Source organism: Triturus cristatus, chromosome 6 (assembly GCF_964204655.1).
Source record: "Triturus cristatus chromosome 6, aTriCri1.1, whole genome shotgun sequence".
Lineage (NCBI taxonomy): Eukaryota > Metazoa > Chordata > Amphibia > Caudata > Salamandridae > Triturus > Triturus cristatus.
In genome coordinates this window covers 683,238,824-683,310,912 of record NC_140589.1, presented here as the reverse complement: position 1 = coordinate 683,310,912, position 72,089 = coordinate 683,238,824, and positions in this window count along the sequence as shown.

The window sequence follows — 72,089 nt, the reverse complement described above, 5'->3', positions numbered from 1 at the left end:
TTTTGTGTTTGAACATTTGTATCTATTTGCGATTTGTTTGTGTTTTTATTTTTTTCTAAAAAAATCCTAAATGTGATGGCGGTGTGTGTAGGCTGGCGCTTGGCTGTTGGTGTGTGTGGACTGGCACTTGGTTGGTGGTGTGCGTGGAATGGTGCTTGGCTGGCGGTGTGCGTGGACTGGCGGTGTGCGTGGACTGGTGCGTGGCTGGTGGTGTGCGTGGACTGGAGCTTGGCTGGCGGTGTGCGTGGAATGGTGCTTGGCTGGCGGTGTGCGTGGAATGGTACTTGGCTGGCGGTGTGCGTGGACTGGTGGTGTGTGCAGACTGGTGCTTGGCTGGTGGTGTCCGTGGACTGGAGCTTGGCTGGCGGTGCGCGTGGATTGGCGATTGGCTGCCGGTGTGCCTAGACTGGCGATTGGCTGGCGGTGTGCCAGGACTGGTGCTTGGCTAGCGGTGTGCGTGGACTGGTGTTTGGCTAGTGGTGTGCGTGGACTGGCGCTCTGCTAGCGGTGTGTGTGGACTGGCGCTCGGCTGGCTGTGTGTGAGTAGTGACTTTCTGCTGGTCACTACACACACTGCTAGCTGAGTGCCACTCCACGCAATCCATCAGCCTGTGTAGTTGCTGTGTCTGGATTGTGGGCGTGTGAAAGTGATGGGCCCTTGAATGGCGCTGTGTGCTGGTGTGAGTTTTGTTATGTGATGGGCCCCCGGCTGGCGGTGTGAATGGTTTTGTATGTCTCACACGTACGAAAGGTGTATGAATGGCCTGTAAAGAGGTTGGTGCCTTGTCGTGGCTTTACAGCTCACGAGCTGTGAGTCAATGGTTCAGTTTCTCGCCCTTTCAATTATTACCAGTGCATTTCATTTTTGTGAAATCACTTGCTAATACAATTGTATCTACTGAACCATCACTCACCCTCGTGCCAAATCCAACCAGTATGTGTGTGTGCTTGCGTTTTAGATGGCTGTGCAGTAATATTTGTCTTTCTGAAGCATGGTGTACCTTGTCCCTTTTTGTGAATTTTGTAATGTGTTGCTTTTGTGCCTGGTGGTGCGAATGGTCTTGTTTGTATCACGTATGAAAGGTGTGTGAATGGCCTGTAAAGTGGTTGGTGCCTTGACGTGGCTTTACAGCTCACGAGCTGCGAGTCATTGGTTTGTTTTTTTGTGAATTTAATTATTGACAGTGCATTTCATTTTTGTGAAATCTCTTGTTAATAAAATTTAATAAACTGAACCATGACTCGCCCTCGTGCCAAATCCAACCAGTATGTGTGTGTGTTTGAGGAATAGATGGTTGTGCCGGAATCTTTGTCTTTAGTTTCTCTGCCAAGGTACACTTTCCATGTAAGAATAACCCACCAACTGTAGATATTGTCGAAAACCCATGGGAGTTCATGGTGATGTCTCTCTTGTGAATTCAAAAAGTTTTTTTATCCCCAATGTCTTGCAAACCTCAAAATGTCTGCCACATTTTCTTTGCAATATTATTCCAAAATTCTCACGCTGTAGGAACAATAGTTAATCTGGCTTTGCAAGGGGGGTCACTTTGGTTTTTGGCCCGGTGCTCAGCGGCCATCTAGGGAAACCTACCAAAACCACACATTTCTGAAAACTAGACACCCGGCGGCTTCCAGGGAGGTATGGCTTGCGTGGATCCCCCAACATTTCCTTACCCAGAATCCCCTGCAAACCTCAATTTTAGCTGAAAAAAACACTTTTTTCACACATTTTGGGGTGGAAAAGTTGTGGCATCACCGGGCTCACACAAATTTACCACCACCCAGTGTTCCCCCAGCTCTCCCGGTAAAAATGGGGCCTCACTTGTGTGGGAGGCCCAAGTACCCGCGGCAGGCAAGGGCCCAAAGCGTAGTGAGGCGACATCAAAATGGCCTATCGCAAAACCACCTGGTTTTGCAAGGGGGTCACTTGGGTTTTTGGCCCGGTGCTCGGCGGCCATCTAGGGAAACCTACCAAACCCATGCACTTCTGAAAACTAGACACCCGGCGGCTTCCAGGGAGGTATGGCTTGCGTGAATCCCTCAACGTTTCCTTACCCATAATCCCCTGCAAACCTCAATTTTAGCTGAAAAAAACACTTTTTTCACACATTTTGGGGTGGGAAAGTTGTGGCATCACCGGGCTCACACAAATTTACCACCACCCAGCGTTCCCCCTGGTCTCCCGGTAAAAATGGTGCCTCACTTGTGTGGGAGGCCCAAGTACCCGCGGCAGGCAAGGGCCCAAAACGTAGTGAGGCGACATCAAAAGGGCCTATCGCAAAACCACCTGGTTTTGCAAGGGGAGTCACTTGGGTTTTTGGCCCGGTGCTTGGCGGCCATCTAGGGAAACCTACCAAACCCATTCATTTCTGAAAACTAGACACCCGGCGGCTTCCAGGGAGGTATGGCTTGCGTGGATCCCCCAATGTTTCCTTACCCAGAATCCCCTGCAAAACTCAATTTTAGCTGAAAAAATCACTTTTTTTCAAACATTTTGAGGTGGGAAAGTTGTGGCATTACCGGGCTCACACAAATTTACCACCACCCAGCGTTCCCCCAGCTCTCCCGGTAAAAATGGTGCCTCACTTGTGTGGGAGGCCCAAGTACCCGCGGCAGGCAAGGGCCCAAAACGTAGTGAGGCAACATCAAAATGGCCTATCGCAAAACCACCTGGTTTTGCAAGGGGGGTCACTTGGGTTTTTGGCCCGGTGCTCAGCGGCCATCTAGGGAAACCTACCAAACCATCCCTGGAAGCCGCCCGGTGTCTAGTTTTCAGAAATGTGTGGGTTTGGTAGGTTTCCCTAGGTGCCGGCAGGGCTAGGGTTCAAAAACTACAGCTAGTCACTTTGCCAAAAAAGGGTCATTTTTCACTGCAAAATTGAGGTGTGACCACGTTGCATTTTGCGCCGTTTCCTGTCGCGGGCACTAGGCCGACCCGCACAAGTGAGGTACCATTTTTCTCGTAGGACTTTGGGGAACGCGGGGTGGGTGGAAATTTGTGGATTCACGCAGATTCCAGAACTTTCCATCACAGAAATGTGGGGGAAATTTGTTTTTTTTGTCCATTTTTTACGTTTGCAAGGCATTCTGGGTAACAGACCATGGTGGGAGGCAGTCATGTCACCCCATCCTGGATTCCCCTGGGTTTCTAGTTTTCAAAAATGTATAGGTTTGCTAGGTTTCCCTAGGTGCCGGCAGGGCTAGGGTTCAAAAACTACAGCTCGTCACTTTGCCAAAAAGGGTCATTTTTCACTGCAAATTTGAGGTGTGACCACGTTGCATTTTGCGCCGTTTCCTGTCGCGGGCACTAGGCCGACCCGCACAAGTGAGGTACCATTTTTCTCGTAGGACTTTGGGGAACGCGGGGTGGGTGGAAATTTGTGGATTCACGCAGATTCCAGAACTTTCCATCACAGAAATGTGGGGGAAATTTGTTTTTTTTGTCCATTTTTTACGTTTGCAAGGCATTCTGGGTAACAGACCATGGTGGGAGGCAGTCATGTCACCCCATCCTGGATTCCCCTGGGTTTCTAGTTTTCAAAAATGTATAGGTTTGCTAGGTTTCCCTAGGTGCCGGCAGGGCTAGGGTTCAAAAACTACAGCTCGTCACTTTGCCAAAAAGGGTCATTTTTCACTGCAAATTTGAGGTGTGACCACGTTGCGTTCTGCGCCGTTGCCTGTCGCGGGCACTAGGCCGAACCGCACAAGTGAGGTACCATTTTTCTCGTAGGACTTTGGGGAACGCAGGGTGGGGGGAAATTTGTGGATCCACGAAGATTCCAGAACTTCCCATCACAGAAATGTGGGGAAAATGTGTTTTTTTTGTCAATTTTTTATGTGTGCAAGGGATTCTGGGTAACAGACCATGGTGGGAGCCAGTCAAGTCACCCCATCCTGGATTCCCCTGGGTGTCTAGTTTTAAAAAATGTATAGGTTTGCTAGGTTTCCCTAGGTGCCGGCAGGGCTAGGGTTCAAAAACTAGAGCTCGTCACTTTGCCAAAAAAGGGTCATTTTTCACTGCAAAATGGAGGTGTGACCACGTTGTGTTTTGAGCCGTTTCCTGGCGCGGGCACTAGGCCGACCCGCACAAGTGAGGTGCCATTTTTCTCGTAGGACTTTGGGGAACGCGGGGTGGGTGGAAATTTGTGGATCCACGCAGATTCCAGAACTTTCCATCACAGAAATTTGGGGAAAATGTGTTTTTTTTGTCAATTTTTTACGTTTGCAAGGGATTCTGGGTAACAGACCATGGTGGGAGGCAGTCAAGTCACCCCATCCTGGATTCCCCTGGGTGTCTAGTTTTCAGAAATGTGTGGGTTTGGTAGGTTTCTCTAGGTGCCGGCAGGGCTAGGGTTCAAAAACTACAGCTAGTCACTTTGCCAAAAAAGGGTCATTTTTCACTGCAAAATTGAGGTGTGACCACGTTGCGTTTTGCGCCGTTTCCTGTCACGGGCACTAGGCCGACCCGCACAAGTGAGGTACCATTTTTCTCGTAGGACTTTGGGGAACGCGGGGTGGGTGGAAATTTGTGGATCCACGCAGATTCCAGAACTTTCCATCACAGAAATGTGGGGAAAATTTGTTTTTTTTGTCCATTTTTTACGTTTGCAAGGCATTCTGGGTAACAGACCATGGTGGGAGGCAGTCAAGTCACCCCATCCTGGATTCCCCTGGGTTTCTAGTTTTCAAAAATGTATAGGTTTGCTAGGTTTCCCTAGGTGCCGGCAGGGCTAGGGTTCAAAAACTACAGCTCGTCACTTTGCCAAAAAGGGTCATTTTTCACTGCAAATTTGAGGTGTGACCACGTTGCATTCTGCGCCGTTGCCTGTCGCGGGCACTAGGCCGAACCGCACAAGTGAGGTACCATTTTTTTCTCGTAGGACTTTGGGGAACGCGGGGTGGGTGGAAATTTGTGGATCCACGCAGATTCCAGAACTTCCCATCACAGAAATGTGGGGAAAATGTGTTTTTTTTGTCAATTTTTTACGTTTGCAAGGGATTTTGGGTAACAGACCATGGTGGGAGCCAGTCAAGTGACCCCATCCTGGATTCCCCTGGGTGTCTAGTTTTCAAAAATGTATAGGTTTGCTAGGTTTCCCTAGGTGCCGGCAGGGCTAGGGTTCAAAAACTAGAGCTCGTCACTTTGCCAAAAAAGGGTCATTTTTCACTGCAAAATGGAGGTGTGACCACGTTGTGTTTTGCGCCGGTTCCTGTCGCGGGCACTAGGCCGACCCGCACAAGTGAGGTACCATTTTTCTCGTAGGACTTTGGGGAACGCGGGGTGGGTGGAAATTTGTGGATCCACGCAGATTCCAGAACTTTCCATCACAGAAATTTGGGGAAAATGTGTTTTTTTTGTCAATTTTTTACGTTTGCAAGGGATTCTGGGTAACAGACCATGGTGGGAGGCAGTCAAGTCACCCCATCCTGGATTCCCCTGGGTGTCTAGTTTTCAAAAATGTATAGGTTTGCTAGGTTTCCCTAGGTGCCGGCAGGGCTAGGGTTCAAAAACTACAGCTCGTCACTTTGCCAAAAAAGGGTCATTTTTCACTGCAAAATTGAGGTGTGACCACATTGCGTTTTGCGCCGTTTCCTGTCGCGGGCACTAGGCCGACCCGCACAAGTGAGGTACCATTTTTCTCGTAGGCCTTTGGGGAACGCGGGGTGAGTGGAAATTTGTGGATCCACGCAGATTCCAAAACTTTCCATCACAGAAATGTGGGGAAAATGTGTTTTTTTTTTCTATATTTTACGTTGGCAAGGGATTCTGGGTAACAGACCATGGTGGGAGGCAGTCAAGTCACCCCATCCTGGATTCCCCTGGATGTCTAGTTTTCAAAAATGTATAGGTTTGCTAGGTTTCCCTAGGTGCCGGCAGGGCTAGGGTTAAAAAACTACAGCTCGTCACTTTGCCAAAAAAGGTTCATTTTTCACTGCAAAATTGAGGTGTGACCACGTTGCGTTCTGCGCCGTTGCCTGTCACGAGCACTAGGCCGACCCGCACAAGTGAGGTACCATTTTTCCCATAGGACTTTGGGGAACGCGGGGTGGGTGGAAATTTGTGGAGCCACGCAGATTCCAGAACTTTCCATCACAGAAATGTGGGGAAAATGTGTTTTTTTTTCTATTTTTTACGTTTGCAAGGGATTCTGGGTAACAGACCATGGTGGGAGGCAGTCAAGTCACCCCCATCCTGGATTCCCCTGGGTGTCTAGTTTTTAAAAATGTATAGGTTTGCTAGGTTTCCCTAGGTGCCGGCAGGGCTAGGGCTCAAAAACTACAGCTAGACTCTTCGCAAAAAATGTGTAAATTTTCAGTGTGAAAATGTGGTGTAGGTTCTGTGAGGGGTTTAGTTGATGAAGGAAGAATGGCGCTCAAACATAACACACCAAGGGTCAGATAGTGGACTGGTAAGTACGGTGCTGCAAGATCAGGGGAAAACAAACCCTGGCAAGAAAAAGAACCCCTGCGATTTGGGGTGTAGGAGACACCCACTACAAATGGAAACAGGTTCTGCGCACACGTTTAAAAGTAAACACAATGTGGTGGGACCGAAGGGTAAGGTCGAAAGTACGAAGGATGTCTACACCAGAAATGTCTTTGTAGATTTAATCGTGCGTATCATCAAATGAAAAAAGGAACATGAGAACAACCAGCCGACACGTGTTTCGTCAACGGGAAACAACCCGTGACTCTTCAGGGCTGGGAAGGACACAAAGAGAACAAATAAACATACAAATAATAATTAAACGATAAAGCAAACCAAAAACGGTCAAAGGCGGAGGAACATGAAGTGGATGTCCTTCTGTAAAAAGAAAAGAAACAAGGAACACAAAAGAATGGCACAGTGAGAGAGTACAGCCGGTCCGTGAAGTGGTACATGCGGAACAAACCGCGCGGCAACTATTGTGGAGGGGCCAAATCATAGTTGTCAGGCAACATTTGGGAAATAAAGGGGTAACAATAGTACCACATGTATGAAGGTAATGCAAAGAGGACTAAAATGCCACACAGTACGTAAAGGTTATCTGACATAATATCAATTGGATCACAGTGTGTCACAACAGTGAGATTGCCATTCAAAATGTGGAGAGGGATGAACGAAACTGAGAATATTAAAGAAAACTGAAGCGAAAGAAACAGAAACGAAAAATTCCAGGTAGTCGGTACAAAGGTAGGAAGGCTATAAGAGAGGAAACACAGGCATACAGAACATCGGTGCAGTGACTGATAAACGTGCGTATTTGCGAACGAGCACCCGTGGGGTGCTCGTTCGCAAATACGCACGTTTATCAGTCACTGCACCGATGTTCTGTATGCCTGTGTTTCCTCTCTTTTCGTTTCTGTTTCTTTCGCTTCAGTTTTCTTTAATATTCTCAGTTTCGTTCATCCCTCTCCACATTTTGAATGGCAATCTCACTGTTGTGACACACTGTGATCCATCTGGGGTCGGTTTCGATGAAGCTGTGCAGCAAAGCTTTGTTTTGGTTCCATTGAGTTGTGCGTTGTAGCTTGGCAAAGCCCTGCATTGGTTGCGATGAGGCTAGCAGCTGTGCGGCAACGCTTTGCAGGCTTTCCGTCGCTCGCGAAAGATTTTTATGAGGTTTCAGCTGTGCAGCGAGGCTTTGTGGGGCATCACATCGGTTCCGATATAGAACATAGCTGGACTTGGCAGAACACATTCAGGACCACTTCCAAGAGTTGAGGACTGGGGTGGTACCACTTAGGAGGGCAGGACTTACAGATGGCAGAGTCCTGGTGCTGTGTCCAAAGTTATTGGAAGCCTGTGAGGCTTCTGATCAGGAGGCCAGCCAACTAGCCTTTGGAGTCACTCTGGGGCACTGGATTCAGAGATGCAGGCCCAGCCCTTCTCACCCAGGCAAGAGGGCAGAAGGGAAGCAGGTCAGCCCAACAGGGTAGCAATCCTACAGAGCAGCGGGTCCAGCAGAGTGGCAGTCCATTCAGCAGCACAGCAATCCTTCTTCCTGGCAGAGTCCTCAGGTCCAGGAGTGTACTGAAGAGTTGGTGTCTGACGCCCAATATTTATACCAGGTGTCTCCTTTGAAGTGGGAGTATCTTCTAGAGGTTTTTCTTTGGGGTGGCACAGGTTTTCTTCCTCCCCTGCCCTGGCTCCAGACTAACTGCAGGTTGTATACATAGCTTTGTTTTTAAGCATGACACAGCCTATTCAAGTGTAAGTAGGGTTGTGCCAAGCTCGGACCCTCCCATCCTGCCAGCGAATATCCATCCAGATCCACCGAAGCTCTCTATTGTGTTTGGCTGTCTAAGAGGAATACACAAATTCCAACTGTCAGCTACACCCAGTCATGTAACACAGAGACAGGCTACAGGCACTAAATAGCTAGGGTAGGAAAATGCCAACTTTCTAAAAGTGACTTTTTCAAATAGTCATTAGAAACTCAACTTTACCGTATGAGAGGATTATTCATTACAATTCCAAAAACACCAAATATAATCTGGTTACCGGTTCCTATTTGGAAATTGCAGCTTATTAAATGTAATAAGGTAACTTCAATATTATCTTAGGGGGGGGTAGGCCTTGGAGTAGTGAAAAACAAATTTAAGAGTTTTTCACTACCAGGACACGTAAAACTTAAAAGTACATGTCCAACATTTTAAATAAACTGCACCCTGCCCTCTGGGCTGTCCATGGTCTACCCTAGGGGTGACATATGTGTAGCAAAAATGATGGTTCGGGCGAAATGGCAGTTTAAAATTGCTCATACAAGCTGCAATGGCAGACCTGAGACATGTTTGAAGGGATACTTAAGTGGATGGCACAATCAGTGCTGCAGCCACAAAAGAAGCATTTTATTTAGAATCCCTTGGAAATACAAGTAAATTAAATGTGTCAATTAGGTGTAAGCCAATTCTACCATATTTTAAGGAGAGAGCACAAGCTATTTGAAGTTGAAAAAGTTAGGGGAACGGATACCAGGCCTAACAGAGATTGTCTTAAATTTTTGTTCTGTTTTCATATTTCTATATTTGTTATTTTTTTATATTTTCTCATTGATTATTATTCAATTGCCAAAATTATGATTTTAATTAAACACCTATTGCCATAGACTTTAAATTTAGAAAAACTAAGCTTTGAAGATGTGACAGCTTAACTGTTAGTGTCACGAAATACATGTTGCCTTTTTCTATTGTGGCGAGATGGCATGGCATGGCATATTTATTGAATTGTGTGTATGTTCATGTTTCATCACTCAATGATATTTAATGACAAAATGTAAATAAATAAGGCATTGTTGTTAAATGCATTTGCAAATCCAATTATTCTCTGTCTTCTAAACAGAATTTGAGAAGCATTGAGGGAGAGACACTGCACTTTTTACCGTCTTATTGCCTGTCCACAACTAGCCGTTTTGCCCAATTTCAGAACAGGGTGGAAAGTGGATCCTTTCCAAGAATCAGGAAGAACTTGTAGATCCATTGCAGATATGAATGGCAGAAATAATGATCAGGACCAATATTCTGTATTCTGGGCAAACCTAAAAATCTTCACAGTAATGATTTCCGCTTCCAGGATACCCCTTCTCAGTTCTTCAGTATTAATAGTACAATCACTTTTTATCTAGAAGAGAGAGTTTAAGGTTTTCCAACACTTTGCACGATTCCACACATGCCTGCTGATTCAATGCCACACAATATATTTATGGAATCTGCCCTACCATTTCATGATATATGATTTCCAATATGAAGTGCCTTGTCACTACCATTTGTCAAATAACAGAGTGGCTTGAAGTCTCTTCCTGAAGTCTAAATATATATATATATTTTTTTAAGTTTGCCCTAGATCCGGAAGATCTTCACTGCTAGATCATTTCTTCAGAGCTCTTTGATTCCTGTTAATTTGATGGTTATATGCTCTCAGAGCTGGAGTGAACAGGGTGAGCTAGTTGGTTCCTGGTGGAAGCTCCTGAGGATCCAAAGTATGAATGAATGAATGAAAAAGATATTTGATAAAGCGCACTGCGGCCAAGCGGCTTCCTGGCGCTAAAACCTGATCAAGACTCACATAAATCAGACCGAAGGGTTAGGGAGAAAAAAAAAGTGGAACTTCCAAGCAGATTCTGAAGTTCTATCCTCTAAACCAATGACCTTGGGTGGCTCAAAAAAATAGCATCAAACATATTGAATCTTTTTTAAACAAATCATATTGACTTGTGAAACATTTATTGCCTATTTTAACTTCCTCAATTTATCGACCCCCCCTTTATCTCTCCCATCTTCTTTATAAGTTCAATACTAGCAATAATGAGAACTAGAAACATTTTGTAACAGATTGATTGCTGCCAACAAGTGACTGGATTTCCTAGAACAAACAATGATGGACTCAATAGAGAAAGATAAATGTCTAATTTAAAGTCCCCTTTTTTGGCCTGAAAATTGTGTAAACTGATTATAACAGCAAGATGTGCCCTGTCATGTATGACCTTCAAGTTCAAATCAGGCAATGTATTCAATCTAGGCACACAATGCTCATACGTCCTCTGAACTGGGATGCATTTAGTAGGAATATTCATAATTCCATAATTCAACTCATTCAGCTAACTTTATTAGAAAGCCAAGCCAAAGTCAAATTCAAATCACCCATCACAGAAGCTCACTCTAGAGTACTTGTTCTATTCTCCCGGTCCAAGCTTTGCCAGTTCTTCATTACTTTATCTGGTTATTGCCCTCAAATATTTATCTCAATAACACCAGCATTTCACTTCCTGCATTGCTGAGGTACCATTACTTTATCTAAATATTTATTTAATATAGTTTTACATTCAGTTATCATAATTTAAAATGTAACTTAAGTCATGATTCAGATTTGAATTAGCATTGGGGTTATTTTAAGAAACCTTCATGTAATTTCCTCAGTAACTCAAACTGCAATATTTAAACATGTTCCACTTGTTAGGGTCAGATTTTCGGGGAACGTTCTATAAATCAGCATGTTCCTTAATATATATATTTTTTTAATTTAGTTTAAGAAAAATAATGCATTTTTATCATTTGTTAGAGCTGTCATTAGAGTTAGGGTAGAGACTCATATGATCTTTTATTAATGTAACCTAACAAATTATAATTACATATTTATCATTGTATATGGTTAGAGATAGAGTTTGAATTAGGTTCAGTATTACCTGCTAATGTTTTTTAAATTCTTTATGTTACTGAGGGGAATATTTAGAAAGAAATGATGCAGTGTGGCGCTGCAAGTAATTTTGCAGTGCTGCATTGCATAATTTAAAGAATGCAGGGATGCCCCATATTCACAAAAAAAGAGCAAGAGTACCTGCGTTGCTGGGATGCTTGTTTATTTGCAGGAAGGGGTGCCTTCCTGCACATAAACAATCATTAAAGGTTAAAGGCTATTTGTTCCTTCTATGTGTGCTGCAGAATGCAGCACACATAGAAAGAGGAAAAATTAGGAGAAGTTAAAGTATTTCTCCTCGGTGCTTCACTCTAACAACTGCTTTTCAATGGCGTTAGTTTTTGGCGCTGCCTCAGATTTACAGATCCTTGTAAATCTGGGGCAGCATCAAAAAACAATAGATGTTGTGGTGTAACACCCATTGCATGCCCCTCTCACGCAATGTGATGTGTGAAAAGCGACCACATTTACAAGGCCATGAAAAGCCAAGCAGGGCGGCTTTGCGTGCCCTTGTATATATGGGCCAGCACACAGCCATAAAAAAAGTGACGCTCCAGTGGCGCTAGGGGCTTGTAAATATGCCCCTATTTTTACATCCTGTGTTGGTGACAAGGTAATGGTGTTTTCAATGTTATATATAGACTGATACAACAATGGTATACATGGTACAAATGTTGGGGTAATTTTGTTATAGCAGTGGAAGTAGTAAAACCCTGGGGGTGGTCATGAGTTCCAGGCACTCTTTGCATATGACAAGCAGCAATCAGAAACCTGGATGATGAATGCCACCTTCCATCTGTCCAAGCGGAAGCCATGAAGCTATTTGGGATTTGCAGAAAGATATAGCTCCCATGAGATGTCCAGTACCTAGGGAGCTTCTTCAAAGACTCTGTTATTGACGTATTGCAGTAGGTGTGAAAGGCAGGTTGGTGGATGCTCATTACTCTCCAAGCAACAGCACCTGGCTAAGTAACTAGAACATTCAGACCTTGAACTAGCAATCTGAAAGTTCTATGCTATGTTAAATAACAATTCCCACTTTTTCATCGCTGAGGTGGACACCAACGGTCACAATGTCATGGTCAAAATATTGGCATGAGAAATACACTTGTGAAGGAATATTGGCACTTGCTTGGGCGGAAAAAATGTCAGTTTGCAAAGATAAACTATATACCTGCGCAGACAAATGAAAAGCGGGGAACTTTGCAGACCTTAGAAATGGACAATAATCCCGAACTCATTGAGCCTTTGCACGCATGTTAAGGCTATTATACGTCCCTAGGCAGGACCTTGTCATGACGTCAAGTTCAAAAGATGTGTGATGTCACTTCTGCTTCCCATACTTAGACATTCTTGTACATTCATGTGCATTCTGATGTATTACAGGCCTGGGAACCTAAAGCAGCCCTGGCAATTTATTAGGACTAGACGGGTCCCACTGACCCCTCCACGCCTCTCCCCACTAGGGTGGGGGGGGGGCATGGAGGAGGGTTGCAAGTGTAAAGCACTGCTGCTTTTGTTACTGGGAGCCGATATTGCAGCACCGCTTCAAAGCTGTCCCCAGTAATAAAAAAACATAGCCCCCACTGCTGCAAAACCGGCCCTCATCCTTCCCACCTCCTGGGAAAACTCCCAGTGATGCCACGACCAGTCCGGCCCTTTTCTTATGTCACGGAGTGCAGTGTCATACTACCTTGAGATACATCTATATGTACATAAAACTGTCAATGGATCTATTCACTTTTTACAACATGCAAATCGAGATTTCACAGGAGACCCTGGCTCGCAATTAAAACGGTGCCTTTTCTATTTAACAAATAACATGCTTGATCGTGTATTGAACTTAAAGTTTCATCCTCCTGTGAGGCTTACGAGACGCCAGAAAACATCGAAGTTGATAATTCATACAAGGAAAAAAAATACCTTGCAAAATATAAAAGATGACGTTTGACACTCCTGTAGACATAGTGAGGTAAAGTTAGAATGTTTGTAGAAATCTGCTACTTGCTTCGAAAAGCCAATAAAAGGGGTAGTCGCCATTACTACACAAAAACTATTTTTTATTTTCTGTTTTGTTTTGCCATCGTTAGACATTAGTGACTTTTAGGAAAAATGATCATTACTGAACACGGCAGTTTTGCTACCATACAGTTTACACGATTACGATTTATTTTGACTGGAGGCAAAGTTAAGATTAAAGAGATGGTGCCGCTAAGCCGCGGAAGGAACATAAAACACCAATCCATTACTATGACCTTAATACAGAGCTAAGGACTCAAGGCATCAATATTGTTTTATAATAGTCTTGCATCCATTGAAAATGCAGTAACCGGTTTTTATGGCCCCTTTTCACGTTTTCCACCGAACTTTGATAGATAGTATTTTAGCACTAATAACCTACTTAGAAGATTTGCTATGTCCAGCGCCATGCAAGCTATTAATGTCTTACTAAGCACCGGAAATACTTTCAATTACTGATTTTGCAACTCGCCCTCAAATTGTGTTAGTTTCTCTTTGTGTGATATGACGTGCGCTATAAAAATGTTGCTGACTTGTGCTGCAAAGGCATACAACAAATTCACCATTTCTTGGTAAGTGCTCAAAACTGTAGAGCAGTGCTTTGTGAAATCATATATTTCAACATTATGGGCACGATTCCTAAATCCCTGTTTGCTTGTGATCTCTACATTAGGTGGCTGGATTTACGAATGCAAGGTAGACACCTTGCAATTGTAAATCCATTTACTCCTGGTTAATGTTACCCCCGCACTACCGGAGTAAACACCGCAAAATGAGTGGGGAGGCAGCGGTACAATGCATGGTAGCCTTGAAAGAGTGTGAATGCCCATGATCTTTTGGCCTGATTCATAAATGTACACTTTTGTGTAAGTTTACAATTTTTTTGATATTCACAAACTATGAGTTTAAATCTATAAATAGTAATTTTATGACTGCGGTGGCGATGAGAGTGGTAGGAGTTTGTGAAATCTGGTGCACAAATGTTGCTCCTCCTCACCATCATCATTAGTAAAAACTTTTTTCACACTTTGATTCTGCTTGGCTGGTGTCATCATGCTGCATGTTCTAATTGACTCACACTCAGCTTGCAGAAGAATATATTGCCCTGTTACTGCTGACAGCTATGGTACCAATTTCACAGGGGGATAAAGCAGGTCCCTGCAGCCCTTATGGAATGGAGGCCTCCCTTTATGGAGCCCCCAAACCTTCAGGTAGCCCCCATTCAACACATGGCCTATAAAAATCTATAAGCTGTGGGACACTCAGGGGCACCTCATCACATTCTGCGGGGGGGGGGGCAACAATTTTGCATTGCATTTTTGCAATACTGTCTTTGTACACCTTCTGCCCAGCCTTCCATTTTAAGTTCAAGATGTCGGCCAAAGTGAGCTCAGCACAACCCAGCAGGGTTTGAACAAAATACTGAGTAAAAAATTTGGTGTGGACAAAATATTGTGTCCAGAATATTGATGAAAAAAATATTAAAGTTTCTAAGTGAAAGCAAAGTTTGGTTATACTTTGGTCCACATATAAGTACATTGATGATACATATATCTTAGGTACGTAGATGTGGAGTTCAAAATAGTAAATCTTTACTTAATTATTTGCACTTACCTTCTCGATATTTGGTCCTCGATATTTTTGACAAGATGTTCTGTCCACACAATATTTTTGCAATCGATATTCTATCAGACATCCCTAACCCAGAACCTCTTCAACACTGTTTGGTCGCAAGGACTCATGAGTCATTGACTACAGGAACCAAGGAAAGAGCTAGATTAAAAGCAGAAGTGAAAGTATAGCGGACCTATCCATATAAAATGAAATGAAAATAGGCCCACTTAAAGGCATATATTGTTCAAAACAAAGACCAACCCAGTATGAAACACTGGTCCTGTGGACACTTTTATGTGTAGACCATTATGCCTATCATTGGTGTTTGAATCAGTAAACACACTGAATACAAGAAATACAAGAAAATAGTGTTCTTTACGAAAGTTAGTTGTTTGTATTCACATTTCGATTATATACAGTTAGTAAGGTGCATAACAACAACATGTGTTTTATTGGTGACAATTGTGCAGAAGGCAGAGTGGGTGAACAAGGTGCAAGATGGGACTATATACAAGATGCTTTGGGCACTCTGGTAAAAAAATAATCGCACGGCAGCCCTGCCGTGGATAGTGCACCATTTCCCGAAATTTAAAGGAAAGGTTGTGAGTTGAAACTATGCCAAAACTCTTTCATCACCTCAGAAGCCGAATAATCAGCATGCATTCATTGTCGTGGCCTACTAGACGATATCAAATCCGTTTAATATTTCTACAGGCAGAAGAGCCCACTGGAGGGTGAAAATGTAACTCCTATTGGAACCACAAGTCCCAGCCTGTAGTGTTGCCCATACCGGGCCCGACCATTTGCTACGGGGGTCTCAGGAGAGGTTTGTATAACCTCCCCCCTGTGCGTGTGCACAGTGGACGCGCCCTACGTCCACACGGAAGGCACGCCAGTAATCCAATAAAAAGCCCGGAGCGCTGGGCGTGGGCAGGCATTAAGCTGGCCACTACAAGACAGCACGTGTGGTCTATGTTAATTTATAGGCCCTAGGCCCAAACACCACACAGCCTGCATGGAGGAAATCTCGTGAGGCCCACGAGGGGTATGAAAATAAGCAGGCTGTTACCGGAGCCATCTGCTGGTGTCGAAAAGAAGGGCATCTATGACTAAGAGGCACACAGGATGAGAACTTTGACACAGACACTGGAGTTTGCTTTGGCGAGTGCACTCTCGTTGCTTTGGGCATTTTGGTGAAAAAAAATATATATATATATAGATAGACAGACAGACTGACAGATAGATAGATAGATAGATAGATAGATAGATAGATAGATAGATAGATAGATAGATAGATAGATAGATAGATAGATAGATAGATAGATAGATAGATAGATAGATAGATAGATAGATAGATAGATAGATAGATAGATAGATAGATAGATAGATAGATAGATAGATAGATAGATAGATAGATAGATAGATAGATAGATAGATAGATAGATAGATAGATAGATAGATAGATAGATAGATAGATAGATAGATAGATAGATAGATAGATAGAATGAATCTGAAATTTGTACCAAGGGGATCTTCATGTCAATGTTTGGACCGAACAGTCATTTAGAGGGTCTCATCAGGACAAGCAATCTTATGATTAAGAACACCTACAAGAGAAAACAGTATGAGAACCATTCGGACCTTGGAATATCTGCTCATTGTATGGGTATTTTTTCAACCATATAGTGTCCTCGCTACCGATTGGACTTGAAGGGTACCCCAGGGATAAACTTAGGAGTTCAATGTTACAAACTACTTTGAAAAACAAATAATGTGATGTATTGAGCCAACAACATGGGGGCATTGCAATAAAGTGTTTCTTTTCCAAGTATCAACCCCACCTGGTGGGTGCATACGGTAACCAAAGATAAACCATCCGCACTCCCTATGTCAACCTACATGCAGCAGGGCGCCCACAATTTGTACAACTACAGTTATCACGTGTGTCAGCATACTACACCAGAGGTGTCCGCTCATCAAAATCCTGTGAAGCAACCATAGATTTCCCTACCTCATATGCCTGCGTGACAAAACACCACGCAGATGTGACACCTGAATTCATATAACTGATGCTAAAACAATTACCAAGCAGAGCTTAATTCAAGCAGTCCAATGTGTGTGTATATTCTTCGTACTATACTGCACTAAATTCTCAGGTCACTGTATACTCAACCGGGCAATATTCACAAAGGTGTTATTTCATATGATAAAAAAGATGTATCTGAGTACCTTCAAAATGTTCCAAGAGTTCTACCCAACTTAGCAGTGCCCATAAAACAACACATAACTGAATGTCCACAGAAACTGAAATGTTAACCTACATGTCCAACCACCATCGTGCAAGGATTAGTACAGCTTTTTGTCAGGTACTCATGGATCTCTATACCTCCAAGTGGGGTCAACTTTAATAAAGCGCACCCCTTCACATCTATGATTCTTATGAATGTAAAGAGTATAATTAATATAGTTATGGTGCTATTCTTTAGGATTGTGTTTTTTCATGTATATACACTCACTTATACCACAGGGCCTCGAACTCCTTAGATATCAGCATGGCCCTTCTAGACATTTACATTGGTGACCTCTTGGCGGTGCTGGGGCGCGTCGATGGCGAGCTGCCAAAAGTCATATTCGGGCCCAAAGAGTGTAACGAAGGGGAATTGCATGTATAAAATCACACAAACTGTAAGGCCTAGAGACCTTTGACAGTTTTTTGCTACAGGAAAAAGGAAGCTTAAAATACTAGAAATCTGATCAAAACTGTGGAATGTCAGTTTTGAAAATGTGTGAATGTCTTTGTATGGATACGCAATCTAGGTGTGTAAAGCAAAGCCTTGTATTTAAATGTTAAGATACACCATATATTCGAAGTATACCAACCTGTCCTATGACATCTGTTTTTTTCTTATGCAACAGTACATCTGTGAACCACTCTCAGCATTCCATTATAATATTGACTCCAAAAAATCATCTAGCCATAATATTTTAGTCAAAATATCATGACTGGAAAATATCATGACCATAAATATTGAATATTAGTATAAAACTTCTTTAGTTAGTCACACTAATATCAAAGTTAAAAATATTGTTTACTATACTATTTTCACTTATTAGTTATGTTCATTTTTAAACTGGCAATTATTTATTGATGTCTATGTACTTTTAAGTTACTTATTATTTGTTTTAGTTTTTTGGATTAATTGGGGGATCAGGTGGGGAGTGCATATATTAACCAATGGTAATCGATTCAGATTTTAAATATGTATTTTTTTTAATTGCTTTATATTTCTTCATATGTATATAGTTCTTTTTTAAATCAACTCACTGTATTTCAGGTTTTGGAGTTTATTCAGAAGTATATTAACTTGTAATAATTTACTAGTATATTAATCACTTTATTTTGTCATTGGAAATCATTTATATACATGTTTATTTATTTTTAAGTCATAGAATATGTTTTCCAATTTTGGATTGTGGGGTTTACCTAGATAAATAAAAATTAAAAAATATGAATGAAGAATTATTTTATTTAAAAAATTAACATTTATTGAATAACCTGTGTAAGTCCATACTTATTGCACACAGCATGCCGCCTACAACCCTGTCCGGGCCGGCCGTGTATATATACGAAAGTGTGGCAGGGACAATGTTAACACACCAAGTTGCCTACAACCCCATCGGGCCAGCTGCATAAAATGCCAGTAGCGAGTAGAGTTACATCGTAAGGACTATGTTTTTCAACAAAGAAGGACAACATGTAACAACAGGTGTAAAGAAATACATCCCTTTTCCCCTCCCCTCCTCCCCATTCCCTTCCAAGCCAACACCATAGCAGGAGATGTGCGCGCACACTGTAGGTCCCTTCTTCCAAGCCCCCCCAGTTAGCCTGTCAATAACCCCTCAGTTCACTCAGGACTTGGGGGTGCCTGGATCAGTCTTACAATATGCAGGGATGTTGAGCATGATAGTTCTCAGAATTCTGTTGAGAAAATGGAGATAAATGGGGCACATAGCTCAGCATAGGAGGAGCTATCGGTTGTAGCTGCCATGGATAGTCGTTCCATGCGGAGAAGGAGCCACAGTTGGTGCAGCCAAAGTCTGTGGTCGGGCGCTTTATCTGTGCCCCAGGTTGACAATATAACCTGGTGAGCTGCATTCAGTGCAAGGGCTATCGGCCTCCCTCGGATGAAGCGAAGCAGTAATGTCGGTGCATTTGGAAGCCCTAGGACTGTTTAAGCTGGAAATCGGGGGAAAGTGGTGTTAAAGGCGGTATCAATGTCATCTAGGATCTGGTCCCAGTATCTAGTTAACTTTGGCAGGGCCACAGGATATGAAGCAAGGTCCCTTGATTACCACAACCTCGCCAGCAGTCCCCTGAGCACTATATTTTCCATTTCCGGATGCGGTCTGGTGTGAAGTACCAATAAGAGATGATCTTATATACCATTTCAGTTTGCCCCATGGTGTGTGCAGTGTGATGGATTCTATAGAAGAGGTTTTCCTATTCTTTATCCATCAAGGTTCTGCCTATTTACGCCTCCCATCGCTTCTGGCAAAGGTTTTTTTTGAGATGTACTCCTGTCCTAGTCAAGTAAGCATACATCTCTGAAACTAGCCCCTTGTCATCTGCTTTGAGGAACAGTCATTTTTCAAACTGGGTCATTGGCCGGCTTGCATCAGTGTGTACCTAAGGCCTTAGTACCCACTAACACAATTGTGTATAAGAGAACCAATCTGCTTCTAGCAGGGAATAGTCCGTTTTGAGTTGGTCAAATGCAATCAGACCTTCTTGATAGAAGAGACAACCCCCTTCTGTCCAACGTCGGAAGTTGCTTTGCATCAGGCCAGGGGGAATGTCCGGGTTAGCAAATAGGGGAGTCCTGGGTGATGGAAGCGTGGTTAAGCCCGCAGTAATTGCCACTGTATCCCACACTTTAAGAGTCAGATATGTCATGGGTAAGGAGGAAAGGCCCTAGGCCCTGTGGAAATGAGGCAGTCATGTTGTCCTCCATATGTGAGAGCCTGCCACAGTTTGGTCCATAAATACCCAGTGTTTCATGGTGAGCGGGCGATTCCACTCAACAAGATACCAAAGTTGGGCCGCTTGGTAGTATCTCAACAGTATGGGAACCGCTAGACCCCCTTCATGTTTTGTTTGGTGCTGAAGTTGTCTTGCTGAAGTGTGTGGATCGCTCAAAGTGGTGGGGTCAAAGGGAGTGCCTGAAATATGTAGCGACCTCAGGTCAAAATGGTAATTTTCACAGCTGCGCTGCAGCCATGCCATGAAAGTGGTAACCGTTGCCAGTGTGTCACATCTTTGCGGGTCTGGGCGATCAGCGATGCATAGTTTGCTGCTGCGGTTTTGAAAAGGCTATGCACCAGGGCAAGGCCAAGGTATGGGAAGCCCTTGGTTACTCACTGGAAATCAAATTGCAACTTCAATGTATGTTCAGTGTCAGGGGCTACAGTGAGGTTTAGGATTTGGGATTTTTGCATGTTCATACAAAATCCCGATGTCACCCCGAAGTTCTATAGTTCTGTAATGATGGCTGGGAGTTAGGTCAAGGGTAGCGTCACCGAGAAGATGACATTATTGGCGTATAAACTGATCAAATGATGGTCAGCACCCAATGGAATGCCCGCTGCCTTAGGGTTGTCCCTCAATCTCTGCGCCAGAGGCTCCATGTAAAGCACAAAAAGAAGCGGGAAGAGTGAACAACCCTGACATGTGCCTTAATGTATTGAAAAAATGCTAGACCAGAAGCCATTTAGTCTGACCGCTGCGAGGGGAGCAGTTTGAATCCATTGTTCAAAATGCTCACCAATGCCAAACCGCTGTAAGGTCACAAATAGGTAAGGCCAGTGAACTTGTTCAAACACCTTTTCTTCATCAATGTATAGCAGTAAGGTCTCAGTGCGTGACCGGTGCACCTTGTCTATAAGATGGCAGATGCGTTTTGTGTCATCACTACACTGGTACGAAGGAATAAACCTAGCTTGGTCTGGGTCGATAAGCCCCGGCATAAAAGGATTAAGGCGATGGGCCAGGATGCCCGCAAATAGTTTTGAGTCTATATTTAATAGCGGTATGGGCCGATAGGTTCCACATTGCTTTGGGTCTTTCCCGTGCTTGAGTATGACCGAGATGGAGGCCTCTAGCATAGACTCCAATAGGGAGCTCGAATTGGCAAAGGAATTAAAAAGTTGAGTGGGAATGGGGCTAGTTCAGGGCAGAAGGTCTTATAAAACCCTGCGCTGAACCCATCAGGAGCTGGGGATTTTATGGGTTTCAAACGGGCAATCGCTGAGAAAACTTCTTCCACTCAAATGGGCTTATCCAAAACCTCTACAGAGGGGTGACAGCCGTGCCACTAATCAACTGGTGGACCATCCTCTGCAGAATAAAGTTTTGCATAGTATGCCTGAAAAGCAGTAGTACTTTTGGTGTCTTTCACTTCCGTCCCGACGTCCATCATGATTGACTTTGCTGAGCTTGCGTATTGTTTGCTGCGCAACCTGTGTGCCAACATATGACACGCCCTATTACCCCCTGGTAAAACTTACGTTTGAGGCACAGCATGGCGTATTCGGCCCTGTCCAGATCGAGGCATCTCAATTGAAGAACTCTCTCCAAACAATGCGTGCACCTGTGCGTTTGTGGATGGCTTTTAGTTCTAAAACCCTCTTTTCAAGAGTTTTTCTCTTATCCCGTTGTGTACGATTTACATTTGCTGCTCGCGCAATGAGTCCCCCAAGTGCCATCAATTTCAGGGCCTCCCAAACTGATGAGAGAGTGGTTGACCCCTTGTTGTTAAGGGCCAGATATTCTTGGAGGATTTTCCAGAGCGCATGCAGTTGTTGGAGAATGAAGCTTAGTCTCAAGGAGATGCCAACTCGGAGTCTGTGAGGAAGACGGGGGTGTGTGTAGGGTGAGGGTGATGTGTGTGTGGTCAAAAAGTGTGCACGGGTCAAAGGTAATAGTCTTCACTCGATCCCACACCAAGGAGAAGACCAGGAAATAATTGAGTTGAATGTATGTCTTGTGGGCCGCAGAATAAAAAGTGTAATCTCTATCACTGGGATGTTGCATAAGCTGCACTCAGTAAGCCAGGCAAGGCGTGCAATAGAAAATGCCCCGGTTTGACCAAATCTGTGTCCCGAGCGGTCGAGCTCAGCATCCATCACAATGTTAAAGTCACTCCCTATGATTACAGCCGCATCTGGGGATTGGAGTACCCTGGTTTGGGAATTAGTTAGGAAGGGTTCCTGGCACTCGTTTAGGGCATAGACTGACGCAAGTGTAAAGTGAAAAGAGCCTATCTGTAAGCTGAGAGCTAGGAGACCCCCCCTTGATTTCCGGCACCGCACCCAACATCGTTCCCGAGAAGAGAATGGCCACCCCATCTTTTTTCACCATCGCTGGCTTGTAATTAATTTAAAATTATTATAACCATTTATTAATATTGCACTTTCCAGAATGTTATTTGGGGCTAGATTTAGGAAAGTAAATTGTATTCCCTACCCCCCAAAATATATGCCCTTCCCCCAGTACATGAGGTGATTGGATTTAGAATCGTAAAGTTGACAGCCGCTACCTAAATATAAGAACTTTCGCAAATATTTGTTGGACTGGAGTTAGAATAGTGAATCTGATCCCTCTAAATATATGAATTATCTCCAGTGTTGCTGGTCTATAGGTAGAAGAGTAGATCTGACCCCACAGTCTAATATATGCTGTTACCCAAAAGTGTTGGACTGGAATTAGAATATTGAATATGACCCACTCTCTAAACCAAAATATATATATTTTCCCCAATGTTATTTGGACTGAGTTAGGATAGTTAATCTGAATTCTGCCCCTAATGTTTGCACTTTCCCCAGTGTTTGTTAGACTGGGGTCAGAATAGCAAATCCCCTACCCACCCTCCAATTTGTGTTATAATATTTTAGCGTTTTTAAAATGGTTAAGTAATTTCAGAATATGTGTATTTTTGTTTTCATTAAATAATTAATTTATATATATATATATATATATATATATATATATATATATATATATATATATATATATATATATGCTTATATTATTTTTTTATTTTTCAATCAATTCATAATTTCAGATTTCATTTAAAGCATACCTAATTCTATTTGTTTAAAACATTTAATGTAAGTTATATATATATAAAGACTAAACATATTTCCTTTATTAATTGTTAAAATATAACTTATGTTTTACAAGAATATTTATGTATTAATATGTTACTGTTGTTTAATTAATACATTTTTAAATGTTGGGAATACCATTTTAAAAACATATAATTTTATGTAATATAATAAACGTTTTGCTTTAAACTAACAATGATATTTACAAACACATATATATGTTGATATTTCAAACTACAATATTTTTGTAGTCATATTATTGGGGTATTAGATTTTAAGTATGAAAAAACAATGTTTTTGATTTCTATATTATAATGTCACTATTTATGGACTACAATATTTCTGGGGTCAATATTTTGACATGAAACCTTCCTCTAAGTACTAATTAAGTATTATGCTTTGCATATGCTTGTTACAGATGATGCAATGATGTGTTTGGATTGGTAGTGTGAGAACCATTTGATATTTTAAGCTGAGCAGAAGGGTTTCATAGAAGCTACCTACAACTATTGTGTCACTCCATCGCTCTCTGTAGCTGCTAAACTTCAACCGGCAACTACCTGACATTTGGTTAATACCCTGACAATGCAGGTAATCATGTAATAAAGTACCAAACAAGCATTACCCCTATCTCTTTCTGGGGGCACTAATTTTGAATGCAGGGCATAACCCCTCCTTCTCCGAACCTCCACATCTGACAACTTTCTTAATCAGATCACGACTCCTGCAATCTCACCCATTCAGCCCTGCATTTCAGTCAAAGATATGATTTCACCAATTCATTGCTGCACCTAATACTCTCAATTGGTCAAACACCTACGTGGCACTCCTCATTAGGAACATGAATATCATACTGTGGGCGGTACTACTGATAACAATATGGAGTGTAAAAATGTGTTACTCTGAATAGCTTGTAACCGTTATACAGATGTCATCATCATCAAACTTGTTTATTTCAGATATAGAGAATCCATAAAACACAATGCATAAAAAATGCTAAATTTGAGAATAAAAACAGGATACTACTTTAGAAAGGTTAAAAACAGCAAATGGCAGCCAGTGCATACAAAGTGTCAATGCCGAGAATTTGGTCTGCCGTGATGGTCCTATTTCTAAAACCCGTCTGAAATTCAGAAAGAATGGAGCTGTCCATGACTCAGTCCAATAACTGCCCCAGAATATGATGGGAAAAAGTTTCCGAGAGGAGTCAGTGAGGCTGAATGGCCTTTAGTTCCTCAGATCATCTTTGCTGTCCTTTTTGTAAAATGATAATATCTCAGTGGTTTGCCAAGCCCCTGGCGTAGGGCTACCTTCAAACAAGGAGCGCAAGAGCAGGTGGAAATATGAGGCCCATATCAGAGGTTTGGCCCTAAATAAGTCCCTGTGGAAAGATTTGGGACCCTGGGCTTTAGGTACAGGAAGAGCCATAATTGCCTTCACAACATCCTTATACTCAAAGGTCAGAGGGGTACTTCCACCCTCAGGACAGGGAGTAACTATTTTCACTTCTCTATTCCAACAGATGGACTTGGCTGGATAGATAGCTGCTGCAACCAGGCTCACCTACAGCCTACATTCCCAATCAGGTTTAGCCCGGGCGAGTGCATCCTTATAATCTTTTCTGGCACAAGTGATGACTTGCCTGTTTCCAGCTTTCAGATGTGGAATAAGGGTGTGTCTTAGTCTCCTGCAGTGACTATTAAACCAGACACAACGCATGTATACCCCAGGTGCCCTCAAACAACTATGCATATTGGGCCTTGATCCACTGCCACCCTTTACCTCCTTAGTATCAGAAACCGGACCGTTGATCTGGGCCAATCTATCATGTTCATTGCAAACCGCCTCCCATTTTAGGGGCCGCTTATTATTCGGGAGTTGAAGTTTAACCCTAGATTTGGAGCTGCAGCCCTGATGGGCACCAAACCCAGGCCTACTAAGGATCAAATGGAGAGCATTGTGATCATTATAAAAGCACTTTATGACCACCATGTTTGGGAGAGAGGGCCACAGTAGTAATGACAGACAAATATATTCATTGCAACCCTTTTGCGACATGCGCTTGAATGTGTCGGCACTCCTACAATATGAGGTAGGTCTACCATTTTAGGCCCTAATGCTGGTTATCTACCTATATGGAGACGAACAACTGAAGCAAAGAAACACGGACACTGCCGTTCCCCGAGATCCAATACTTGCGGAGAGTTTCTTCTCCTGACGGCCGGCTTTGTTCCTGCCTCGCTTGTCCCTGTTCCGGAGAGCATACGAGCGTGTGAGCAGATTTTTTCCTCCCGTTCTCGCCCTCGGAGATTGTCCAGAGCACCTGTAACATTCGTGACTCATCAAGTGTTCGTTGACTTACAAAGCTCCAGAAAGAAGTTTCTTTGGTTGACCCGACACCCTTTTGTACACCCCAAAGCCTCACTAGATTCGGGTTGAGTTCCCCCTCCTTAGATTAAGCCAAGTGTTGGTCCTGATGAGAATCCCTGCCTACAAAGGGATTCGAAACGCGTAGACCTTTTTCACCTCCGGCCAATCTTGTGTAAAATATAGAATTGAGATTCATAACTATGCACAGTCTTGTTTGTTGATGGCCTTTGTGTAGTGATTTATTTATTGAGTATCACTGTTTCATATTGCATGTTGTTGAGTGAGGATGCATGAGTAGTATGATTGTTGTTTTCATGGGTGAGTGTATTATTGAATATAGTGGTGTCTAATTACACAAATGTTTATATTGTTGAGGTAATTGTATTTATGTTTTTGTAATGAATATGTTTTGTCAATTGAAAATGCATTCAAATGTAAACTGAAAAATATTTCCAGGATTAAATCCAACGGAACAATTGGTTGTTAGTGTCACTGTTTCACTCAGTTCACTAGTCAAAGTTTAGGTAATTTACATGCAGCACTGGCTTTTGCTTTTGTTTTTTCACGGTTATCTACCAAGCAACATCTCTTTACAGGGTCCAGATCTAACTGTCGGACACCCAAAGCAGCATCTTCTTCCTCTGTTAGATTAAAAGGCGTGAAGACTAAGGTGACATTAAAATCACTTGTGGTGATTACCTTATCAAGATGTAGGAGGGAATCTATAACAAAATCTAAGGCATGCAGTGTGCTGCATGACATGTTGCTCCCCCATGGCCTATTGTAAATATACAAAATATACCATAAGGACCCACCCCCAGCAACAGGCACCCCCAACACAACTTGCGAATTAATATCAAGCCTCGTAATATTGAGGGCAAATTAAATTTTAATCCCCATAATTAGACTGCCTCCTGGCCGACCCCTACCACCAGAGGTAGCTGGAAAAAAATAAGTAGTACACCCAGACCTGTGTACTGGCTCAGCACACCAGGTTTCACTCAGAATACACATTTCACAGGAACCAATAAATGTCCCCCAGTCTGCCAACTTGCATTTGAAGCCAGCAACATTCCAAAAACATTTGTTCCAGGCTTTAGATGAAGAGCTAGTGCTGATTGTTCCTCAAGTACAGGTAGGTCTGTAGAGAAAGTGTGCAGCTGCTTCAAGGGAACCAAATTCATTGGGGCAGATGCCATGACGACTGGTACATCCTGTGGGCTTCCCTTTGTTGAAGAGGTTCCAGAGGCAGCCGGTTCCAAATTGTTGGGGACAACCGGGTCTGAGATGTGGCTTGGAATGAATTTGAAGAAGCTAAACTGGCTACCGTAGTTAGAATTGTGACAGAAACTCACTGATCATCTCTCTCATTTGGAATGGGATTAGGAACATTGACTACCAGCCTAGAGCACCGTCAATCTTGACTATCCAGGAAAGACAAAGGTTCAAAATAATTTTTTATGGGACTGATAAAACGTGTATTACCACAGATACCTGGTCTGCTATCAGGTCTGGACCCAAACTTTATGTGAGCAGCGAGAGTAGTGGGTCTATAAATATACCCCAAAGGGAGAGCCATAATGCATCCAACTGGAGTTGCTAGCTTGCTTAGGTGTCCCAGAAGCAATTCAACTAGAGGAGGAGACCTGAATTCACTAGCACAGAGTCCCCAACACAGTCTTTAGGGGGAAGGCAATCCAGGGTGCTCTTCTAACCGATAAGTCTTCCCGGCTTAAATCCTGGGGCCACCTCGCATTAGATTTTTACCAGTGAACTGTTTTATTCTTCAAGGTCTCAAGATTTTGACTTGTATTGGGAGGCAGTTGAGGTACATCTCTTAAAACAATCAAATAGGGTGTACACTCTGGGGGAAGTTGAGGGTAGTTGGTGGGAGGTTTGCTAGCGTGGCTGGTTGAAATATCCCTCCCTCTTCCTGCCAATTGATCCACTGAACTATTAGCTTTACCTTGCCCCAGGAAGGCCAGATGAGCACTGGTTACCATTGGATTCAGACAGAGAAGGGAATTCAGATGAGATTAGTGGATTAGGCCTACCAGGGACCTGCTGCTCATGCTGGAGTAAGAGCTCTGCAGGGGGCGATGATGGGTTTCCTGCACCTATAGGAGGCGGGGCCCTTGGTGACCCAAATTTTGCTTCTAGCATATCGAGTCAGAACACTAAGGGGCCGATTCACAGAACTAATCTGAGATAAAATCCTAATTTACTAATTTTAGTATTCACAGAAGTTATTTAGTAGTAGTAAAGTTAGGACTCCTAACTTTACTACTACTAAACTGAGATAAAATCCTAAACTTACTACTTTTGGTATTCACCTAAGGCATTTAGTAGTAGTAAAGTTAGGAGTCCTAACTTTACTACTACTAAATGCCTTCTGTGAATACCGAAAGTCATAAAGTTAGGAGTTTATCTCAGATTGGGTGCAAGTTCTGCCTTCAAAACGTCCCTAAATGTCCCTGTGCATTTCTCCACAAACTCATTCATAAACTTCATGGCGACTAGCTTAAAACCTTTTCTGTGCATACAAGGGAATATAGGCGAGTCTACATTACTGCACTGAGGAGATTCGTCTACAAGACATTTGGGTTGTTTGGAGTATATGGGGTTAGGGACCGCTGTACCCTTCTTACCCTTACCCAACACTAGTGAGCTGGATAATCATCCCTGGAAGTTGGATGAAGAACCCCGGGTGAATGCTTCCTTGGAAAATTTCCAAGCTCTCACAGAAGACTCTTTTAATAATCTGGCCCACAGTGTGGCTTCGGGCTCCCCACTTGACCCCCTCCCACATAAAATCTGGAAAGCTTTCGGCCAGGAAACTCTCCCTTGGCTGCGACAGATCTGTAGCCAATCCCTGGAAGAGGGAGTGGTTCCGGAGGTGTGGAAGCAGGCAGTAGTGACACCCCTGTTAAAAAAACCCTCATTGGACCCTACGATTCCAGCAAATTTCAGACCTATTTCCCTCTTGCCGTATCCGATTAAAATTCTGGGAAAAGCAGTCAGTAAAATCCTATCATGCTAGCTTGAGGATAACCATCTGCTGGATAGGGACCAATTTGGGTTTCGCCCAGGCCATGGCACCGAGACTGCTCTGGCAACCATAATGGACAACTTCCGAATGCGAGCCGACAAGGGGAATGCCACCGTCCTTGTGTTACTGGATATGTCGGCCGCATTCGATACGGTGAGCCATACAGCACTGGTGGGAAGACTGGCAAAGATAGGGGTGAAGAGTCGGGCCTTACAATGGCTACAGTCCTATTTGTCAGGAAGACAACAGGTGGTGACCATGACACCGTTCACCACCAGTAAGACTCCAGTACATCTGCGATCAGCCCAATTCTTTTTAATATCTATCTACGGCCTCTGTTCCCCATTATTAAATCCTTTGGTATTGACTTGGTCAACTATGCTGACGACACTCAATTGGTGTTTTCCTTGAAAGGGAAACAAGCGGTATCCATGGATACGTTCCAGGAGTGTATGCGTCAGACTGCTGGATGTATTAAGAAAAATTCCCTACAATTTTATAGGGGAAAAACAGAGGTGCTATAATGCTCTGCTGCTAGAACACCTCAGCACTTACCACTGGAATTTTAACTAACTCCTGAGGAAGAGACTCTGGTCCCAGTCAACTCAGTACGCAACTGATAGATAACAACCTCCAGATGGAGTCACAGGCCAATAAAACTGTTGGCGTGTGCTTCTCCTTGATGCGCATGCTACGGCAGATTCTTCCATTACTCCGAAAGGATTTGCGCCCCCTCGTTGTAAGGAACACGATGCTGAGTAGACTACTGTAATTCCTTATATCTGGGAGCCCCCCAATACATTTTTCAGGGATTGCAGAGAGTCCAATCCATGGCAGAAAAGTTGGCACTGAACAGGCAATGTAGGTCCTCTACTACTCTGGCCTTGAGAGATCTCCACTGGCTGTCTATTAAGGAAAGGGTCTGCTTCAAATCACTTTGTATCATATATAAAGCAGTACACGATCTGGGACCAATCCCACTGCAGGAAAAGTTTACCTGGTACAATCCCAAGAGGCAGCTCTGCTCCTCCAGAGCAAATTTGAAGACTACCACCAGCTTCAAGCGCTCGAGGATGGGGGTAGAACCTTCAGTGTGGTTGCTGCACATCGATGGAATGAGTTGCCCCAGAGTATCAGACAAGCCAACTCTCTGACTGAGTTCAGAAAGAGCCTGAAAACCTGGCTATTTCCTAAGGACTGATCCTAGCCTTCTTTTTGTCACTCTGGTCTGCTCTCATGCTGGTTATGTCTAAGTCTAAGTGCCAGGACACCCGTTGGGTGGCAGTTTGCGCTCTATAAGAACTAAATACATACATACATAAAATACATACATACATACATGCATACATACATACATACATGCTGTTGTGTACGAGATTCCCTCTTAGGCTTCGGGTTATTCACTGGGGAAGCAGTCTGACCAACATAAATTACCCCATCCGTTTCACCCCTGTCTCTCAAAGGAAGTTCGGAAGGGTCAGGCAGTGGGGGTCTTGGGGGGAAGTGGCTGAATCTGATGCATGCTGCCTCAGTCTCTAGTCTAGGATGAGATACCGAGGGTAGGGGTTAGCCTAAGTTTAGAGACAGTCCCCTCTCAGAGAGGACTATTTCAGTGCTCATAACCCTTACATCTCGCTCGATTAAAGGAAGTTAGTTTTACAGTGGGGGTTTGAGAGGAGGCACCTGCCAGATGTGCTTTTTTCTCTCTCTCTGTACCTGGACAGTTGGAATTAAAAAAATAAAACAAATACACATGTCATTCCTGAGCCTATTATTAGTGAATAGTCAATAATACGAATCTTGTTAACTGTCTATGCCTACCATTCCATATACTGTACATGTTTACCCTAGATATTTATGTAAATAAACCAATGCTGGGAAGGTTAGACATTTTTAGAATATTTTCCTCGGCAGAAAGGCTGATTGCCAATGTCTGTCCTTTCATCTTCTCAAAATGCAATATTTTTCACAGGCATTTCCTTGCTACGAAAGGTTGGTAATAACATATCACACAGCACATCACACATTTCCCACAATGTTCCCCATGGCACGTTTTTGGAATAAATCTTTTTTATCATATGTGATTCAGTAAAATGCAAGCTAGTGCTGAGATGACAAGGAATTTCAAAGCCCATCTGTGTGTTTTCACTTAACATATGTGTGGTTAGGAAACATTAATTTTGATTAGAACATGCTGCAAGTTTGTTCAATGTAATTAAATGTGAACAAATACCCGAATAATAATGATACTCTATTTTCCGTTCAGACTGAGAGGACATTATTAGCACATTGCAACAGTTTCCCTGTTTCCCGAAAGCGAACAAAGATGTGCTTATTAGTAACCCTGGGCAATAAACTCTGCTCCCAGAGTTAGCATAGATTTGTTAACTATGCATTCCATGAAAAACAAGTAGTAGGGCAGAAAAAACATCCGCTCCACCATGTAGCAGAGTCAGCTTCTAAACTGCACCCTCAAATACTTTGAAAAAGCAACTTTACATGTTAAAAAGCATATAACCAATTCACAAACGTGAACTTTGAAATTGAAAAATATCAGGCAATGAGAGAGGTGATGATTTTGGGGTCCCTCCTAACCTAGGGGGAGGACCAAGCAGATGCCTTGAACACAAAGAGCATATCATGTTGAATGATTCATTGGTGGTCCCATCCTCTTAGGACCACCACAAGCACAGTTATTATGGGCAAAAATACAATCCCAACCAAAGACCCTGCAAAGCATTATGGGATGAGATTAGCAGTAGGCAGTGAATATTATAGTATCCAATATCAAAATATTTCTACAAAGAGCTGCGGTCAACTCCTCGTTACTAGGTGTCCCTCACGAGTCAAATGAAAAAGCATTGAATCAAGCTGCAGTTCCACTAGTCATTACTAGATGTCCCTCACGAGTCATAGGAAAACTCTGGGAGGCTGCAGTAAAACATTAAAGAATCAACTAATAGTCTGCAGCTTCTGTTAGAAGTACATTTTTTACTCAAAGTATCAGACATTATTCTCACATGCCTGAGGGAGATAGAGGGAATTTATAGAAAATGTGCTCTCATTTTAGCTTTTGGGGCACCTTTCAGAACCACTATGAGAAACTCATGAGCGAGGAGAATTTTCTTTCAAACATGGATCATTAAACCCCAGCAGCGGATCAGCATTTTCCACTCTGTAAAGTCACCTTAGAGCACACCACAATTCCTAAAATGAGCATGGAACAACCAATCAATGAGTTATATTTTGACTAAAATCTGTGATACAGTTTAAATGTGCTCATTTTTGTGACTCTCAAAACCTGCCATTCATTACAGTGCCTGTCAAGAGGGACTATGAACTTGAAGCCTGTAATGGCTGCCACAACATGTTGTTCATATTATGGCCAGTAAATAAAGGGAAGTGGTCCCTTTAAATTCCCCATCCCCCATTCCCCTTGGGGTCAGGGTGCGCTCACCCTGTGCCCTTATATATTTTTTATTCATTTTCAGGATGCAGGGACCATGTCAATGACTCATGTAATGGCTGCTCAGGTTGTGGTCAACCAATCAGTATTGGCTAGTAGCCTTTAAAGTGGTCAATCAGAGTATATCGAGACATCAACAGTCCAAAGTAACCTATTTTTAAACCCCTCATGACCACCCGAGCACTGCTTCAAATGTGGATTTTTCAAAAAATGCAGAACTGACATACTGCAAATAACAAAAAGCAACCTTCTATGTAAAATGATAACTTTCTGCTAAATATGGGCAAATTCCATTCAGCCATTTTTTATATTGGTTTGCTGAAGTCTCCTAAGAGAATTAATATGGGAATTCAATGTTTTGGGACCCCCATTTTACTTGGCTACCATTTAATGGCTCACTCCAAAACTTTATGGGAAGAAACTGAAGTAGATGAACATTTTTTTAGAAGTTTCTTAAAAATGTGTCAAATGGCACCAAAGTTATGAGCCTAGCAAAAAACGCTCTTCCTATGGAAACTCTGACATAACTTTAAATACACAGTAGTGACTGTCACTGTGTAATATATATGCATAGAAAATATATTGAAGTGAATAGGGTTCTGAGTGGGCTAAGAATCCTTGTCGTTGTGACATCTGAGACCCAACATCCCAAATTACTGGAGGACTGGGGGGAGCTAATCAGAACAACATATAGAGGCATGATAGAGTTATTAGTGAAGAGTGCCTGGATGGATTTTGAAACTATCAGACCGAAGTTGTGCAAACTTCAGGCTAAAGTGAAAGTGGCTATTTGGGAAGAGTAACATCAAACCCTAATGAAAAACATGGAAGACACCTTAAAGAAATATGAAGAGGATTTTAAGTAAAGGCAAAAGGTGTGATAACGTAAGACAATCTACCAAAACACTGGGAACACAACTTCAGCAAGAGCAACTACTAACCAGAACTAGTTCAGGAGCAAGCTCAAACTTGGTGTGGGAAAGAACCCTCCACTTATTTAACCTCGGGCCATGGATGTTTTTTGGACACGTTTTTATCTGATTCGATAAGGGAGCCAGCCACAGATGAGTCCAAAGGGACATCACAGAGGAAGAGGCAAGGAAGAATACAAGGGGACAGTTAGCACACCACTGCAGGAACCATCCCAAGGAAACAGCAGAATGGAAATGAAAATGATAAAAAAAATGATGGCTGAGAGTAATTTACTGTTATAAATGTGTCTTAACACCAACTGACTTAGGATGAAAAAAGAGTTCTGGAATTTGACCTCTCCTTCTGTCCCCTATGTGATTTTGACTTTACTACCATTAAAATAGACTTCCTCCTCTTCATAAGAAAATCAAAACTTCTGAAAACATACAGACTAGGGGCCTGATTATAAGTTTGGTGGTCCATGGACTGCCAGACTCACTGGGTTGCAGGGGTGGAAGTCTTCTGACTGCCCTATTATAACTAGGATGGTTGGATCGCCATTGCACCACTGCATCCACCAGGGACCAGAGATCCCTGGTGGTGGTTTAGTGGTCTTGAGGCTGCAATAGTTGGACCCCTGCAGTCCCGTCAAGCATAATACGAGCTTCCTCTACACCATGGTTTTTATGGCGGTTCCTCTTCCATGAAAACTATGGTGGAGAGGAAACAAAGGGAGCCCACAAGCCCCCTTTCTGCCTCTGGGCCATGAGGTGCCTGCAGGGGTGCACATGTTGTACCCCCCTGTGTGCATGCACTCCAGTACCTTGACGGCATGGGCTGCACCAGTCCATGCCATGCAGGTACTGCCTTTGCAGTTCCCATTGCAGTGCCAATTTCATTAGGCACGGCCATGGGAATGCCAAAGAACCACACCCAGTGACTAAAAAACTCTTAATTGGTGGGTGATGTGCACAGAGGTTTGGAAGTACAGTGGCAGGGCAGTCCCACTCCTGCACTGCTAAACTCACAATCAGGCCCTAAGTCACACCAGTACCTATCCAACAGTAGAAAGCCCCTAAAGACAATTTATGTTTTATAGATGTGAGGGGCCTTGTACCCTAAGTAGTTTGTATACTCATGAACATGATGAATTAATGGGACATCCTAACTATCCTGGGCTTTGATATTAGCTTGAGTAGCAGTAGTAGATTTAGAATTAAAAGTAAATGTTGCCCTTCGCTTTCCAGCGATGGCCTGGACACATTTCATGATGCTGTTATGAAAAATGTGTGTAAGTTGCAATATACCTTAACTATACCGCACAAATCCACTTAAATGGCTTTAGTATAAAAAATATTTGTTTAAGAATTTTTTCGATTTTTCTAAGTGGATTGTTAAGGTCATGTGTAGACCCCCATTCCATTAGTACATTGAAAAGGCTTAGGTGAGTTAGGAAAAGGTTTAAACATTTTTTCCAAAATGTTTAAAAAGGTCCCAACTTCCAAGTAAAATGTTTGGCACAATGGAGGCTGGTAAGATTTTCGACTTGTCAGTCATCCCAGCCTTGAGGATCAGTGACCTGAGGGTTTTGTGCAAAGCAATTGGCATTAGCTATTGAGTGTCAGCTTAAAAGGAGGACCTTGAAAAAGCCCTCAGCTCTTATGAGGAAGAAAGGTTAGAGAAGGAGGGCAATTTCTCAGACGAACACATTGAAGAGGGCAATGATGATGCCATAGCCCAAATTGATAATTATGGGAAGAAGGTAAAGACCTCAACTCTCTACCCTTTCCCAGATCCCCTTCACCAGTGGGAAGTGACAGGAGTCCCTCAAGTAGACCCCCAATGGTAAGGTGATAGGAACCCTTGTGTATGAGCCTAACCTACTGTCCCTGTAGGAGAAAAAGTTGAACTTGAGGTGCGGAGACTAGCCCTTGAGGTAAGAAGTGTTAAGATGGGTTTGAGTCCTAAAGATGGTGGCAGCAATACTAACAATACCAGGGAAAAGGTGGAATCCTTTGACCCAGCATACCCAAAGGGATTGTCCCAAAGTTTAATGATGGTGATGACATTGATAAGTGGTTTGCAGCCTATAGAGAGGGCCTGCCAAATGAGAGGGGCAGGTTACCAATACTGGGGTTCTCTACTTTAGAGTTATTCTCAGGGCAGTGATAGACTGCTGACCCTTAATGAGGAGGTAGCTGAGTACTATCAGCATATGAAGGAGACCTTGATAAAATAATTTGAACTGATGTCTGAAGAATACAGATTGAAGCTTAAGGACACCCATAAAGGTCAGAACTAGATATGGGTGGACTTTGTGGAATCTTCAGTAAAAGCACTAAAGGACTGGATAAAGGCAATGAGGCGGACACTTATGATGGGCTGTATAATTTAAGTATATGGATCACATTCTAACTAATTGTACTACAGTGAAATTGCATCAGAATGTAGTGCATTCCACGTTGTCTTCTCTCAGAGAGCTGGGGAAGATATCTGACAAATGGGTCAGAATTAGAGTGTCCTGGAAGACCCATGGAGGGAGCGACCACAAGAAATGTTCTCAGACATCCCAGCAGGGGAAGGAGGTGAGAAACAAACAAGATAAAAAGAAGGAGTTCTCTAAAAGCCTCCATAGTTCTTCTCAGGATCGTGAGTTCGAAACTTCTCCCAGACCAAAAGCAAAGGGTATCAGGTTAAGAACTGGGATCCAGCAAAGGTTTCTGAGTTATGTCACGACTATCATCGAGCAGGTCATAAGAAAGGGAATGCAGCATGCTCCAAAACGTTCTCCAGTGGTGGACAATCCAAAGGGTTGGCTAACATAGTAGTGGGGATGGAAGTGTACTATTGAGAGGCCAGAGGATACACTGAAGATACTTTCTTTTCCCTGGGTGAGGCAGGTATTGAAATCCTGGCTGTATCACATCCAAACCTAGAGAAGTATCGAAAAAGGCCTATAATCAATGGGACTGAGGTAGAGCCTCTGAGGGATACAGGTGCCAGTCTCAAGATGGTGGCTGCTAGACTGCTTTCCCCAGACCAAATAATTATACCTTGTGTTAGTCACCAGGTGACCAATGCTGGCAATGAGACCAAGCTAGATCCTGAAGGAAGTGGCCCGATTCGGGTCACTCGGGTCCCTAATGAGCACCTCTCCACCTTCCATACAAATGAAGAGTCGGTCAGACAGTAGAGAATACAAATCAATATTTGTTTATTCAAAGTACACTCAGAGCATAGCCCAGTCTGCCAGTCGCTAGGACTGCTGCAAAGGGACTGACATCAGCAAGCGTAAGGATACATTATGTACATTTCAGAACCAATGAAGGCACGCCCATAGTGGAATTTTCCAAGCAGATGCCGCTTAACAAGAAATACAGAGGGTAAGTTTTGATTCAGATGACACGCATTATCTACTACTCAAGGTCGTTCTGCGCGTGTCCGCCACTAGACAAGTGAGAGAAGGCCTCCATCTAGTGAGAAAGGTATGTGCTAATAAGAACAGCCTATTCATTAGTGAAGCAAAGCACAACCTTGGGGAAGTGAAACTTAACAGCAGGTAATTTCTCAGAAATAACAGAGAATTAGTTTTGATCATGAACCAAAATGGCACCTAAATACATAGGCAGGAACATTTCTAGTCTAACAATCCAATAGCCTTGGTAAGCTTAAAATGGGGAGGGGTTACTGGCCCAAAGAAGGTGGTTGTGTCCCCTGCCATCCCAGTGGAGTGTTTGTTGGGAAATGATCTGAATACTTCTACAGGGGCAGAGGAAGGGTCTTGCAGAAATGCTGGTTCTCTCTGAGCGTGTGTGTGTTACCACAAGAGCACAAGCAGCACATCAGGGGAGTCACAGAAGCTTGGATCCTAAAACAGTGGCCCAAGCTTCCAAAGACAAGAGAAAGGGTAAGATGGCTGCTAAAGCCACTTCTAATAGGTCACAGGGGACAGGAGGAGATGCACTGGTGCCTGTGGAGGAACCTGCAGCTGATGGAGTCTGGCCTGTCCGGGCAGAACTCTTAAGTGCAGGGGGACCCTCCAGAGAGGACCTATGCCAAGGGAAAAAACAGTGTCCTACTCTTGAAGGGCCTTAGGCAACAAGCTGCAAGGCAAGAGGAGGGTGATGCCAGTATTACCATCTGGGTTGATTGGGAAGGTGAGATTGTGTACAATGAAGCCAGGGAACCCAAACCAGGAGGATGGTGGTCTCCAAAATGTACAGAGACTTCATTCTGATCCTAGACCATAACATTCCCTTAGCTGGATATCAGGGACCAACCAAAACACGGGACAGATTGGTTGCCCATTTTTATTGTCCCCAGATGTCTGAAAAAGCAAAGGAGTTTTTGTTGCTTCTGTGTGACCTGTCAAGCTAATGGCAAGACAGGCTCACCACCAAAGGCTCCCTTAATTCCACTTCCAGTTCTGTGCACTCCTTTTGACAGGGTAGGGATTGACATTGTTTGCCTCCTTGATCATCAAACTACATCTGATAACAGGCTTGATCTAGGGGTCGAATTCCCACCAGGACTGTTACTGCAGTGGCAAAGGCCTGCCTTGGCATCTTTACCATTTTTGGATTTACTAAAGAGGTAGTCTCTGACACATTTAATGTCTACAAATCTTAAGGCTATGTGGAGTGAACTACAAGTTCACAACCCCCTATGACCCTCAGACAAGTGGATAGGGTTTGGTTGGAGGGTTCAACAAAACCATGAAGGGCATGATAATGGGCCTCCTTGAAAAACTCAGAAGGAGATGTGATGTCCTGTTACCTTGCCTGCTGTTTGCCTACAGAGAGGTGCCACAAAAGGGAGTTGAATTCAGCCCCTTTGAACTTTTGTTTGGCCATCCTTTAAAGCATCCTCTAAGTCTAGTGAGGGAATGATGGGAGAAACCTCTCAAAGCAGGACATAGTGGACTATGTACTGGGCATGTGTTCATGTATGGCTGAGTATAGGAAGAAGGCAAATAAATAGCTACAGGCCAGCCAGTAGCTTATCAAGCACTGGTATGACCAAAGGTCAACTCTGGTTGCAAACTAACCAGGTCAGCTAGTCTGGGTGTTGGAGCCTGTGGCTACTAGGGCCCTCCAGGTCAAGTGGACTGGGATCTAGCCAATCTTGGAAACGAAGGGGTAAGTCACCAACTTGGTAGACCTAGGCACCCCTAGGAGTCTGCGTACATTTCTCCATGTCAATCACCCAAAAACCTCACAAGGACAAAACTGACACGATTATGCTGATGGTCATTGATGGAGACCAGGAAGAGGAAAGCAAAGCCCTCCCTGACTTAATGTCCAATAACCCAGTGGATGGGTCAGTTGACATTGTTTTGTCTGACACTCTCACTACACAACAGCAATCTGACTGCAGGCAAGTCCTAGGCCAGTTTGCTGACCTCTTCTCTTTGACTCCTGGTCAGACAACATGGTGTACCCATGATGTGGACACTAGGACAACCTCCCTGTCAAAATCAAGATATACAGATTGTCAGATCAAGTAAAAGCTTGAATAAAGACTGAGATCAGAAAGATGATAGAGCTAGGGGTAATTGAACCATCTGTCAGTTTCTGGGTTAGCCCAGTGGTACTAGTCCCCATGCCTCATTCCAAAGGTGGGAATCCTGAAATGAAGTTCTGTGTGGCATACAGGGGTTTAAATGCAGTCACTAAAATGAATGCATACCCCATTGCAAGAGTAGGTGAATTAATTGGCAAGCTGAGTGCAGCAAAATTCCTAAGTACTTTTGATTTAACATCGAGGCACTGGCATATTGGACTCACCCAGGACGCAAAGGAGAGGTTGGCTTTTTTGACCCCAGAAGGCCACTTCCACTTTAAATTGATGTCATTTGGAATAACAAAATGCACCTGCTACCTTCCAAAAGTTAGTAAATCGAGTTCTCTCAGGCCTGGATAACTTTAGTGCAACATAGCTAGATGATATAGCTGTCTTTAGTTCCACACAGGAGGATCACCGGGTCCATCTGAAGGAGGTTTTAGAGGCCATGTATTAGGCAGGCCTAACCATCAAGTCCAGTAGGTGCTAGATAGGGCAGAATTCTGTTGTGTACTTGGGCCACCTTGTAGGTGGAGGCCAAGTTCAACCTCAACACCCCAAGATCCAAACCATTCTGGAGTGGCAGGCTCCCTAAATCCAGACACATCCAGGGCCTTCTTTGATTTGACTGAGTACTACAGGAGGTTTGTGAAGGGTTATGAGACCATTGTGGCTCCACTCACTGAACGTACCTCAAACAACAGCCAAAGAAGATCATCTGGACCACAGGATGCCAGAAGGTGTTTGATCCCTGAAAGAGGCTATGTGCTCCGCACCTGTCCTGAAGGCTCCTGACTATTGAAAGGACTAGCCATTCTCCTACCCCAGAGCCGGGATAGGAGAAGGGCTAGTTGCCACGCCGCCTGTCTGTCATGGGTAACGAGGCGCTCTATTAAAACACTCCTGTCAGCTCAGACCTTCAGTACGTTGGGTCGCACAATACTAGGTAAAGTGGACCTGGTATTTACTCGCAAAGCCCGTAATTATAGCATTCCTTAAACTCTAATCACCAATTTACCGGTCCTGATGAATTGCCATGAGACCTGTTAGGGGCTAAGAGAAGGAAAGAAACATGTCAACCTTTCACACCACACACACCCTGTAGGACCATTGTATCCTGTTAGGGCCACCCTGTTTTTAGTTAGGTTAGTGAGTTCCAGGAATAACATGTTAGACAGTAGGGCCTCCCTAAACCTATTTTAAAGCACCACTCTGCACCCACTACTCTACTCATTCCACACACCCCCACGCGTCAAATGGCTTCACCAAAAACATCTCCGATAAAGAGCCCCTTTGCAGGTGCCATGTCGGGCATTGCAGCGCCGGCCCGACGAGGAGCAGGCCCAAATGATGAAGCGTGACATCCTTCGTGGTGTGTAAGGGCACGTTTTCTCAGAGCTGAACACTTTCATTTTCACCAAGAAACTGCACACCAACTTGCTATAATTAAGGAAAAGGAGTCACAAATAAATGGTGAGAGCCAGGATCAACCAGTTGGCTATATCAGCAGGTGACTCCTCCCTACAGAGCAGTGTTGGAGTGCCATAGAGAGATAAGCCTTTTCTGTGGCTTGGTCCCAAAAGAAGCTGAGACCATTCTTGTTTAGGACTCACTTGAAGGTTCAAACCAACCACAGGCCTCTCAGATGGCTGATACAGAGTAGAGGGGAAAAAAAACAAACTGTTCAGGTGGTCAATTTCCCTACAGGGTGTGGACTTAACAGTGGAACACAGACCAGGGAGTGACCATGCTAACCCAGATGGCCTTTTCTGGTTTTCCCACTTAGACGATGAGAACTACAAGGTGATAGATTAGTTGTTCATCACCTATCGTCTGTGCAGGCCATGTACCAGCATCAGACCTATCCATTACAGCTCTGCAACATGGCTCCATGGGCCAGGTAGAATTGAACTGACTGTCGTGGCTTGGTCCTGGGACACATATCACCTTTACCCTGCAAGGGTATCACACAAATTGGCCTGTAAGTGACCGATTGTCACTAGTGGGTTTTCCAATTGACTGCAATGGCAAAGTTTCACTGTATTATTCTACACTGATTTATATTGCTTAAACAATCTAAAACTCCAGTTATATGCATGCTATTTTATTCGGTTTGGTGTCTAAATTAAGCTGAAAATTCACTCTCTTTTTATAAATTGGTGTCAGATTTCTCTCGAGTTGAATTGCGGTTTGTAGTAAATATTGCTACAAAATGCCGTTTGTGAATCAAACCCTTGTGGCTTTAATAGCACCACACAATTAGGCAATACACAATTCCTGTTTTTTATGACTAAGCTGTGTATTTGACAGACAGTGATATTCTATTGGAGACTTTCAGACAGCTTCAAAAACCATACCAAGAAAAGGGTCAGAACATTTAGGAGTAGGCGTTGGTGGACTATCCTCTACCACCTTCAGAATCGTTGATGCCATATACCAGTGTTTTCCTTTGTTACACAGTTCCTACTAATTTAGAAGCACTATTGATTGGATCAACAAAACTTCATAGTATAGGGACTGATTCTTCTTTTATCATCAGTAAATGTTGATTCGGCTAGCTCTAAGTACCACATCTAAAGTACAAAACCTTCAGAGTTATAGATGCTGTCGGCAACCTCAAACATGACCACTTTTATTCCCAAATAATTTGTGGAAAAATATCTAAACCCTTTCGTTTATCACTTTTGCATGCCCAAGTTTTCACAAAGGAAAGAGACAATGATACATTTTAAAATGTTGATTGAAAAGATCTAAATTTGTAAGTAAATATGATCAGCGATTATTAGAAAGATGAGACACATTATTGTTATACGCAATAGTAGAATAGTGAAAAATACAAACAATTCAACCATTTTGACTATTCCTAATGTTACAATACACCTATGCTAGCGAGAGCACGGTGGGTGTACCCTTGTGCCAGACCCAGTTGGAATGATTTAACCCCATACCTTGGTATAGTGTCTCAAGAAGACAGCCTCAGAACATTAGTGAATGCACTGTGTCTGAGTCTGCATGCCTACACGGATCTGCCTGCTTGTGCAGATATTTTCCCTCTTAGGATGAATGTTGGGGCTTGCAGAACTGCATCTCATTCACAGCTGTCAGCATCTTCCATGATGAATCCGGTTTGAAGTGCCTCTCACCTAAATTCAAAATGGGTGCTGTTCTCATAATAAAAACATGGTCTTATCTCACTCTGCCAGAGAAGCTGAAAAATAGCTTTACTTACTTTTGGGAAAAGAGTAATCTCCTATGAGCACAAAACAAAGCCAGGACATTGTGTTCTAGTATATGTCCCAGAAACTAACAGTGCAGACTTCAGAATAACAATGTCCAACCATAATAAATGCATGTGTGGCATCCGGGCACTAAAACATTGACAGAAGTGTGTTAAGTTTTGGGAAATGGCATCCATACTATTGACTAGTGGTGCTAATGTAGAGTATTGCTGGCTTGACAGAGTCATTATTCAAGCGGTGTGATACATTACAGCAGTTTCAGAAGCCGTCTGTTAGCTGAACTGAAGTGTTACATAGATATCCTTGAGTCAAACCGCCTTCACTATGCTGGTTAACACAAGACAACTTGTGAATTTTAGGGCTCACCACCACACATGAAAATTGACAGTTTCAGTAGCTGTGCTGGTGTTCCCTTTGATTCCAGCCTATTGGCCGACCCTATACTGTAGTCATAAACACATAGAAACCAAAGAGTAAACCTTCATAAAGGATCATTCAGAACACCTAACACAAATGGTTTCTGGCTGATCCCCAGGGCTAAAAGTAACAAGAACCTTCCTGGAAGAACCCTGGGTCATGATACTTGTGTCACGGTGCAACCTTCTGAATCCTCAGGATCGGTTTGTGGCTTAAGTGGGTCCAGCTCTTGATAGCCTCAATTCACAATTCTATAATAGCACAGAAGGTTAAGAAGATCAAGTGAGAGAAGGAAAGGATAGGAACAGCTGGGAGGGAGACCTGAAAGGGAAAACAAACATCATAAGCAGATCATACATGAAGTCTGCATTTCTAAATTTGTTTGACCTTTTCTAGTTACCTGTAAAGAAAACAAGAAATTTTCTGTATCACTATGGGACACAAGGAATGGATTGTTCCTTTCCGAACTCGTGGTTCTAACTATAGGCACACTGGAATAAACAAGGATTACAATAGAAAAGGTATGGTGTACCCCTGGTTTCTTATATACCTTAGAGATACTAGGATACCCACCAGAACAAAAGAGCTACCAAGCTTCACGGGGGGTGGGGTGAGGAATGCCAGACAGACCTCTGAACACCCACGTTAGAAATGGCAAAAATAATTTGTGAGTTATTGAGCAAATAAACACGTATTGCAATGTTTCCCGAACAAGTGCGAATTCTCCTCACTGCAATGTTATAATCCAGATCAAGAGAAAGTATAATGAATGCTGTTGTGAATCAGTCCTTGTGATTCTGAACAAACTCTCAATAACAAGCCAACCAACGAACAAAGTATATCTATATATATATATATGTATGCGCGAGGCACACAAACATTGGAGAATCCTCTTTTATTCTCCAATCATCATGTAGGCAGCAGTAAATGTAGAAAAGAATAGCACCAGAGTGTAAGCGTAGATAATCAGCTCTCCGAGCCACTCCAACAACTGATTCATCAATGGGAAGGAACCCAACAAGGAATCCAGCCTCCAAGCACACAAGGCCGTCCTGCTCAATGAAATATGATCACTTGCCATGGATGAACTAAACGCAGCGGGAGCGGCCAAACCTTACTGTGCCTCTCTGGAACGCAGAGTCAAGTAATCAGCTAGTCGTGCCGTGTCTAGAATATCTCAGGAATAATCTGCACCGATGTGAACACGGAGGCGTATTTTATGCGCTTCTGGCTCACGATGCGATGATATTCCGTTCCAGAGCCATACGTTGAACCGCTGCAGTGTTCACCGCTTACCGACTCAGAACGCTATGGAGATTCCACCACCTGCAAAGCTTCCTCCCTTCTTGCAGGTAGGTTTTAACAGTTACATGTATCTCAGGCAATCCACACATGGCAGCGTTATCAATGTTACCACAGGGCTCCCTTGTGAATGTCATGACAACTTTATAAAATCTTCAACCAAAAATCATACAAGTGACTTACCATAGTAAGTACCAGCAAATGGGCAGAAGCAACCGTAAACCTACAGTTTCTTTGTGATGAACATCTCAAAAGATTAGCTACCGGGATTCTACTAGAGTTCTGTGGCCTATTCCAAAACTAGAAAGGGTATCTTTATACCTTCAGCAAAAAATGAGTCTTACTGCAGATAAATATATTGCTTCGTACAGCATAGTGAAGAATGAGAATCACATCAACAAGAAAATGATAGCTCAGCAGAACCAGATGTATTCATTTTGCAAACAAATGCCTTTATTTTTTCCTTTCTCTTATTGAAACCTGGACATGCTCTCCATAGATCAACATGCAAAAGCAAATAGGCACAACAAAAAACATGTTCATTTGAAATATTAATGGACAGCATCTATCTTAGAATATTGTGAATGGTCCAGAACTGTTAAAAAAAAAATAAGCAGCAGATGTAGATGCTGCTTCAACGAGGCATCCTTTAAACCCTGCTTCCTATGCGACTTTACACATTATCTTTCGGATGCATAACAGACAATTTGATCGCAGACTAAACTAGTCTTCAACATTCCACAATTTCCAATCCCCTCAATAGGTGTTTGTGCAGGAAGGGTGTTTTCTTACTATACTTACTATTCTGACTACCACAGCCTTGAAACTTGGAAGGATAGAAGCTACTATCTTACTTGTCCTAGTGTTTATGTCATTACAAAGAAAAGCAATATGCTTCACCATCTAACCTCCAAAGAAAAGCTATAATTATAACAAATCCCATTGAATGATATGTGAGAACCAGGACGTCAGAAAGTGTGCTTGCCAGTGGTATCTGTTCAGTTGCCATCTTCATCAGCCTTAATAGACCTGAGCCTAAAACCAGTACCCAGCTTGAGTCTTCCCCTCCCCAGTACACCCTGACCCAACAGCAGTCATCTTCTCCTCACCAGGTCGCGTGTCACACCATGTCAGCTACCCCCGCTGACCCGCTCCCAAATCTACAATCTACTACTCCCCAACCCAGTGAGCCTAAACCCAACCCTCCTCTTTCTGCTATAACCACTCAGTCCCCGTCCCAACTCCCACATTCCTCTGCTGAACCTCAGCCTCCAAATTCTACTTTTTCATCAACCCAGGACCTTCCAATTTTATTCTGGAACGTAGCTGGCTTAAGATCGAAAATCCATCTTCAGTCTTGGGTGGAAGTAACCAACAAATTTAAGTTAATCTGCCTAGAAGAAACTTGGGCAATTGACCCTATTCATATTCAGGGTTTTAAAACATTTCTCCTCCCTTCCTTACCGTCCACTCATGGTAGATCCAAGGGCGGCTTAGCCATCTATGTTTCCAACTTAATTCCCTTTACGATCACCGAAGTTCCGTTAGTCTCGTCAATTTCTCAAATCCTCAAAATAGTTCCAGACAATAACTCCTGTTATTATCTCATCAATATGTATAATAACTCTTCACCCAGCGACTGTGTAAAATCTCTGTCGGAAATTACTTTGTATTTACAAGACCAAAAAGCTATGAATCAAGAGTTAAATTGTCATATTGTGTGGGGTGGGGATTTCAATGTGTATTTGTGTAACAATCATAGCAAAGGTATTTGTGGGCTTTTAGACGAGCATGATGTCCCCCTGGCCCACTTCATCCACAGTACAGTGGGTCACGCACTAAACACCTGTATTTTCGCACTAGAACTTGAATTCGCGAACATTTTAGTGTGTCCTGCTGTAGAGTTCAAGACGACTTTTCATGGTAGAGGTGCTACCACAATCATCGATTTTATTTTATGCTCTCAATCCCTAAACAACCGACTGAAGCAATTTACAACTGGCACCGACCCCTCAAGCGACCACTACTCAAATAGCATAACCATAGCATTAAATACTCCATCCTCAGCCTGCCCAAAAACAAGCCTCTTAGCGCAGCACTCTCTGGAGATGAATAAAATTAACGGTTATACTGTTAAGTGGACGATGACCAACCCCACAGAGATCACCAGTAAGATCATCCAAAAAACCCTTCCTTTAATCCACCACTGTCTGGAGACGTCATCTTCCCCCCAGCTGATCCTCTCCAGCTTTGTCAAGATATTAGAAGTCATCAGACAAGAGCTTACCCGTCCCCATAGGACTCACGACAATGATAAGGACTCAAGAGGGTGGTTTGATTCCCATTGCCGTAAAGCGCAGCGTGCACTGAAAAATGCTCTACACAATCAGACTAGGGACCAGCCCCAAATCGCCTCCTTAAGGAAAAACTATAAGATGGCACAGCAATCCCGTAAACGGGAAATAAAAAATAATCTCTGGGCCCAACTACACCAGAGCACTCTAACCAAGGACTCCACCATGTTTTGGAGAACAGTTAAGGCCCCTTTCCTAGCTGATGAAACCGCGATACAGCATCTAGATGTGGCAGTACCCGCTGATAAATGGGTAGCACACTACTCGCAGATCTTCGGGGACAACCCCTTGACAACCGAGGCTCCCAGACCAGATGCGGAAGCTCCCACTAGCAATAACATCTTCCCTATTGACCTCCACTTCGATCTAGAGGAGATAATCACAGCACTGACTGCCTCAAAGACCGGTAAGGCGCCCGGTCCAGATGGGGTCCCCTTAGACATATTTGTGAGCAATATAGATCTTTGGTCTCCAATTGTCACACAGGTCATGTCTGCAGTTACCCAGATCGGCCTTATTGATTCTTGGTCTACTTCTGTGCTCCTGCCCATTTTCAAAAAGGGAGATCGGGACAACCCAGCCTGCTACAGGCCCATCTCCCTTTTGGATTCCCTAGGCAAGGTTGCCGGCAGACTAATCCTGGAGCGATTAAGGGACTGGGCCACAGAGAATAAGATCTTAACTGACTTACAGTTTGGGTTCCAGGAGGGCCTGGGCACTGTGGAACAGGCCTTAAACCTGACTTTACTCATAGGCAAATACGCTGGGGCCAAAGGCGGTAAACTTCATCTAGTCTATGTGGACTTGAGTTCCGCATTTGATTGCGTAATTCATTCCAAGCTATGGGCGATCCTGAAAAATCTGGGCATAGATCTTGCACTGCTGAATTTTCTCCGAGAGCTATACTCGGACGCAAAAGCTTGTGTGAGATACGGTATCAAAGGGGAGCTTACTGAATCCTTTAACATCGAAAAAGGCGTAAGGCAGGGATGCGTCCTTGCTCCATTCCTATTTAACATCTATACTAATGGACTGGAGCAAGCGATGCTAGCTGATAGCAAAGATCTCCCCTGCATAAGCTCCCGCCCTATCCCTGCATTACTGTATGCAGACGATTCAGTCATCCTAGCAAGGACACCTAATCAACTTCAGACCCAACTAGAAAAATACTGCGAATTTATGTCTTCTCTTGGTCTCAAAGTCAATAAGTCCAAGACTTTCGTTATGAATATCGGGAAGAGAGCCCAAAAATGTAAATCTCTCTTTATTGAGAAGACCAGATTAGAAACTGCCACTACCTACCCCTATCTAGGTATCCTTATTGATAACCACCTGTCCTGGAAATCTGCCATATCCAGCAAAAAACTGCAGTTTCAACGCACAACATCTGCACTGACTTCGTTCTCTAGGAAACTGGGTAAGCCCGCTCCTACTGTGCTTTTGAAGATCTACCAAGCTAAATGCATGAGTGTGGCTACATACGGCGCCGGAGTCTGGGGCTATGTGTCCGCAGACGAGCTACAAATTATAGAAAACTACTTTCTGAAATACATATTAGCCCTTCCCCGTAGTGCTCCTACTTTCGGCACCCATGTGGAACTCGGTTGGGAGTATCTGACTGACATCATTAGCTACCAGCCGATTCTACTATGGCATCGTATATGGACTCAGGAGCAATGTCATCTAACTAGGTCACTAATATCTGACTGTCTCACTTTGTCCCATTGGAAAAAGATTCCTTGGCTGTTATATGTTTCAAAATTTTTGACAGATTTGAATCACCCTGCATATTTCACTGACCCTGAATCTCTATTGGACATATCCAGAAAATCTTTGAAAAAGCTATGTGCTGACCACCTAAGCGATCTTCGTTTGTGTTCTGAACTTGTCAAAAAGCCAAATGTTCATTTAACGATGGTCCAATCTTCTTATGGCATTCAACCTTATTTGTCATTTTTTCTGTCAAATTATGAGAGGTATGTTTTAACCAGATTTCGGTTTGATGTATTTTATCGCCTTGTCTCACTGCCTGTGCCCTTAGACTGGTCACGGGAACTAACAAACTGTCCCTGTGACGGTCTTACTCGCCAGTCAACTCTGCACGTAACCTTTTTCTGCGGTTTCTATAAATCCCCGCGGAAACGATGGCTGGTTCCATTGCTCCGACACTTAGGACTGAGAAGATGCAGACCGGCCCTTTTGGCACTTCAATACCTAGACACCCCGTACGTTGCCAAAACCGTAGCCTGCTTTCTCAAAGCCTGCTTGAAAACTCATTCCCAACTATTGGCAACTGTTTCCTAAGATTTTACTGACTACTGTGCTATTATTCTTGTATATAGAGTGTTAGTGTTTACTTGTAAAATGCCTGCCTTCCTTAGCAGCCAATGAGCAAACCGAATTTTTACTGACTACTGTGTTATTATTCTTGTATTTAGAGTGTTAGTGTTTACATGTAAAATGCCTGCCTTCCTTAGCAGTCAATGAGCAAACTGAATTTTTATAATGTTGTAATGTTTTAAATGTACTTTTTATGATTGTAAATTCAATCGAAATAAAGTTAAAAGAAAAAAAAAAAAAAAAAAAAGAAAGGGTATCTTTATACCTTCAGCAAAAAATGAGTCTTACTGCAGATAAATATATTGCTTCGTACAGCATAGTGAAGAATGAGAATCACATCAACAAGAAAATGATAGCTCAGCAGAACCAGATGTATTCATTTTGCAAACAAATGCCTTTATTTTTTCCTTTCTATTATTGAAACCTGGACATGCTCTCCATAGATCAACATGCAAAAGCAAATAGGCACAACAAAAAACATGTTCATTTGAAATATTAATGGACAGCATCTATCTTAGAATATTGTGAATGGTCCAGAACTGTTAAAAAAAAAATAAGCAGCAGATGTAGATGCTGCTTCAACGAGGCATCCTTTAAACCCTGCTTCCTATGCGACTTTACACATTATCTTTCGGATGCATAACAGACAATTTGATCGCAGACTAAACTAGTCTTCAACATTCCACTATTTCCAATCCCCTCAATAGGTGTTTGTGCAGGAAGGGTGTTTTCTTACTATACTTACTATTCTGACTACCACAGCCTTGAAACTTGGAAGGATAGAAGCTACTATCTTACTTGTCCTAGTGTTTATGTCATTACAAAGAAAAGCAATATGCTTCACCATCTAACCTCCAAAGAAAAGCTATAATTATAACAAATCCCATTGAATGATATGTGAGAACCAGGACGTCAGAAAGTGTGCTTGCCAGTGGTATCTGTTCAGTTGCCATCTTCATCAGCCTTAATAGACCTGAGCCTAAAACCACAGTTGAAAATATGTGTAAGAGTCATTGGTCAGTCACCCATATCTTAAAAGCCCTAAAGGAAAGTTGCTGGCAAAAGACAATGAGCAACAACAGACCATCAACAAAAAAGAATCCACCTGACATGATTTTGTGCTCAATTACGTCAGGTACAAATTAAAACTTTATTCTGAAGTCTGAAATCTATTTATTGTAGGATTCTTCCTACACTTGAGAAGATTTTCAAATTTTTGGGGTCTCATAAAACTTTAATGGAGTAACTACTTATATCTCTGCCAGACATCTTTGTCCATTAGTACTCCTGATGTGTCATATTCATGAGTGAGAGTTGTTTGCTGGAATATGTGTAGCGTAACTCAGAATAGAAAACACGCCTGTGAAGAAAAGCTCAGTAAAGTAAAAGGGGCCTTTAATCAGAAAGGCAGTTATAAGTCAACTGGGGGAGAGTCGAATGATAAGGCTATAAAGGCTACTCAAGTTGATCACAGAGCTATTGTCTGCGATGAATCCTCAAGTAGTGGGGATATTGTGATCTCATGCTCATCTGACTTTCCGACCTCTGGGGAAGAGGAAAAGGAGACGTAAGGAGTTAAAAAGAGAAGAAAGAGAAAGAGATTATTGATCAGGTAAAAGATTCCTTGGGTGACATACTCAACCCTCATACAATTCAACACCCACTCTCTCCTCAATGGGTCCCAGCTAAACATGCAGCTGAATATGTGGAATTTCGGATTAGGCAGAAGATGAATAAAGAGGGCAGAGCAAGACTCCGTTTGAGTGTCCAAGACCTTCTCAAGCCAACAAGGTGGCATACACACCAGAATTAGATGCTAAGATGCTTGCATTTCTGAATAAATGTGGTAGGGATCCAAGACAAGGTCTTGAAAAGGGTCTAGAGGGGTGTCAGGATCACCTTCTGGATGTGTTTGGTCCCCTAACAAAAAATGTTGATTTTTGCGAGGAAGCTTACCTACAGGAGACTGGTGAATGTGTTGGCATTAAGACAATGGGTACAGCGAGCAGTATGCTTATTAGGTAACACTAACTTTGCATTGTGTGCAGAACGTAGAAAGAGCCTGCTAATGAAAATAGACCTGAAATTGGCAGAATTGGTAGGGAAGTAGTCGGGTCAAGAGGCTAATGGTCTCCTTTTTGGTGAGGAGTTTGTAAAGGAGATGGCTCGGTATGCCGGATCTTTTAATTTTATACAGAAAGTCCAAAAAGATATTAGTAAGGTTTTTGGCAAGGACGGGAGAATTTGGAGTCGATTCCCCGGCCAGGGCCTCGGGCTCACACAAAGTTCTTTTTCACATGGATATAAACCCACAGTTGTTCAGTCGCCAGGAACCCCCAAAGGCAGACGAGAAGAGGGCAATATAGAGGAGAAAGAAGGACAAGACAACAAGGTATGTTTGGGAAATTACCCTTTATGTACTCAGGAAAAATTGGGTGGCAGACTCGCCCATTTTTAAGACAGATGGAAAGAGATAACTTCTGATCCTTGGGTGATACAGAAAGTGACTGTTTATCATATAGATTTTGTGGAAACTCCGGTTCAGGTAAGTCGGCCCAGACCGTTGAGGTTTTAAAAGGAGCAGGAAGAGTTGGTGGAGCAGGAGTTCAGGAGTTAGCCAGAAAAGGCGCTATAGAGATGAGAGGTGAGGTCTCTGCATGGTTTGTAAGCAACCTTTTTCTTGTAGAGAAGAATGACAAACGTATAAAACCAGTGATAAATTTGAAGGCATTTAAATGACTGGGTAGAGTACAATCACATCAAAATGGAAGGGATTCATATGTTGAGAGATCTGTTGAGGAAAGGGATTGGTTGGTTCACCCGATTAGATCTAAAGGATGCGTACCTGGCGGTCCCAGTGTGTCACAAGCAGAGGGATTATTTGAAGTTTGTATGGCAAGGGACGATGTGGCGATTCAAAAGTCTACCTTTTGGTCTGACATCCGCTCCTTGGTGCTTTACAGAGGAGATGAAACCTATGGTAGCACGGTTGCACACATGAGGCATGAGAATAATAGTTTATCTGGACAATATCCTGATTTTGTCACAAAGCAGGGAATTGGCTCAGGAACATTCAAATGCTTGCAGTTTGAGTTATAGAGGATCTAGGTTTGGTAATAAACAGGAAAAAGTAATGCTTGGAGCCAACACAGGAGACCGTGTTTTTAGGCTTTCAGATTGGGACATTGGAATGTTTATTGAGGTTGCCCATAGAGAAGGTGAAAAAGATTCAAAGAGAATTTTGGAGGATGTTAGTGAATTAATGGATAACTTTGAGCCAGATAGCGAGGATTTTAGGTCTACTTTTGACGTTCATCCAGGCAGTCTTCCCAGCTCCTTCACATTATCGAGCTCTACAGAGGTTGAAGACAATGTTTTTGCAGGGGGGGGTGAGTTATTCACAGAGAGTGCCGTTAGATGCAGAGACGAGGGAAGTGGTAATGTGGTGGCTGAAAAATTTGGAGACATGGAATGGAAGGGCTATTTTCGGACTAACCCCAGTTATAGTTATAAAATTGGATTCCAGTCTTCAGGCTGGGGAGCAAGATGTGGTCCATTGACTTAAGGGGGGAAATACATAGGGCAGGAAAAGGAAATGCACATAAACTACGTGGAGTTGTTGGCAGGTTATTTTGTAGTGACATTTTTGTCAAGGATCAGGTGAGATGCTGTGTACTTTAGAGGATGGACAACATCTCAGCAGAACGATATGTAAACAAGTTGGGGGGCCCTCACCCAAAGGCATTGGTGGATCTGTCAAGAGAGTTTTGGCATTTTTGCCTGAGCAGAAATATTATGATTCAGGCAGAGTACTTACTGGGAATAGGCAATACTATAGCTGACTGGAATTCAAAGCAACTAAAGGATTTCAGCAATTAGAGATTAAGAAGAGAAGTGTTCAGGTTGACAAACAAAAAGTGGGGTCCTTTAGGGATAGATCTGTTTGGGAGCAGGGTGAGTGATCAGGTTCCCAGATTTTACAGTTGAGACCAGATCCAGGGGTGGAAGCAGTAGATGCTTTTCTACAGGACTGAGGGGAGATTCGGAGTTACACGTTCCCTTCATTTGTCTTGATTCAGAGATTGTTACTGATGGTGAAAAGAGAGGTGGCAAAAGCGTTGTTGATAACAACGTTTTGGCCATCCCAAATATGGTATCCAGATGTTAGGGAAATGTCGATTGCCGACCCAGTACTAACCCTGGGCGATAAATTCTGTTCCGGAAGCATTTACAGATATAAAGCAGGTGCCCGAGTTGAAGCTCAAATTCAGTAACGCATTAATCAGCACAAAACATTCGTGAGCACGGTCGAGGCTAGGCAGGTGTGCTTTTCTCCCCATATCTACAGTCAACAATTTTCTTTAATCCTTGATGGAGCTCTGTGCATCCATGAGTTTCTCGAGCGCAATCCCCGTGTAGTTCCTGACACCAGGAGGATCTGTCTCCTCATCTGCTGCTCTGGTTGGTCTCTGGCCCCTTTATAAACAAGAGGCATGTGAACTGCATGGAAGCCCCACCCGTTTGGCCCCGGCCCACACACCAGCGGTGTGCAATGTCTTCCTGCCCTTTCCCCACTATGATGATCAGCTCACTCGAGGGATCCCGGCGCCTGTCAGCGCGGTGGCAACGTTACAGACACACATGGTCACTGTAGACAACTCTTCTGGCCCTTTACGCACCTGTAGTGTAGGAAAAACACTATACATTTACCCAACGAGGTAGCACTTACTGATTTGCCAGCAGAAAGTACTCCAGTTGAGTAGAGGTATTGCACAAAACGATGGAATCTTCTTGGGTAAATATGCAGGGCAGTATTCATTCTGGCACAATGCTCCTGTCACAAAAATTAAACCTCAACAGGAAACACTTACAGATATAAATAAAGCAAGTGACAGAGTTAAAGCTCAAATTCAGTAAGGCATTACAATCAGCCCAAAATCTCCACGAGCATGCGAAATTTCACGTGTTCACGGAGATTTTTTGCCGTTTCGCGATATTTTGCGAAAGGCAATTTCGCAAATTCCGCCCACCCTTACCCAGTACTGCTTCAGAGTATTCAGAATTTGTTAACAAATGCAGCAGGAGACATGCAAAAATTGGTTCTGTAGGGACAGTTGAGGTTGATGACTTGGCTGATTTTGGGGGAGCCTGGCAGGAATCAGGGTTATCGTCGGAAGCTTCAAAACTTTTCAAAGAGTCATGGGCTTCAGGGACTTTCAAGACGTACAGGTTGGCCTGGAGAAGATGGCTTTGTTGGTGTGTTCCGAGGGGATTGGATCCTGTATCAGTACCTATGGTAGAGGTGGCGAATTATCTGACAGACGGTTTCTTGGAGGGAAAATCCTACAGTTCTTAAATATATTGCTAGTAGACAATTTCAGCAGGCCATAAACTGATAGATAGCTTACTGGTGGAACAACACGATGCGGGGAAGAGATTATTAAGGAGTACATGGATAAGGGTCCCACTGGAATAAAAATATTCCACTTTGTGGGATGTGGACCTTGTACTCAAAGAGCTGGCTAGTTGGACTGAGAATGAATTATTAGACCTAAAGAAGCTTTCCTTAAAGTTAGTCACGTTACAATGTCTAGTTTCATTTAGGAGAGTGTCTGATGTGAAGGCATTAGAAACTTCGGGTTTAACGTATGTTCCAGAAGGGGTTTGCTTTTATATCAATAGAAGAACGAAGACTATGTCTTGAAAAATTTTCTATCCAAACATGGGTGAATGTAGAAAGCTGTGTGTTGTGAAATGTTTGCATGATTCTGAAAGGAGAACAGAAAGCCTGAGAAGCAACATGGATTCAGAACTTTTCATTTCATTCAGAAGCCTTCATAAGGCAATGTTCACAGCTACTTAGGCGCATTGGGTGGGAGAAGTTATGAGGAGTGCAGGAATAGACCTGTCTAAGTTTGGAGCTCATTTCATCACGGGTTCTATGGCGTCAAAGGCATGTTTGTTAAGAGGAGGATTAACCGGTATTTGAGCTGCAGCAGATTGGTCATCTGAATCAATATTCAAGAATTTCTATTTTAAGCATGTGGATTGTCCAGTGAGGAATATTATGGCAAGACTTTAAACATGCATAATATTGGCCTCCGTGCCTTGCCATAAAATTCAGATTTTCCACAGCAGGGATGGGTAGAAAATCATGATTTTAAGAAAGACATGGAGGCTGATATTATCCTACCCTGTATATTCCCACCCTATATTATATTCTGTTTGTTTGTTTTCAGGGGGAGAATACAGAAAATATGAATGGAGTGGTGGCACAAAATAGAAACAGTTCCAGTGGATTTTTGGGGATTTGCTTATTTAAAGATATTGAACGAGATATGACCTTTCAAGGTTGTTCGCAGCAAAAGAGGGAAGATGGCTGCCAGATAGGGAATTGAATAGAGATTGGAATGTTAAGAGATTCCTATTCAAAGTTCTTTTAATTGTTTTGTAGTTGCTTCTGTGAGTTGGCAATTAAAGAGATAGGCATAATATCAGCCTCCTTGTCTTTCATACAATCATGATTTTCTACCCATCCCTGCTGTGGAAAATCTCAATTTTCTGTTATTTCTCCACTAGAAAATCTCCTGGTGGAGAAATCTGTTTTCCCTACACTGCCTGCAAATAATAAAAACCAAGCGGCAGATGTACAAGGAAATAACACGGTGCAGCTCTTCGGCAAATTTTGCAGCGCCGTGCTACACCAATTCCAAAATGCAGGGATGTGCCATATTTTAAATAATACGGCGCATCCCTGTGTTTTCCCTAGTACTGTCACTAAAAATAGCTGCATAGCATGAACACAGACACCCTTGTGCTAAAGCGCACGGGTGCCTGCGTTGCAGGAATTATTGTTTATGTGCAGGAAGGTGTCCCTTCCTGTACATAAACAATCAATAATGACGATTTGCTACTTCTATGTGTTCAGCTTTCTGCAGCACACATAGCACTAGCACACTGGCATTATTTAATGATTCTTTTGGTGCATAAAGGGACACCTTCATGCATAAAACAATCATTAATGGTGGTTTGCTCTTTCTTTAGAAAAAGCAAAAACGAGGAGAAATATAAGGTATTTTTCCTTGTAACCCCACTCTAATGCCTGCTTTTGCATGGTATTAATTTTTTGCGCTGCCTCAAATTTACAGATCCTTGTAAATCTGGGGCACCATCAAATAGCAATGGGTGTTGTGGTGGAACGTCCAAAGCACCACCCATTACACGGCCACTTCACGCAGATACCTAAGTAAAAAGGCACCATATTTACAAAGAGACGATAAGGCACGAAAAGTGGCTTAATGCCTCTTTATAAATATGGAGCGTCATTGTGCCACCTGAACGTCAGTAAAAGCGACGTTCCAGTGGTGCAATCCCCTTGTACATATGCCCCATAATGTGGAAGATTTTTCACCACCAGTGTGCTAGAGGGTCTAGACCTGTCACTCTGTTAAAGAGGAATTCAATGGTGAACTCTAAATTAGTCCCAATGTCCTTTTCACCATAGGAAGATGAAGATATTTCCAACCTAAGGTCAGACACTTTAACAAACTCTACCTGATAATGAACGTCCCACAAGTGATACTAGATAAATCAACAAGACGTGGTAGTTTTTATCATTTTTTTAAATTTCCCCATACTATAATATTATCCATCACATATCAGTTTGCATGTGGGGGTATGCGAAATACGCTAATTTACTTTTGTGTATTTATGTGAAAATTCGGGAAAATTACGCAAAACACAACTGTGGCATTTAGAACTACAATTTAGCATGAATTGCATCTCTTGTATATAAAAAATAGCTCCAAAAACATAAATACAGAGTGACCTTCTTCTGCATTCTGGTATTTGTGTTGTTCCCTTGCTCCTGTTCTAGAATTTTGCGGTTAACTCGAAGTAATAAAGCAATGAGATGTAATGGCGTAATTTCAGGGATTTTGTCTAACAAGCATAATGCACAATTTTCTAAATTACATCAATTACGCCAGTGTCAATGAAATTTCCGGGTCTCCTTGCAAGCTGCATTGAACAAGGAAACTGGATAAGGGAATAACTCACCACGGGGCATATCATCAAGGGCTGAAGATATAATTATCGCCGCTTTAGCGTCCGTGTTCAGGTGAAAAGCGGCGATAATTATATCGCATTATTTGCAAGGACACGCTAGTGCGTGCTTCCTTGATTCAGCTCCCGTTTTGTTCACGCCTCGCTTTGCATCTCTAATGAGATGCAAAGGAGGCATGCCTGACAAAACACCATGGGAAAATATCGCTACCCCAGCTTCGTGATATCATCAACAAGGGTTAGCGATATTTTAAATCCCATTAACTATGCTTTAACGCAGGAATTTAACGTCTGTTAAATTCCTGACTAAGGCATAGCTAACATGTGAGGTGGATTATGGTGATACGACCACAGGGTCGTATCACCAAGGCTACCTCCGTTTTGGGTGCAACAACGCTGGTTTTCCAGCGAAGTTGGCCCATTTCCCTGGAATATTATCGCCCTGGAGTAACGTGTTGTTAATAACGCGTTACCAGGGCGATCAATTCCTGCAATAGACGGCAATAAATAAACAAGCTCTAAGCACGCTTTGCGTTTATTTATCGCTGTCCTAGTAAATATGCCCCCAAGTTGGAAAATAGTTGGTGATAATTAGGAAAATAAAGAACACACATAAACTCACAGAGGTCACATAATTATTTCTATGTAAAACAGAGTCGGTTTATATTAATACCGCTGTATAGAAGTGAAAACCCATGTATTGTATCTTACAAAATGTGACAGTTATATCTTACTGGCATCTTACATGAGTTCGATAATTAGATATCAATTGCAAAACTACTAACAAAAGTTCTAAAGGAAAATTATTGTCATAAGTCATATCAATCAGCATCACTCACAGAAAGGACTGACCGTGGGGCAGACTCATTAGATTAATAAACATGTTGTACATAATTAGGTTTCAAGCTCGAAGGAAATTTTAAATGCTCTTTCTTTCAGATTTCGCTGGCATCCCCTTAGTGCGACGATGCTCTTTAAAGAATCAAAGTAAATAATGCATGTGGCAAGGCGCTGATATGCGAATGTTAACTACATGTTCTTTAAAATTAGCAACATGGTAGAAAAATGATCTTCACAATGCATCGACACAATTTCCATGTAATGCTGGAGGGCTTACATATCCCTGTAACCTTTCCGAGTCAACTGTGATCTCACAATCTGCTTTGCTTCATTTAAGGAAAATAATTGCTGTGTAAGTAATATACCCATATTGGAACACTTTCGTCTTGACCACAAAACATTTTGGAATGGTGCTTTTTATGTCCTTGGTGGTAGCTTAAGACAGTGCTTGTTCTAAACGCCTTTTACCAGCTATTATGAAAACAAGATTTTGGATGTTTTAATGTGAGACAAGAAAGTGTGTGCTTATTTGTTGTGTGACATTTTGTTGTGGTAGTGACGTGCACTGTTGTTGTTTATACTTTTGTGATTTCTTCCGCATCCCTGCAATGTAATTTTCGTGCTATATAGTGGAACTCTGCCCTTACTATCTTCTCCTACATCTACTCACATAGCATGCAACCTAGAAAGTATCTGAGATGTCTGCTTGTCTGTGGTAATGAGTGTTGTTGAATATGACACCACATTCCCACAAATATTTGACCTGCCACATGATGCAATGCTGTCTGCAAGTGCAAAAACCTGGTCTGGCAGTTAGGCCTGGACTGTTCCCATGGGGCACAGGGTCAAGACTGATTTGCATATGGCTGGGTCCAAACTGGGGTGGCGTAGTGGGCAAAAGAACAATGGATTTATCCCAGATCTTTTGAGTGGGGGTAAATGTTTGCATTGTCAGCATTCCGTCCATCATTTGTTTTCTGTAACACTTTTCGCCCTAAGTGGGATGGGTATGCCCAGACATGGGTTCCTTGCTCACTGCGCCACTGGATTCAAGCTCGCCTGGCTGAAGAAGGGTGACATACGTTGAAACCGGTCCCAGGATGCTTGCTTCCAATCAGGGAGGACCTGGCCTGGCAGTTCGGTCTGGACTGTTCCCATGGGGCACAGGGTCATGACTGATTTGCATATGGCTGGATCCAAACTGGGGTGGCGTAGTTGGCAAAAGCATGATGGATTTAACCAAGATCTTTTGCCTGGGGGAGAATGTTTGCATTGTCAGCATTCCGTCCATCATTTGTTTGCTGTAACACGTCTGCAAGTGCAGCATCATCAAAATAACAACCCAGGACCCATGACATGTGGCTATATGGAAATGCATGGGCCATCACAAATGCATGTCATCAACAGCTATGGTACACTTAAAGTTCATCAAGTGTTGCGACAGTGACATAATACTGAGTACAACTACCATAAGGCCTAGTCATTGGAACTCTAACCAAGATACTAGACTACTTGTGCCACTTCTCACTTGCTGGCCATGTTACTCCTGATGTTCACTAATCATGCATTTCTCAAGTGCTGGTAAGTAAAGATAGAAAAGGTACCTCATCTACCATGAGGCCTTATCACTCCAACTCAAGCTAAGATGCTAGACTCTTTTTGCCCCTTCACACTTGTCGGCCATCTTACTACTAAGCTACATTAGTCATACAGCTTACATTTTCTCAACTGTTGCTGAAGTGATTTTGAACTGTCTACCACAACCGTGAGGCCTTGTTATCCCAACTTTAACCAAGATGATAGACTGCTTTTGCCCCTTCTCACTTGTCAGCCATCTTACTACTGAGCTACACTAGTCATGCAGCTTACCTTTTCTCAACAGTTGCTAAAGTGATATTGAACTGTTTACAAATACTATGATACCTTGACATCTCAACTCTAACCAAGACGATAGACTGCGTTTGCTTTCACATTGAACTGACTACAGCCTCAATGAGGCCTTGTCACTCCAACTAAGAGGCGACTCTCCTTACCCTCTTCTCACCTGTCGGCTATCTTACTACTGAGCTACACTAATCATGCAGCTTATCTCTTCTCATCTGTTGGTAAAGTGAAATTTAATAGGTACTACTACTACCTTGAGGCCTTGACACTCCAACTAAAATGCACCACTCTTACCCCCTTCTCACCTCCTGACCGTCTTACTACAGAGCTATACTACTCATGCAGCTTAGCAGATCTCATGTCTTGCTAAAGTCACATTGAACTGACTACAGCTACCATGAGGCCTTGTCACTCCAACTAAGAGGTGACACTCCTTACCCCTTCTCACTTGTCGGCCATCTTACTACTGAGCTATACTACTCATACCACTTAGCAAATCTCAAGTCTGGCTTAAGCCTCATTGAACTTGACCACTGCTACCATTCGGTCTTGTTACTACAACTAAGAGTCAACACATCTTGCCCCACCTTCACACATGTCGGCCATCTTACCACTGAGCTACACTAGTCATGGAATGTGCAAAGTGCAGACAATGTTCATCACAAATACACATCTGAACACTTTGCTGGAAGGTGTGCTGGACACATCAACTCAAACTATTGATGGCCTGAGTTACGCCATAACTATGGAGTGTACCCCTAATGTATGTCATCCATGAAAGACACATAGCTCATTTCCAATGTCAGGTGACCACTTGACTATACATTCCTAACAAGATGAACAATGCCACTTATAGAACGAACCTGCCTGTTTGTCTGAATTCGACCTAAAGATGCTTTGGAATCATCAAATACACATTATATGATTACATTGTGTGCAGCTGACTGTTGGAGATGTTACATCTATCCCCAATCGCCAAAGAACATATAGCGTCACATTCAATGAGCTGATTAAATCTGATGCATAACTTTAAAGTTAACTAATGTCTAGTAAACAAATACAGCTCCGTAGAAATCATTGGCTGAGGTAATAACTAATTACTCTTTATCTCTTCTAGCTCCAATATTAACCAGACACAAACAACTTTGATGTAGATACCTCAATTCAACAATTGATTATGTATTTTTATTTCCCCACAGGTGAATCCACCACTGCACCTGGGCAGGGGCAGCAATGCATCCAGAGTCCCTCTCCACCCCAGGAACAAGATGACAAGACCCTTTGTGATGCCAATGCTCCTGAAGCAGTGGACATCGATGACCATCCTGGCCCATCTGGTCAGGCTGGGGAGATGCCTACAGTTGGGGTCACTGTGTCCACACTTTTCCCCACAGCTGCAAATCCACAGCTAATCAATGGCCCCACAACCAGTGCACCCAGAAATGTCAGTACCATCCATTGCGACCAGTCCTTGGACTCTCATATTGCCACCGCAACCATGCCAGTCAGTGAGGACCAGGACCCACTGGGAGACAGCAGTATGTGTCTAGAGCGCAGGGCAGTGGGGCTAGCTGTCGATGGAGGATAAATGTTAGATCCCAGAGGGAGCCCACAGAGGGGAGATACACCCAGGCTGCCATCACACAAGTCCTAGAACTATATCAGGACTCCCATAGTGTGTTGGGCCATGTTGTTACAGAGATAGGGGAAAGGAAAGAGCTGCACCAAGGCATATACCAGTATGTTGCTGGGATACAGGCGGAGGTGGGGGGCACTTACACTGAGGTTGCGGGCCTACCTAAGCACTGAGGTGACTGGTGTCCGCAGCGAGGTGGCCTGCCTCCACACCGAGGTAGCTCTCTGGTGGGGGTGCTGTGGGACATTAACATCACCCTCTGCAGGGCTTTTCCTCCACCATCTACTCTTCCCTGTGGGCCTAAGTACACCCAGAGCATCAACATCTACTGCAACCAGAGGAAGGGAGGCTCTGATAGAGGAGGATACTCCTGCACGTGCTCCTAGCCCAGCAGCTCAAGATCCCCCTCTGTCAGAAAGAGGGGACATCCATGTAAAACTTCCCATTTCTAATGGGAGGAGAATGTTGAACTTTGGACTCAACTACTAATGGACTCTTCCCCAATGGTTTCAGCCACTATGACTGAATCTCTCACTTTGTTATAATTTTTTCCATGCATTACGCTTCAGTTGATCACTATGGTCTGTTCATGCAATAAAAAACTCACTTCACCCATTGTCTCCTGTTGTCATTCTTACATATGACAATGTGAAAGTACAACCATGTGAACTGTGCTATTTCAAAATTAGGGACTTAAGGAAGCATGGATATGTATTTTTTAAAAAGGAACAAATATGGATCACTACCATGCCACAACAAGGCATACATACAAGTGTCTGGGCTTACAACATCTTTATTACCAGCGGCAGTACATGCAGGTAAGCGCGGTCAGGTGGTGTGGGGGGGTTAGTCGGCATGATGTCAGACACATATCAATAAAATTACATGACTCAGTGATCTAGGGTCAATAATCTCATGTTCTCCTGCAAACATTTACAACATGGTAGGAGAGGACACATATGAAAATACTTCACACAATAGCCAACAACAAATTTGGTCGACATCATCAGCTTCTGGCATGTTGATGATCCTGCAAAAGGAATACTACATCAAATAAATTAGTACAAAGACATGTCAGTACCACAATTTCTGACCACAGGGTCTTTTCAATTGATTGTAGCATGCATCTGGTGGAATGGCACAAACAAATGTCAGTGATGTGCTACAAGCACTTTGATCCAACAATGAGAAACACAGAAACACCTACATCCAGTTCATAGACAATGAGGAATCAGACAATTTGAAGGCAGGATAGCATGATTTGGCCAAGCACTACAATTTGTATAATCACATGATATCAAACATATTGTATTAGGACCAACGCACAACAAGAAAAAAGTCAAATAGAAGCCAGGTAACTTCCATCCTATCGCTGTGCAAGCTGTCTTGGTATCAGCTTTGTACTCAAACCTGGGCAGAGTTCACGTAGCTATGCTACGCGGAACTCCGTGAACCACCAAAAATACTCTGCCACACTACGTGAAGTCCCGCTAGCAGGTGGAGTTGCTTGTTTCACATGTTCTGCGATATGGCAATGCAGATTGTGTGTACGGGGGAAATATTGTACAAACTGCACCACGCAGTCACGCATGGGTGCGTCCATCTTGTTTTCTTCTCTCTGTTATGGTGCTGGGGCCCACTTCTCAACACTGCCTTAATCTTTTCAATAATTCTTTCTAAGAATTCTAAAAACTTTTTTTCTGATCTTTTTTATTCATTATCTTTAATTGTGTCTTGTCAAGTGTATATTTTGTGTGGTTTTCTACTTTTTGTGTGTCTTTCACCACATTTTATATTGTTTTTCTATATTACTGCTTTCTCATTTTTTTTTACTTCCTTTCTTCTTCCCCTCCCTAACTTTAACTTTCTAAATTGTCTTTTCTGCCCCGCTCCCCCAGCATCATGGCAGAGAGTGCGACCCTGGGATGGAGGAGCAACCTTCCTTTTGGAAGGCTGCACCTGGAAGGGGTGCAGCCCTGGGCCTTGTTTTCTGAGGTGGAGGTGGCAGCATTGTCCTTTTTCATGCAGCGTCACCTCTGTTTTCCCCTGGCAGCAGGCCTCGGTCTGAGCATGGGCTTCGGGAGCATCTTCAGCGGTGGGTGAGGGTGAGCCGAGCAATATACCGCTGCTCTGGGGTCCGGCGCACCCATAACCAAGTGACACACTGGTGGGCCGATATCCTGGACCGAAAGCAGGACCCGCTGTATCTGCTAGGTGTTGAGATTGCGGGGCTTGGTGAATAGCTAATTATTATTATTGTGTTGCAAATATTATTATTTTGCCAAATAGCAAGAACGCTGCTGCTTACATGCAGGTAAGTTTATTTATTTTATTTTTATTTTGAAGGTTTTGTATAGCGCAAACAAGACCCTTGTGGGTAGCAGAGCGCTTTACAAGGTAAATATCACAGATACATAGGCATATGGTAAATAACATATAGTTCATAAAAATCAGGGATAATGGAATCGACATATCAAAGATACATAGGAATATAGTAAATGATATGTAGTTCCATACCTATCAAGAATTGTATAATCACAGTAATGAAGCTACATATAGAAGTAGTAAATAATATAGTATATAGTTCCATATAGATCAAGAAAAGAATCGTATAATCACAGTCACCCGTGTTCAAGTGAACCTAGCCATGGAAAGGGATTTCACTTCTTTTTTAAAGGATGCAGAAGAGGGATTAAGTCTAGTTTCATGGGGCAAAGCATTCCAGATCCTGGGCGCCATCCCAGAGAAGGCTTGGTTGTATGTTTTTCTTCTTGTTGTATCTTTGTGGTTTCAATAAGAGGTTATTGGCACTCTGGAAGATCTGTTGCCACATGAGGGCACCATTTTCTGTGCTAGATAGCTGGGAGTCTGTGATGAATGGCTTTATGCGTCATGCATGCTATTTTAAGTTGAATTCTGGCTTCAAAGGGTAGCCAGTTAAGGGATCTTAGGTCTGGGGATATGTGGGTGTTTCTTTTGGAGCCAGTAATAAGTCTTGCTGCTGCGTTGATTGAAGCTTCAAGAAGGGCTGTTAGGGATCTGGGAACACCGCAGAGAGAGACACTCCCATATACCAATCTTGGGATAACTAGAGCTTGTACTGCCATTTTGAAGTCCTTTTCAGGTAGGAAAGGTTTAAGTTTCCTCAAAGTATTCATCTGGAAGTATGCTCCTTTTGTTGCGGTGCTGATGTGTTTCTGCATATTGACATTTCTGTCCAGCGTTACTTCCAAAGATTTTGCTGAGTCAACAATAAGAGGTTGGCAGTTGAGTGCTGTTAAGTGTTTTATCCAGTCTTGAATTATGGGTACTTGGGCGGGAGGAGCAATTAGGAGGAATTCGGTTTTCAGGGTATTCACTTTTAGATGGTTTTCGGCCAACCAGGTCTGAGTTTTCCAAGAGTTGTGTTGAGAGATTTGATGTCTTCTAGTGAATGGATCTTTAGGTATACTTGTGTATCGTCTGCGTACATGTGGTATTGTATGTTAGAAGAGTTAAGAATTTGAGTGAGTGGTTCCATGAATAAATTGAAAAGTGTTGGAGAGAGGGATGATCCTTGTGGGACTCCTAAGTTGACTGGGACAGTTTTGGACAGGGAATGGTTAACTTTGAATCGTTGCGATCTGTTTTGAAGGAATGAGGTAAACCAGTTTAGAACTGATCCGGATAGTCCCATTCTGTGTTTCAGAAGGTATAGCAGGTTGTCGTGTTTGACGGTATCGAAGGCAGAGGAAAGGTCGAGCAGGATAAGTAAGCAGGCTTCGTTCTGGTCTAGAATTTGTAGCGCATCGTCAATTATGTGGGTCATGGCTGATTCAGTGCTGTGTCCTGCCCGGAAACCTGATTTGAATTTGTTGAGCAGGTTGAAATGGTTTATGTGTCTTACAAGCTGGAGGTGTACACAGTTCTCTAAGAGTTTGGCCAGGGTAGGGATGTTGGATATTGGGCGGTAGTTATTTAAGCCCACTGGGTCAACTGTTGGCTTCTTTAGGATGGGGGCTACTTTCCCGGATTTGAGGATATCAGGGATGGTTCCTTGAAGGAGGGAGGTATTTATAATCTTGGTCCTAAGAGGCATGACATCTTTTATGTAGTTTGCTGGGAGAGGGTCAGTGAAGTGATTGGCAGGATTCAGAGCCGTTGAGCAATTTCAGTATAGTTTCTTCATTATAAGTATTGAAGGATGACCAAGATGCATTAATTATGTTTAAAAATCATTATTATGTGATTGTTATTCTTCTGGATAGGTGATCGACGCTACTAATTGTACTTGTCTTGGGTTGCTTGCAACTTTGCACTCACTTGGGCTGATTATGTAAGAGAAGTTGGAGAGCTTAAGTTAGGTAATGCAGACTAGAGAGACTTATTTCCTTTATACTGTCACTAAAGATAGTGGTACTTAGTTAGTTAGTAATTTAGCGGCCCACGTGACGCATCCTCTCACGTGACTTTAGTCCTTTGACTCCTGAGTCCTTAGTGGAACCTTTTTGTAGTTTGCATAGTGAGTAAATAGCAACCAACCAATTTGGTGCATACAATATGCATGCGCCCATCTATGCATTTAAGAAGACTAAATGCAGACTTAGTGAATTGTCCTGTCAAAGGGGGTTGAGATGATTGCAAATGAGATCGAAGATTCAGAACTTAGAATTATCATTTTTTTGCAATTTTTGGCCAAGTCTTCGGAATAGGCGGGCTAGACAAGCTTAGGATTCAGGAATCAGAATGGAACAATGGAATGATAAAGATAGTACGTTCCGTGACTGCGATACTAGTCTACTACTCTCCGATCTGATTTAGGAAAGGTCAGTGTTATTGCAATTACCGTTTCCTGTCAAAAAATGTTTTTGGAGCAAATATTTAATATTTATTTAACACCAATCTTTTTTTTTGTCTCTTTAATTATGTCTTACATGATCATCAGCATCCAGGGGCGAGAATACTGCGGGGACTTCTTCTGAGGCAGATGCTGGACGTGGAGGCGTCTCCCAGGGGCAGGAACTCTCCTCGGAAGATGGCTCTGCTAGACCCAGTAAGTATTCTGTCCTGTTAATATTAATATATATATTTCCCTAACTTTTACAGCTCCTTATTTTGACCTAATATTTCTGTTTCCTAATTTTTTTTTCCTAAATCCTCTTCGATCTATCTGTTCTAAATTCTTCTTATACCTGCATTACCTTACCTGCTCACTTAGTTATTTATATATTTTTAGTGTCTGTTTTTTTTTTACCTTAAACTGCCTCTGACTCTGTATTAGTCTGTCTGCAGCTTGATTTCTTTTGGTTTTTTAGTCATTTTTCCCTCTCCCCTTATATATTTTGTGGTCTGGCTAGTGGTAGTACTGTAAGACTCAGAGAACCCATTTGTTGAAAATTGAAACAGCGATGTGATTAAGCATTCACTAAAGACATGAATTCCCCTTAGTTAGAACTAGTTTCTCTTTTTATGTTGACTAATGTCCGGACTCCATTTTGTATTGTCGTGTTTCCACGTGCTCTGCACGAGATGAGTCCTATCTTCATGTTAGTTGCTCTTGTTATCTGCCTAGTAACAGTCTATAAATAGCTCCTTTGTCCGTCCGGCGCATGCCCAGACTTGACCACATCTGTTATCAGTTAATCCTTGCTTGACCATGTTTTCGCGGGCTCAGGAAATTGGTTACTCCGCCCACATATTGATTCTGTATCGAAAATGTCCATAAAAGGTAATGTTCTTTGCCTCATGTTGTATCCACCCACTTATGAGCCCCACTGGTGTGTATAAAAGGGGACTGTGTACGCAAGTTCTTTGTGCTACTCTATGCAATACTGAAGAGTGTTGTATAGGATGTAGGACCACCCTTAAGGGTTAATAAACTTTGTCTTTGTACTTTGCAGTTTCCGTGCCAACTTCCTTGTAGCTTCCATTACAGGAGAGCGAACCCTTGTATGCTGCAGGCCTAGCTGGGGCCTGTATTCATCAATTGGCGCCCGTCACGTGGGGCTCATCGGCGACTCGGATGATCGAAGGACTGGTCGTGACGCAGGTGAGGAATTCGGCCAGGGATGTGATCACTGCCAGGGGCGTTTTAGTCCTGGCATCCCGAGGTTTTCTTCCTCTCCTTCCGAACTGACCTTCTGGGTGGCGCCGGTCTTCGACTGAGACCTCTTCTGTCGGTTTTGCCGTGACAGCCGTTTGGGCGAATTTTGGAGCTTGGCAGTTGGAATCTGGACTCTTGATTGGTAAGAACCGTTGTACGGTACTTGCTCCGAGTTTTGAAGCCTGGGTTGGCTATTTGAGTTTGATTTGTGATGACCGGTCATGCTTTGTATTGATTGCTGTGGGAATATATGCGTTGCAACACATATAGGCAGGTAATGTGGAGATATTTCTCCGGAGCTGTGTCAATTTGAACGGCGCAATGTTTAAGTGCCATTTTTTTGATAATACTGCATATTTTGCATTATTTTTGAGCATGCCTGCTTTTAGCGCACTCCGTAAGTGGTGCTGCTGCTTTGGAAACCGGTTAAACCTCGAGGAATCTGCTCCAGCTCCCCCAGAGGGGACTCCTAATAGGGATATGTATGTGAAGCATGGTCTTTCTTCTATAATGTACTGCACAGTGTGGAGGAAATACACCAAAAAGGATCCTGAGTTGCGTGGCCTTTGTATGGCTCATTTGATATGCGTAAGATTGAGTATGTGGAACAGTGTATGTGTAAACGGCGTGCTCGTCAAGATATGTTTGAGTGTGTGCGGTTATGGGTGAAGGAAGTGCGTGAGCGAGAGAAACGTGAGAAAGCGCTGTTTGATAAAGAGCAACGGAAGAATGATCATGTGCGAGCACAGGAAGCGAAGCGTCGGGAGGAAAGAGAACTGACGGAGAGACAAGAGAAAGAGCGTAGGTTGCAAGTCTCGGGTCAATATGCTGTCCGTCAGCCACTTTATCCTGTCCTTACTAATCTTGACGATGATTTTTATTTATTAGATCGCTCTCCGCCCCCTTATGTTGGCGCGTCTGCCCCGAGGTCACAGGATTCTGGATCGGCTTCGGATAAGGTAGACACGCGGTCCATGTTATCGGTTGACCGAATGGGTGAGCTTCGGAAAGTTTCTTTTCGTGCACTTAAGGGCAAGTCATCCCTCACTGAATTGTTGGACTCTTGGGAAAAGTGGCAGGATAGAGAGAAGTTGTATTTTTTGGGACACTTTTCTGATGAAGTGATTTCTGCCTTTCGGAAATATTCAGAAGTTTTTGAGCCTGATGATGTAGTATTAGATGCTAAAGTATTGCGTAACGGTGTTTTTTCTCCCTCTAAGGCGCCTGATGCGGCTCGACGGCTGTTTGCATTACGGGACGCGGCGAGTGACCTTAAAGAGAGAGCGCGCCTAACAGCAGAGGAGGAAAAGCAGTCGGATTCAGGTATCGGCGATGACCAATCATCTACCTCCCACTCAGATAAGAGCGAACTAGTGCATGCTAAACCAATGCGAGAGGCGGCACCTTTGTATGTTCCTCCTAAAGGAGCGGGAACTAGTTCGGATATTACTTCTGCCGATGCTAAGGGATATTTTGTGTATGATTGGGTCTATACTCCCTGGCATAGGGCTGATGTTATGGCATTAAAGAATGCATTGCCTGACCCCCGCAAGAATCCAGCGGCCTTTTATGAAGAGGTCGAAGGGGCCTTGAATTCTTGTACTATGACTTTAGCAGATATAGATTTGTTCTTTGGGCTTATCTTACCACCGGATATGTGGCGATCTGTGCGGAAGGTGGATGATCAAGCCGTTTTTAAGGCTAAGTGGTCTGAAATTGAGGACGAGGATAGGGAGAGAAAACCCGCGCAAAAACCACCGCAGATTATTCTAGATCTTCCAGCTGCTATCTTGACTAAGTTGAAAACGATTATCCCCCCTAAAAAGATTGACTGGAATATGTTAGCATCATGTAAACAGAAGGTTGATGAATCAGTCTCAGATTTCTTTACGCGCTTTGAGGAGACATTTCACGATTTTAGTGGTCAGTCACTTACGGACGACACGGGTAGACATCTTTTTGTGGATAAATATGTGGCGAATTTATTACCGGGAATAGCAGCTCGGTTGAAAGCGAGTGAAAGTTCCTGGTCCACTTCGTCTCCGGCATCCCTCCTGACTATGGCTCAGTATTATGAGCGTCAGGAACAAGAAGCGAAGGGGCAGGAGGAGAAGAAATCGAAAGATTTAAAGACAAAGGTGATGTTAGCACAAGTATATGGTCCGCCTCGTCGGGGTGTCGACAGAGGTAGGGGAGGATTTTATGGTCCCCCTCCCGGTCGGTCAGATGTGAATAGGAATCAATGTGCATATTGTAAGCAGTCGGGTCATTGGGCCAGAGATTGCCCGGCGTTGTATGCATCTCGTCAGGGGCGTGGTCAGGGTCCACCGAGAGGTAGAGGGGGTTTCTCGAATTTCAGAGGGCATTCTAATGATCGTGCTCGTTTTGAACCTAACGCACAGCAGCGAGATAGATGCAATGTATTTGATCGACACCACCAGTATCGAATGTCAGGGACTGACAGCGCTGGGTACCATGATTCGCGGCATGCATAGGAATGCGTTGGATGGGGGTTGGAATCAGTTGAAGTGCCGGTTGATCAGAAGGGTCCTTATGTTTCAGCAAAGGTTTTGGGTTCTACTGATCGGTTCCTAGTTGATACAGGAGCGACCCGCAGTGCGTTGTCTAAACAATTGGTTCTGAGGGCTCCCCCATCTGGCTTCATGGTTACCTCGGTAGGGTTTGATGGTACACTCTCTCGAAGCCCTCTTTCTCGACCCCTTTCATTCCATGTTGATCCCTTTTCTGCACCCTGTCCGTTTCTGCTTGCCCCGAACACGCCGGACAACATTATGGGTCTTGATATGCTTAAGCACTTCAGAGCTACGATCCGCTGTTCCCCCGCTGGAGTACGTGTGATATTAAATGATAATCACCCGATGACTGACCGGATGTGTGTGGTCGTGGAGGATTCTGTGTTAGCTTCTCTCCCTCATTCTTTGTGGGCTACTTCAGATACCGATGTGGGACAGATGGTGATTCCACCAGTCCATATTAGTGTCCAGGAGGGTGCGGTGTTACCGCGCCTCCCCCAGTATCGCATTTTCCAGGAGGGGGAGGAGGCGCTCATTCAGATTGTGCAGGATTTGATTAAGGTGGGGGTAGTGGAAGAAGTTCCCTATAATGTTTGCAACAGTCCTATTTTACCCATCTTAAAGAAAGACACGGATGCTAAAGTTTATCGGTTTATCATTGATTTAAGGGAAGTGAACAAGATCGTGATACCTCAGTATCCGGTGGTTTCTGATATCACGACGTTGCTCACTTTGGTCCCGCCAACGGTGACCACGTTTTCAGTTATTGATTTGAAAAATGCCTTCTTTTCGATCCCTATTCATCCTGATAGCCGATACCTTTTTGGTTTTACTTTGAATAATAGGTCTTATCGATTTTGTAGAGTCCCTCAGGGCTACACAGAAAGCCCTAGCATTTACAGTCAAGCATTGAAAAGGCAATTGGATTCCTTTGTTCTGCCCGAGGGTGTCGCCCTTATACAATATGTCGATGACATCTTGTTGGCGGCTGACACTCCCGAGTTGTGTGAGAAGAGTACGTTGTCCTTGCTTTCCTTTTTGGCATCTCATAATCACAAAGTGTCGAAGAAGAAATTGCAATTCTGTAGACCAAAGGTGACTTATTTGGGTCACCTTTTGTATAAGGAGGGGCGTGCACTCACACCAGATCGTATTCAAGCAATTTTGGACACGCCAGTGCCTTCCACACAGAAGGACGTGCGTGCATTTTTGGGTCTTGTTTCTTTTTGTAGGCAATGGATATTGGGATTTTCACACATAGCTAAACCATTGTTAGCCCTTTTGACAAAGGACACACCAATTCCTCTTCCTTGGTCAAATGAGTGTGAAATTGCATTTCAGCAACTGCGACAGGCCCTTTGTTCAGCACCAGTGTTAGGGACCCCTGATTATACGAAGCCTTTTTCACTGTATGTGCATGAGAAAGATGGATGTGCATTATCAGTTTTAGTGCAGATGCACGGCGACAAGCAGCGCCCTTGTGCGTATTTTTCGGCTGTACTTGATCCTGTTGCCCGAGCATTACCAGGGTGTTTTCGCTCGGTTGCGTTGACAGCTGTGTCAATACGTCAAAGTGAGGGCATTGTGTTATCTCACAAACTGTTGGTATTAGTCCCCCATGCTGTTGATGCCCTGCTTAATCAGACGAAGACGCAGCATTTGACCAGTGCCCGTTTAACGGGATATGAGTTGACACTTTTGGCTCCTCATATTACGTTAAAGAGGTGTGTAACGTTAAACCCGGCCACATTGTTGCCGTTCCCGGAAACCCAGTCTGAAGCACGGAAGGCACATGACTGTATTCTTGTGACTGAGGAACAGACAAAGGGTCGTGTTGATCTCCAGGATACACCCTTCTCAGATGTAGATGGAGAATTGTGGGTGGACGGATCATGCCTGAAGCTACCAGATGGTACGACTTCAGCAGCGTATGCAATCACCACACTGCAAACAATAGTGGAGACAGCACGCATACCACAGAAATCAGCTCAAGCAGCGGAACTGATAGCATTAACACGGGCATGTGAGCTCAGTGTAGGATTGTGTGTGAATGTCTATACAGATAGCCGCTATGCCTACGGAGTAGCGCACGATTTCGGCCTACTCTGGAAGGAGAGAGGGTTTCTAACGTCCCATGGAGCGCAGATAATGTACGGGGAGTTAGTCCACAACCTCTTGACTGCATTAACATATCCAAAGAAGATCGCTATAATTAAATGTAGTGCCCATAAGAAAGTGGTTGATAGAGTTGGGGAAGGGAATGCTTTGGCAGACCGGGTGGCACGAGAGACTGCGATGCAGCTTGGTGCTACTGCAATGTATGTTGTGAAGTCACAGGCAGAAAGATGGCACGATGCTAGGAGAGAGGTGCTGGAAATACAGAGGACCGCTTCCGACAAGGAACGGGAGCAATGGTCCAATGATGGAGAATTAGATGACGAAGGATGTTGGAGAAATAAGCAGATGGATAAATGGAAGTTATCCACAGCCTTTGTACAACCTATGGTTCAGATGGCACATGGACTAGCGCATGTCGGAGCTTCCGCAATTGTCAAATTACTCACACGGGTTTGGGAGCATCCGGAGATCGCTAGTACGGCAAAGAGGGTAGTGCAGACCTGCATGATTTGCCTGAGGTATAACCCAGGGAAGGGTACCCGAACTCCAGTAGGAGGATTTGCGACACCCACTGCACCCTTTGAGGTTTTGCAGATGGATTATATCCAGCTTGAACGCTGTAACAACCTGAAGTATGTTCTAGTAGTGGTTTGTGCCTTCAGTAAATGGGTTGAGGCATACCCTACGAAAGACAATACTGCAATGACTACAGCCAAGATGCTATTGAAGGAGTTCTTCCCTCGATACGGGGTTTGCAGATTGTTGTGGAGTGATAACGGACCTCACTTTATAGCGGACGTTATAAAGTATGTCCTGAAGGGTCTAGGCATTACCCAGAAGTTCCATGCAGTATTTCACCCTCAGTCTGCAGGATTGGTTGAGAAGTATAACGGTACTCTGAAGCTCAAGATCGCCAAGATCCAAGCTTCGACTTCTTTGACTTGGCCAGAC